The sequence below is a fragment of the Camelus dromedarius genome, chromosome 12 (assembly GCF_036321535.1).
Source record: "Camelus dromedarius isolate mCamDro1 chromosome 12, mCamDro1.pat, whole genome shotgun sequence".
NCBI lineage: Eukaryota > Metazoa > Chordata > Mammalia > Artiodactyla > Camelidae > Camelus > Camelus dromedarius.
This window is the reverse complement of record NC_087447.1, coordinates 12,835,240-12,907,328: the sequence shown is the minus strand read 5'-3', so window position 1 is coordinate 12,907,328 and position 72,089 is coordinate 12,835,240. Positions and strand designations below refer to the sequence as shown.

At 35.4% G+C, this 72,089-nt stretch overlaps 7 protein-coding genes across 7 annotated transcripts; 6 read left to right on the top strand and 1 right to left on the bottom strand.

Annotated features, from left to right (window-relative positions):
* The first annotated feature begins 8,884 nt into the window (after positions 1–8,884).
* Positions 8,885–9,823, top strand: LOC105090052 (olfactory receptor 5J3-like). The gene has a single exon (XM_064491832.1). It carries the CDS (start codon positions 8,885–8,887, stop codon positions 9,821–9,823), a length of 939 nt encoding a protein of 312 aa, XP_064347902.1.
* A 9,243-nt stretch (positions 9,824–19,066) lies between these two features.
* On the top strand, positions 19,067–20,026 carry LOC105090081 (olfactory receptor 5J3). Its single transcript, XM_010981270.3, has one exon. The coding sequence runs from the start codon at positions 19,088–19,090 to the stop codon at positions 20,024–20,026; it is 939 nt and encodes a 312-aa protein (XP_010979572.3). The 5' UTR covers positions 19,067–19,087.
* A 5,326-nt stretch (positions 20,027–25,352) lies between these two features.
* Positions 25,353–26,291, top strand: LOC135322570 (olfactory receptor 5J3-like). The gene has a single exon (XM_064491831.1). The coding sequence runs from the start codon at positions 25,353–25,355 to the stop codon at positions 26,289–26,291; it is 939 nt and encodes a 312-aa protein (XP_064347901.1).
* Positions 26,292–32,953: 6,662 nt separating this feature from the next.
* On the top strand, positions 32,954–33,886 carry LOC105090050 (olfactory receptor 8I2). Its single transcript, XM_010981239.2, has one exon. The coding sequence runs from the start codon at positions 32,954–32,956 to the stop codon at positions 33,884–33,886; it is 933 nt and encodes a 310-aa protein (XP_010979541.1).
* Positions 33,887–41,261: 7,375 nt separating this feature from the next.
* On the top strand, positions 41,262–42,209 carry LOC116155228 (olfactory receptor 8H1). The gene has a single exon (XM_031459348.2). It carries the CDS (start codon positions 41,262–41,264, stop codon positions 42,207–42,209), a length of 948 nt encoding a protein of 315 aa, XP_031315208.2.
* Positions 42,210–47,617: 5,408 nt separating this feature from the next.
* LOC116155227 (olfactory receptor 5T2) lies at positions 47,618–48,556 on the bottom strand. Its single transcript, XM_031459347.2, has one exon. It carries the CDS (start codon positions 48,554–48,556, stop codon positions 47,618–47,620), a length of 939 nt encoding a protein of 312 aa, XP_031315207.1.
* A 7,462-nt stretch (positions 48,557–56,018) lies between these two features.
* On the top strand, positions 56,019–56,975 carry LOC105090079 (olfactory receptor 5T2). Its single transcript, XM_010981268.3, has one exon. It carries the CDS (start codon positions 56,019–56,021, stop codon positions 56,973–56,975), a length of 957 nt encoding a protein of 318 aa, XP_010979570.3.
* Positions 56,976–72,089: the final 15,114 nt, after the last annotated feature.

Below are 72,089 nucleotides of genomic sequence, written 5' to 3'. Positions count from 1 at the left end.
AATTAATATATGTAAAGCTACTAGTAAATGCATAATTTGAGAATTAAATGATCAGATATGTATAAATCTCCTAGAATATGTGTAAAACTTTTTGTGTCTGTCACAATGTAATGACATATGATTGCTCATTACTTTACCAATATTATATTACTATTTGATTTTAAGACAACAATTAGGGTTTGGTTTACTATAAGAAATTAGGAATTTTAAAAATATCTGTGAACCATTCCAAATGTTCTGAGATACTGCCAGAGACCAAAAAAATGGAACCTAACATTTAACTTTGTGTCCCTTCATCATGTTATAACATTTGCTCTAGGCAAAAATGTCAGAGTACAGAGTACAACGCCATTCCTTTGTTCTTATTTTTGAGTGGTTTCTGAAATGTATGGGTTATTTTGGTCATTCTTTTCATTTTATTGTATTTTCCTAATTAAAAACATTAAGGAGATTTCATATCATGAGTGAATTTCTTCTAATTATCCATCTATTGTGTTAATGCACATAAGGTTGCATGAAGAATCAAATCAGCTTCCTTAATGGGAGCTTTGTAAGTTTGACTTATTTTTCATTTTTGAAAATAAATTAGTCTAAAATAAGTAAACTACAGTGTATTCTAAACTATAAAATTGTTAAGAATTGATCTAGCCTAGAGTTTCTTAAAGTGGCACTAGTGACGTTTTGGACCAATTCTCCTTTCTTGGGAGAAGAAGGGGAGGAAGGTCTAAGTTGCACACTTTGGGTGTTTAGCAGCATCCCTGGTCTCTGCTCACTAGGTCTCAGTGGCACATTCCCCATGTGTGATAACCGAAAATATCCACTTTGTCAAATATTCCTTTGGAGGCAAAATTATCCCGGGCTTAGAACTGCCGAACTTGCTCAACGCTAATTTTTTGTCCATAACACAAATGAAACTCATGGGTGAGGTTACTGCCTGAACATGTGTCAGATTAATAATCTGGTAAAAACACCTCAGATGCAATTTTATTTTGTTCTGCATTATTTCCCTAACTTCTAAGATGTACTTTGATAATATGCATAAACAAAGAAAATTAATATGTACTTTTAACAAACTAAACACATAAAATGAAAACTATATATATATATATATATATATATACATATATATTTTGTGAAGTGAGTCAGAGTTGAGAGAAAGGCAGAATACAGTAGGACATTTGTGACAATCACGTTGAACTAGATTTTTCTGCTTCTGTCTATGATGAGAGAGAACGCTGTAAGACTGTGTTACATTTCAATCATAAGAAAGCAATGCAACGTACAAATCTAAAATACTAAAACCGATGACGTCACTGGAAAAATATCTGCATTTCAATGACCATCTGCAATTCAGGTCAGAAGTAAAGTATGTAACAGGTTCACATCTTATTGCCCTTCTCTGTGACCTGGAAGTCAAGGGCAAATGAGCTCTATGACATGATTTGAAAACTGTCAATTTTCCTAGCGCCATCAGATTAAAAAATATGTCATACTTAAAGGATGTAGTAAATATTTGTCTTCAAAAGAGCCCATTCGTAAGTAAATTATTTTCTCAGAAGTAAATAAAACAATATGTTCTTGAAACACATGAGATAACGTTTGCTACAATAATGTAAAGATAAAGATTTGGAGTGAATATTGGTTGAGAATCCATACTTTCTTTTAGTTGGCTACAAACACTGCTAAGTATGGTGAAGAGGACATGCCACAATTTATAACTGATATATCACTATTAGTTCTGATTAAATATATACATGCTCCTTTGCGTTGTTATACAAAATTTTCTACGAATAAAAATTTAATCATTGCTGTGTAAAAACCCCAGGATTTCACATATGGTAGCATGTCATTTTTCCTATATGAGAAGATAAAATATTTTATGCTTTACAAAGTCATCACATTTTTGTTTCATGTGTTCTCGTGCAAACTAATGGAAAATGACCTGACACCATCTCCCTCCGGGTACTTTCTCACCTCACAGAGACAGAAGCAGTGTGAGGTGTGCTCTTCTCATCATTCACCTCATTTTGAAGTAAAGCACACTAATCTGGCTGGATTAGCCATCACTATTGAGAACTGGGATATATGGCTTTTAAAATATATTATTAGGGAAAGAACCGCCCCTCCTTTCACTGATCAGAGGATGGGATCCAGCAACCATTTGCCATGGCCAAACCCTGGGTTCTAGCTCTTTCCTGCAAATTCAAAATTCATCAGTTGCAAGGGCACCAGCTTCTCCTTTAGTTTGACCTTGAGGCTGAAAAACAAGTCCAATTGAGATCATGCAAGGGGGAACAAAAGCTGGCATTGCCACACAGGGGCATCACCACACCTCTAGGTGAGCAAGGGCTGGGGTCCAAGCCTGGCAGCTGTGAACAATGGCAGAACATGTGACCTGAGTTGCCACTTCTGCATTCGTTCTGGTGGTATGATGCTCTGCCACAAAACTTAAGCGGCTGAAAACAATAACCATTCATTTTCCTCAGGAATCTGCCATGTGGGTAGGGCTGGGCAGGGATGAAGTCTCCGTGCTCTTCAGTGCCTTGGCGGGCCCTTTGGGATCACTTGAATAGCTCAGACTGGAATAGCTGTGGGTAGTCTGGGCATCTCTTTTTCAGGCAGTCTTAGGACACCCCCCTTTAAACTCTCCAAATATTCTCTTCTTCAAAGCAGCCTCAGAGTAGTCCATGAGCAAGTGTTCCAAAAGACCAAGGGTGATGCTGCTAGATTCTCATGTCTTAGCCTTGGAAATTCCAGAACACCCCTCCTATGTGGAAACAAGTCACCAAGTCCACCCGGATTCAAGAGGAAGAGTGTCAATGAATTTGCAGCCATCTTTAATCCATGATAGCATTTTATCATAATTTATTTTCTTAACTTCTCAAATCTATATACTATTCAGAGGCTTACAGAAAAGCAACCAGGAGGGATTTCTTTTGGACAAATTAACCCTTAATTGGAATTCCTCTCTTCTCACCCAAATAGTGGCTTCCATGATTTATACCTGTGTCAGTAATCCACACCGTTTCTACTAAACATGACTGTGAGCACAATCCTGACATTGCTATGGGATGCAGGTATGCATATTTAGGATAGTATAAATATACTTTTTCAATGTATAGGAAAAGAAAGGTATGGCAAACTGGAAGCAGTTTAGTAAATCAGGGACAAATCCATCTAAAAATCCTCCAAGAGAAGATGTCCAAGGACCCTGACGGGACAATTTCAGCAATCATTTGGACCTTCCCCAATGCAGGAGACCGCCATTGTTGATCTAGATACAATGTGATGTGTTGGCCAGGATGCATATACTTCCTTGGCAGCTTAACAGAATAATTTTGAAGTATAACATTTTCCAAGCCAAGCGTTCCAGGAAAATTCACTTGCCCTCAAGAATTGGATGGTCTTCTTGGCTATTTGTCATAGCATGCTTGGCAGACTTGAATTGTTTTTGTCACCTCATTTACTGCCCTCCCAGTAAAAAGACCACTGTTGAAGTTGTAGTTAGATCTTTTATAATTCTTCATACCTGCAAAGTGCTGTCTCTTAGTGTTCAAGTCAAAGTTTGACTGTGAAGCATGGAAATAAGACCTGGAAAAGTGAGCCCAGTTGAGTTAGCAATCCAGAGTTCATGTGTGCCTGACAGGGGTAAACATTTGTTCACATAGGAAGACTAACCTTATAGGAACACATTGTCCATGATATAAGATGTCATGTGAGTCAATGAGCCAGGGACTACTATCTCCATCATGGATATAAATATTGCATAAATAAGGCTGAAATCTGTGACTGCAGTGTGAGGACTTGTGGCATTGCTCAGAAGCTTCTTCCAGTGACTAGGGAATCTGTTTACACATTGGTGGTTGCGGTAGGCAGAGTGGCCCCCCAAAGATGCCTCCCCAGCATTTATAAATGAGGACACATCAGCCCTTCCCATGATTTGACCAAGATTGAGAACCTTTGTGTGTTCCAAACTTAAAGTTGCAAATACATGACTTTGGACCGCTGACTGATCAGAAATCTTAGCTGTGTTTAAGGGAACAACATCTTCTTCCTGGATTAATCAGGGGAAGGAGTCCAACTGATGAGGCTGAAGCTTTATGACATGTCAGAGCCTGTGGCCTGAACACAGGCTCATCTCCTCAGCATCTCCCTGGGGTTTCCTGCCTTAACTTTATCTGTAGATGATGTTCGTGTGACTTTGCAATAGGACGGCTTGTAAAGAATCGCTCTTGGATAAGTCTTACCTCGCTGTCGTTTCTGAGGAAAAACCCATCTGATTTGGCTTTTTATATTTACAAACACTATTTACGTTATGTGAATTGCGTGTCAATAAAAAAATCTAGTTCTAAGTAGAAAAATGTATTTATACATAGTAGGGAAATTCTAATGTCATTCTCGGCTACTATTGTCTTATAATTTATCTTATATATATATATATATAAAGTATTAAATTATAAGACTTTAAGATAAATTATAAGACTCTGGAGCTTCCCTTCCTTCCTCCATCCCACCTTCCTTCTCTGCCTCCCTTCTTTTTTCTCTCCATCTCTCTTTCTTGTTTAGTATTAGATTTCATGAGAGCACAGACAAAGGTATATATTTTAAAGGCAATGTCACTGGAGCTCCATAAATGTTACGTTGGTATCTGGATATAACAATTTTTTCAGCTTTTAATCAGCAATTAATACACTGATAAAATATATACTGATGAATTATCAGTATATTAAACTTCAAGTATTATCCATCTGAAGTAAAAAATTAACTAATGTGAATAGTGATTCTGTTTCAGAATACTGAACACATAATTCCCCATATATATTTTTTTATTATGAGTTATTTTTCTCAGCAATGGCTTTTCCACACAGAAAAAAACTGCACACAAATAAAATCTTCTATATTATTATTTAATAAGCAATGCTTTGTTGTGTTAACAAATGCAACAACCAACTTTTTTCTAAGTTTTGATTCAAATTGCAAAACATAATATTCTAATTATATAACTAGTAATTGCAGCAATCACTTTTGTAAAAGCTCTTAAAGACTGCCACAAATTTACTTAAATAAACTCTTAATATTTTAAATTTAATTTTTTTTTCTTTTTATCTTACTAGGTGTCTGGTCAACAAATAAAATCAACACAAGATTATAAATACTTCTTATATTTTAATACAATATTATGGGGTTTTTAAGTTATCCCGATTGCTTTAAAACTGAAGTCATACTCCAAATTTTGTTTTATTTTCAACAACAATAAAACAGCTGTAAGCCAATTTTTGAATTATGTATCTGAAATTGTTATTACAAATATCAGTCTGATCATCTAATCTACAAAGTTTCTCAAACTTTGTGTTTTATTAGTTGAAGTTTATCACTTTATCTTCGGGTGAAACATACTTATTCATGGAATAATTATACCTACTAACAAAAGTCAGAGAGGCCATCTCAGAAGATTAAAGCTGTCTGTTAGCCAAGAGATTTTTGCCTAGCATATAGGATTATTGTTTTTGCCTTTGACACCGGTCCCTTTTTAGAGTTATTGCAGCAGTGACTTCATAAATTACGAAGGAATTAGTTTATTGCATTTAATCATATTGCTTTTTTTTTTCTTGCTTTGAATCTGCAACCCCACTCTCATTGTATAGCTGACTCTATTTTTCTCATGGACTATTTTGTTGGATTTTGAATGTCTTTTGGTCTCTTATGACATAGTAATATCTTCTATTTGGTATCTAAGGACACTCATGTTGTATCAGTATCTTCACAACTGTATGTAATTTTGTCATAATTCTTTGAATTTTGTGCAGTATTTGGATTGACACAAAACCATTATTTTATCTACCTGCATATATGTTACTCTCTTTTTATGCTAAAATACCTAAGAAATTGTAATGAGTTAACAACAAAGCTTAACAAAACTATCTACTACCCTCTCCCAAACACATAAATAATGGATATATTATTTTCATAATTGAGTGCTAAATATAAAATTATGTAAAAAGCTAATAAACGAATGTGAAATATGTGCAGAATTCCTACACTATTATGAGTCTACTGATTCAGTAGAATGACAGGTATAACAGAATCGTTAAGACACAGTCTGCATCTCCTTGATGATTATTGAATTATTAGAGAGAAGAAAATCATACATTTTTATATTAATAATCTAAAAGATTATACAATTAATTTTTATGTGTAATCTCTGATAAAACTATTTTATTTTATTTATTTAATTTTTTTAAATTGAAGTATAGTCAGTTACAATGTGTCAATTTCTGGTGTACAGTATAATGTCCCACTCATGCATATACATATGTTCATATTCATATGTTCATATTCTTTTTCATTAAAGGTTATTACAAGATATTGAATATAGTTCCCTGTGCTATTCAGAAGAAATTTGTTTTTTTATCTCTTTTTATATATAGTGGTTATTATTTGCAAATCTCAAACTCCCCTCTCATAAAGCTTTAGTGTAAATGATAAAGTTTTTCAAGTATGATGATTTATAATCATCAATTTATATCAATTTCATAATGAATCAGTGAGATAGATAAAGCATGTATGAATGTTCCCATTTTATAGGAAGAGAGACAGCTTCAGCTGTTTCATCATTAGAACATTTCAACACTTGTCTGAATAGGTCTATGTCATTGGAACATATTTCTTTAGTTTCTGCAATTGTTTATTGTCTGTGTTGTGCCTTTATCCTAAATGTGTGAGTTTTAGAGAACACATCCATTTTTAAAATTGTGTTATTTGTAGAAAGAAGTATATTTTATCAAAGTGAGAGCAGAATTATCTACTGAACAACTGTTGAGAAAACCGGCAGCTCTGATTATTACCAGTCTCAAGAGAACAGAAGAGAGGCTAATGATCCAACCTCTGAACATCTGAGGTTCCCATATGCACAATGAGCTACAGTTTGTGCCCCCAAAAGAAAAAGAAGGAAACATAAAAATGCTCTACTTTCAACAATAAATCCTTTAAGAATCATGAAAACCCAGTCTTCTCTAGAAATCCTGCTTAGTCTGTACTTCACTTAACTGGGAGTATATTTAGGAAATGGTGATGTAGGTTTATTTAAAATTTTGATATTTCCTTTTATCTTCACAACAGCTGTAGGATTTCAGTATTACTCCCCAACAGCCAGAAAACAGTTTCTTAACCTGTGGTGAATTTATCTTTCAAAGATTTTCTTCCCATTTTGTGGAAAAGGGAAACTATTTACATAATACCTAAGTTCAATATTTTCGTGTCTGTGTGTATGTTTATGTATTTAATATTTGGTTTATATCATAACTTAAAGTTACTTGCACATTTCTGGAAAATTCGAGATATTCTACGGGAAGTGGAATATCTGAGAATTGTAACGTATTTTATCTATAGTACAAGGAAAATCATTTCTTCCCAATCTTATTAATAATAGTTTCTGGAAATCTTTTAGATCCAATTTTATTTTATAATTCCAATAAGAATATTTAAAGAATTATTTTCTGTTTTCCTTGATTTTGTCACTGCTTCCTGTCCATTACAAAACCCGAGCATGCACACAGAAACTTGATTCCCAGAGCTCAGGACAGCTTTTGCTACAAGTTGCTGCTTCTTACCACTGCAACTCCAGTGTGCTTGAGTAAAGTAGCTTCAAATGAATATGCTTTAAAGGTAGACTATCTAAGCTGTATAGTTTTGGGTCTTTCATTACATCAAGGTGGTGGTTGATAGTGAGTTTTAAAAAATTTTTATTTGTGATTGTTGTTTAAGTTTTGTGTGTGTGTTACTTGATTTTTGCTTCTTTTGCCTTATAAACAATTTTAGTCATAAATCATTTGCTATATATTACTTCAAAGTATAAGTATATTATATTTTTTATGAATGTATAGGCTTTTGAATTTATAAATGACAAAACATTTAATATAAAACATAATCAGTTATCTATTTATCTGTATATAATAGTCACAGAGTCGTAAGTAATTTATATTTATTGAATGTAGGAAAGTATGCAGGAATGGATTAATTTATTGACCTGGAACCATAAATATTGTTGAATTAGTATTATATCACGTCAAAAAAAAAAATTGGAACTAAGTGGCAGCCTACATTTTTGCCTACGTTTTTGAAAGCAGGACATATCTGACCAACATGGTTTGAGTACTTGCCTCTCTCCATTGAGTTTTTGGGTTTGCTGTTTTAAAGATGTGAAGGGAAATGCAAGGACACAATGAGAAAGTTTTCAAGTTAAATCACACCACTAATTTTGATTAGCTTCAAAACTAAATAGCAAAGGAAAAGATTAATCCACATCTTCCTCCTCATTCAACTCTTCTGGACAGCACAGTCATTGATTGTCCAAGTGGGGAATCTGACCATCAGGTGATTTCAAAAAAGTTCTGATGTTTGAGATCTGTAAAGGAAGGGAGTTTAATATGATGAAAGACAGTGTCATGACTTAACTGGGTGTGCAAAAAACAGGTTTGCCACAGATAAAGAAATAATTTCTTTCCAGAGTGGCACTGTTTGTAGCCCCGGTAAGCAGAGTATTTGTGAATGTCATACAGATGAGGCGTATCTGGGTTAGAATGTCAGTGCTACCAGTTTCACGATCTAAGAGAGTTTCCTTATCCCAACTGTGATGATGTAGAAACTGAGAAGGAGGAAACAAAATAAGCTCTAGTTCCAAAAATTTGAGTCACTGTAAATGAATTGTCTAGTATACATGTGGTCCACTGCTGAAGTTAATATCTTTTTTCATCTAACTACAGGGTAAACATAAATGCCACCTGCTGTTATGAATCCAGATCACGCAGAAATCATATATATTTATTTTTTTATCTGAGTGATATCATCTTGTTCTGGAGCTAAAGAACGACACAAACCTGAATGCATGGCAGGTTGGAATCATACAGGTGTGAAGGAATTCCTTCTGGTAGGTTTAACTGAAAATCCTAATTTGCAGATCCCTCTCTTTGTGCTTTTCATTCTTATTTATTTCATCACGCTGGTAGGTAATTGGGGGATGATCGTGTTGATCTGGTTAAATACTCAACTTCATAGTCCAATGTACTTCTTCCTTAGCAACCTCTCTTTTTGTGATATCTGTTACTCTACTGTCATTGCTCCTAAAATGCTGGTCAATTTCCTGTCAAAACACAAGTCCAGCACATTTGCCGGCTGTGTTCTACAGAGTTCCTTTTTTGCAGTGTATGGATCCACAGAAGGCATCCTCCTCTCTATGATGGCTTATGACCGCTATGTAGCAATAGCCAACCCTTTGCTGTATACAGTCATTATGACCCAAAGGGTTTGTATTCTGATGGTTCTTGTATCTTACTTGGGAGGGCTCATTAACTCCCTGACACAAACAATAGGTTTGCTCAAACTAGACTTCTGTGGTCCGAACATTGTGAATCATTATTTCTGTGATATCCCCCCTCTTCTGAAACTCTCTTGCTCAGATGCCCACAACAATGAAATGCTGCTTTTAATATTCTCTGGGGTCGTTGCAATGTTCACTTTAATTATCATTGTGGTCTCTTATACTCGCTTCATCATCGCCATCCGGAGAATCCACTCGGCTGAGGGGAGGCACAAAGCCTTCTCTACTTGTGCCTCCCACCTGACTGCTGTGACCTTATTCTATGGCTCTGGAACCTTTAGTTACATCCAGCCAAGCTCTCAGTATTCCCTGGAACAGGAGAAGGTCTCCGCTGTGTTTTATACGTTGGTGATCCCCATGCTAAACCCACTGATTTATAGTCTGAGGAATAAGGATGTGAAAGATGCAGCAAAAAGGTCAATATGGCGGAAAAGAACCTCCACTTGACTCAATCTCGTCTTTTCTAACCTAACATTAACCTGAAAATAAATAGACGTTCTTTAAAATTGTATCACAGATACAATCACAAACAAAACTGTAATCAAGACACTCTCATGTAATTTGAAACGTGAGTCTTGGGTTTGACTTGAAGACTGAAAATCACTCTATCTCACCATTCATTGTCTTGTGAGCTGCAATAGTTTCATTATCAAAAAATTTGATAAATATATTTTTTTTTCTAACAAGTTCTCATGATAAACTCTGAAGGTCCTCACCATGGATTTAAAGGAATCTGACATGGACTCAAATCCAAAAATACCCCAACAACTGGCATTTATCAAATCCATTGTTATCTCAGAAAAAAATTGAAGTTCTTGGCCTGATTTTCTTAGATCATTAGTTTTTGTTCTAAAAACGCCATCACTCTAGTAAAAACATATATCTTCAACTTCATATTTAAACTGCATATCATAATTTTATGTTAGAAAAAAATGGCTATAGAAACAAGTAACTCTCATTAGTCATAGTTCAGTCAACATACTTTTACTGAATACTTTTATTATATCTGTTATTCTGTGTGACCCAAAGCTAAAAAGATTTAAGATATGGAGCACAAACTGTTAGAGTATCAGGCAATGGAGGAATGTGGTCAACGGGAAGGACTACTAAAATGTAAGAGAATATATGAATTGGCTCTAGCATGGAATTTTAAAGCAAAAGCAGTAGAAAAGGAGTCTGGAAAGGTATTTAGGGATATATATATGCAGACACTTCAATGCCAGTATAACATGTTTTGGACCCTCTTTATGGCTAATAAATGGAACACAAATAGTATGCTTTAAGAAAATTCCCCTGTTTTCAGCATTTTGGAAAGTCAAAGAATATTGGGGGAAAGTTATCCTGAGACAGGCAAGAAGTGTTACTGGTGAGTAATATAGTGAAGGGGACATATTCAAGAGATAGCTCATGAATCATCCACGGGACTTGAAAAATGATTAAGATTTCCTTTTTTGGTTGTTTATTTATTTATTTATTTGAGAAGAAAGGTTTAACATGCCTGGGAGTCTTTGAACCTGTGCCACTAGTCAGATAAACTGATTAAGAGAGAAAAATAGATGCAAGCTTTGCCTTCTGGGAAGAGAGTATAGCCAACAACAATGCCAAGGAGGTTTCCTAGGATGTTCAAGAAATCACAAGAAGATCAGAACTGGAATAAAAAGGGAAAGGAGAGGTGAGGCAAGAGATGTTTCCAGAGAGGAAGAGGGGCCCAGGCCATGCCTGGTACATGTACAATAACACATCCAAAAGCCTACAATATGTGCGCTTTTTTCAAGCACATGCAATATTTACAAAGTTGAGCAGATGAGAGGGCCAAGAAAAGTCTCCATGCACATCAAAGGATATAGTGAGCACTAATTCTGTAGCAGTGACAAGATACTTCAGTTTGATAAACCCAGTTTTTTCAGTTGTAAACAGAGAATAAACAAACCACTTCAAAGTTTCCTAAAGAGGTAGACAAATTAGATAGATGATGGGTAGATAGACAGCTATGCAAATATAAATACAGATACAGATTAGATATAAATGTGATGTTTAATGTAATTTTAACATGTTAAGAGCTGAAATTCTATAAGGGAGAAAAAATATGAGAAGTTGTATAATTCAGTTAAGTTTAAGGATCTCAGGCTAAATAACACAAATCAAAACACTGCAAAACACACCTGTGTGATAGAGCATGTGGGATATTATAAGAAGATGAATGTGTTACCTAATGTTATGTCTCAAACTTTGAGAAAGCATGAATACACACTGGATATTCTAAAATAACATTATTATTATCTATAAATAAATATATGTATACAATTACCTTAGTTTATAATTTTTTTTTTTTGAGAAGAAAAGGTTTACATGACTGAGAGTTTCTGAACCTGTGTCATACTGGCAAGATAAATTGGTTAAGAAAAAAAAAATTAGACATACAATCTGTATGTCATTAGAATTTTTCTATCTATGTGTAAATGGAGTGAGAGAGAGATTGAGAGAGTGATAAAGCGAAGGTAGCAATTGCAATTGTTATTTATAGGTAAGGGGTCCATGAGTGATTGTTAATTCTTCTTGCAAATTTGTATTATTCTTGAATCTCTTCTGTAAGTTGGACACGTTCCAAAATAAAAAGCTGGGAAAACACAGGGAAACGTGTTTATAAAATAATAGACCACTTTTACCTCCAAGCAGATGAATGGGATTAAAACAGTATTTATGCAAAAATAGGAAACGCGGGATAAAGTGCAGACGTTATCTGTTGGTACAGGTGACTAGCCTGTCAAGGAACAGAGAGCTGGAGTGGTTTTGATTCCAGACAGGTGTAATCTTAGAGAGGCGAGCTGATTTCTAGCCTTCTGATTCAGGGCACGCTTGAAAATGCAGTCTGGTAGAGGGTGGCGGGTCCTACGCGTGTTCAGAGGAACCAGCAGAAATTCAGCAGATACTTTGCAAGTTTCACTACATATGGTTGTACTTCCTCCCAGGCATGGAGACCAGATAAGTAAATAAACAAACAGAGGGCAGACAATAGATGATACACAGACACATAGATCAAGAAATAGATAGAAAGGATGACTTAAACTGAGAACTTCTGAAAAGCAGAGAGGAACTTTTGATGGTGTCCCAAACAATATGAATATTAACGGCTGCACCCACCAAAGTGATGGGCTGCTGGTTCCAAACCTGCGTCCTGCGGCTGCTGTGGGGAAAGAGCAAACAGTGGAGTTTTAAGCGGTTATTTGGACTGACAAGGTATGTGTACTGGGCTAAATAGGAGCTTAACCACACAGCTGATTTTCCTCACAGGAAACTGGAGGGGAAGAGGGTGGGTTGAAGAGTATCCAAAGCTGGATCTGGGTCACAGAGGCCAATTGAATAAATTGAATTGACTCAATAGAATTACATTGAACAGTAAGTCCAACTGCAGTATCGTCATTCTCTAACATACATATTGAACATTTAAAACTGATTTTATATTGTATCATATGACAGATTTCAATAACTGAAGTTATATATAGTATATTATTATCTGATCACAGTGGAATTTAACTTTAAATAGATGACAAAAACTAAACTAATCTTCGATTGTTTGGAAATTAATCAACACAGCTGTTAATAAAAATTTAATAAAGTTCTCTCTAGTTCTTTGTGTGTGTGTGTAAAATGATGTGATATATTTTATTTGTTTAATGATTTAGAAAAGGCAGCACAATTTGAAGCATGGGAACAAAATATGATCGCTGATATTACCAAATTTTAAGGCTCAGTATAAAGCTACAGCACTTAAGACAATGTGATATTAGCTCAAAGTGACATATTAACGAGTGCAAAAGAACGAGAAGTCCAGCAGAGGACAAACAGACACAATGACTTGCTTTACAATAGAGCTACCGATACAAAGATAAGAAAGACGTTGTGTGCATGCGTGTTGCAGATGGTGCTAGAACAATTGGGTAACTGAATGGGGAATAAACGTCACCTTGTAACTCATACCACGCACGAAAAGCGATTGAAGATGGATCGTAGAACTAAATGTCTGAAAGGTAGAAGAATAGAACATCTACAAGTAATCAAAAGTCTATGTCTTCGTGATACTGAAGTGGACAAACATTTCTTAATAAGGACGCACAAATAGGAAAATTATAAAGAACAATGGAAGCACTGGCCTTTGTCTTAACTGAGGACGTCTGTTCCTGGAAATACACCACTAAGAGACTAAACAGCCACAGACTATGAAAAGATATTCATAGTATGTGTATTTGATAAGGGAACCATATCCAGAATATATTAAAATCTACTGCCAGTCAATAAGAAAAGACAAATAAGGCAACTAAATGTGGGAAAAAATAGATAAGTGACTTTTTAATGAAAGATATACAAAATAGATAAAAGTATATGCAAAAGTGTTCAATATCATTACTGACAAGTGTGTGAAATGGTACAGCCACTGCAGAGAACGGTTTGGCAGTAAGGTGAACAATGCCTGAGTTACGTCCCAGGACTTTCACTTAGATATGAGCATGTATGTCCATCCATAAACATACAGGAACAAAAATGTTCTCAGTAGTTTTATTCAGAACGTTTATATTTAAAAATTAGAAATAAAAAGCTGCCGATTGTTGAAAGAATAAATGAATACAGTTTGGTATATTCACAAAATGGAATGCTCAACAGCACTTAAAAAAAAAAGCTATTGACATACAATAATATAAACGAATCTCACTAAAGTTATGCACAGTTAAAGAAGGCAGATGCAAAAAGTCCATGTGTAAGAATCCATTAAACCACAGATAAAACTAAGTTACCATATTAGGGCTATGAGAGAGCATTTTGTAATGCTAGAAATATCTGTATCATGACTCATGTGGTGGTTATACTCATGTATGTAAATATAAAATTTAACTAAGCTGTTTTCTTACTATCAGGGCACTTTACTATCTGTGTGTGTATGTGTGTGAGTGTGTACATAATTCTGAAACAAGTTCCCAGAAGAAAAGAGGAAAACAGGAAATTTCAATTAAGAAAGTACATAAAGCAAAGGGAAGAGTAAATTTAAAATTTGTGGGTCATTATACATAGTGATTGAATTTTGACTGTACAACAATCATAGAATTTTATTGAGAAGTTTAAAATAAATGGACTATAAATGCATGGAACAAGAATGCAAAATGCAGGGTGTATCAATAGAGTTGAATCTTCCTAGGTTCAACCATTTTAAGGAAATTTTTTTTAAAGGAATAGAGTGAATTATAGTCGATATCTCAAAATGCATAATGTAAAAGGGAAGGCAATCATTAATACATAGTAAATGTGAAAGTTATAACAGTACAAACCGTATACTGAGACATTCTTAAAAACTTAATAGGCAAGGCATTTCTTAAACAGGACACACTAAGGGGAAAAATAATAAATTGAACGATGTTGATAATTAAAATTCATTTATAGAGTGAAAAGGTAAGCTAGAGAATCAGAAAAAATATTTTTCATATATATGCACATACGAAACTATAAACAAATGTATAAAGAAATCATACTGCATTTTGTGGGGGAAAAAAGTCTATTCAACATTTTACTTGAGATTCCTATTACATAATCACAAAACACAAAAGTAAGTTCCAGGTTTAGGCAGGCTTAAATATGAAATGTATATTATTTTAAAAATGAGGCAAAAATGCACAATGGATGAATGAACAATAAAAAAAAAGAAACGAAAGATGCTCAAATTGTGAAAGAAGAAGTATAATTCTTGTTATTTCCAGGTGAAGTTATTCTGTGTGTAAAAAATCCTAACCAATTCTTTGTTTTTAACAATGCTAATAAATTTTTCTATATGCCAAATTCAATTATGGCCCGATAAGTATCTTAAATATCAATACTTTTTAAATTTAATACCAGGTTTTTTTTTAATTGAAGTATAGTCAGTTTACAATGTTGTGTCAATTCTAGTTAATACTAGTTTTTATTGCAAATAAAGACATTTGATCTTAGTCTGAGGATCCACTGGCATATCTGATGATTGATGTGAAGCCACTTGCCAGAAATATGTGCTTTTTAAAAATAATATTGCATATAACTTTAAGGAGTTAATAAACCAACAGAAATAATAGGGCCTTTTTGAACATAATTATTTGTTGTTTTTCTTTTCAACTAAGTGCCTGAAAAAGCATATTTATACAGTTTTCTCAGATACTTTTTTGTCCTTAATCTATATAATCTCTGGAGAAAAGAGAATATAGGTCTCAAAAACTTAATTTATTTATATTTTTATATAAAGTTGACCCTTGAACAATACAGGTTTGAACTGCAAGGGTCCACTTACCCACAGATTTTCATCAATAGTAAATACTGAAATACAGTAGGATCTTCAGTTGAATCCATGGAAATGGGTGGATCACATATATGGAGGGTGGACTGTGAATTATACATGGATTTTCAACTACACAGGAGGGCTGGTGCCCCTAACACCTGCACTGTTCAGGAGTCAACTGTGTATTTCTTATGTTATTCTTTCATATATGGACTGAAAATGAATTTTATATTTAAAAACTAAAGTAGAGACTGCATCAGGTACTTTAAAAAAATGTTCTAGGCCTTCTAAAATAATGGCTCATCTTCTGGCTTAACTCAGCCGTAGAATCTCACCTAACCCCACCCCTACTGTAATAGAGAAGAACAAATCTGACTCCTTGTTAGATCTGTTTCTTTGGCTCTAACCCTGTGCTCTGTTTCCTGTGCTGAGTCATGCTGATTGTGCACCTTTTGTAAAAGAATGTTGCCTGCAGCCTGAAATATACAGGCGAGCCCATTCTCAAGGCTCTGACCTTTAAGGGTATAACACTTTCCCATTTGTATAAAGATAAAAAGTTGCAGAGTCAAAAATAACATTTGTCTTGTTGGAGGTCTACACGGACACCATGACCTGACCTATGTGGACAGCTACAAGAACAAAGGATTCCGACACCAAGTAGTTTGCAACAACCAACCATATTCCCTCTCCTTTTTAGTATAAAGGAAAACTGACTTGGGTAAGATGGTTCTCCGGGACATTAGCCTGCCTTCTACTCGGTCTGCTGGCTTTCCAAATAAGTCATCATTCCTGCCCCAACACCTTGTCTCCCAACTTATTGGCCTGTTGATCAGTGAACTGAATGATTTTGGGACCCAGTAACACTGCCACCTGCCCCATCATCTTTTACTTTAGGGATTTAGGAAATTTGCATTTAGGAAGAAAAATGTAATTGTTTTTAGAATAAACAATAAAGGATGATTCTTATTTAGATGTCTACGTAATGGAAGAGTGTGAAATACTGCTACCAGAATCCATTATAATTCATTTTAAGTTAAAGCCAGAAGCCCCCAGGTTTTCTATCCACAGACATATAACTAGACTGGAGGAATCAACATTCAAGAGATAGGTGGTTGGATTCACTACAAGGTACCTTTTAAGAAGTAGTAGTTTTAATTTTCTTGTATGACTTTCTTGCAATCCAAAGAAGTAAAGGAATAAAATCGTTTTTTATCTAGTCTTGCTCTGCTACCTTTAAGCCCACTGATATCCCATTTTGGTTTTGCTTGTGTGTCTGTGTGTGTGTGTGTTTGACAATTAGTTCCAAATAATGGGTTCAGCTTCCCTTGCTGAGATGTGGAGCAGGTTTTATTTTGAAGGTTTCTAACAAACCTTTCTATTGAAGGTTTGTTTTTTTTTCCCCAAAGATTATATATTTCTGTTCCTTCCCTATACTTGACCCACTTTTCCTTCTATTCATTTTAACAATCAGGAAATCAAATGTCTTAAGGGAACCATTAAGTTCTTGAGAGTTTCCTAAATCCCTCAAGAAGCAGAGAGGAAATTTTAATAATATATTTAATATATCTTTGGATCACAAGATTAACTCCAGGGACCGTATTCCCATTTGAACGAAGGGAGATATATAACTGAACTTTTTAACAAAACATATCTTCTAACATGATTGTTTTTTGATCATCTTTCTCTTGCTTTCACAGCTTGGAGTCTGTGGCTTTGGTTCTCACATTTAAATAAGTTTGAATTTCAATCTTGCTACTCAGTAACTATTATTTACCTAATATATGTATCACTGAAAATATCAGTCAATTCACTATTCTTGTGTGATTTGGGTTTGTTTGTTCTGGTGGGGAAATAGAGAAAAATAAGCTATGAGGATCAGTATTGATAAGGTTCATAAATGAACTAAGGTGTTGACTATTTTTTTCTTCCACTGGTAAGTAAAATTCACTTATTTAAATATCCAGTCTACGTACGTTCTGCTAATCAGTTAAAAATATCCAAAAAAATGAAGAAAAAAAGGTTCAGATTTTAATGTGATGAAGACTTCAAGTTATAGGGGAGGGAGAAATTTGTAATTTGACTGTTATTCCCACCTTTTGTCTTACACTTCATTCTCTTTTTCTGTATTAGCATCAAAATTGTTATGCAACTTCTATTGGAGTAATGAAAAATCAATGTTTAAATTCAATCTGGAATATTTCCTAAAGGACAAATTGCAATCCAAATCATGACTCTGTATTCCCATGGGGATGTTTCATCTGTCACTCTAGATACTCTAGATCTAGCATAGATGTTTCCTTATTTCATATTAATCCAGTGATCTTGCAATGCTATTCTTGTTCTAAGTTTTAATCTCTGTACACAAGGAATAGCATCTCCCAAGAGAAAGGATGATTAAGCCACCAAAAAATCATCCTTTATTCTGCAGAGGTAAAGTCACTAGTATCCTAAATTGTTTAAAATATTTATTTTGAAAATAAATATTAAAAAATTGTTCAATTTTACAGGCAAAATGAGGTCACAATCAATAAATATGTGTGGCTTAAGTGGAAACGATATTGCATATTCTAAGAAAGGTGTTGCAGCATCAAGGAAAACAAAGTGTTACAAAGAAGTAGCTGTATGGTTTGTAGGTTTGTTTTACTTTACAAGCTTGCTTTACTTTCTTCTCAGAAAAAGCATAAAGACTCTTTTTCCTGAGTCTCCTGAGTAAGGTATTTCTATTGGATAGCAAAGGCCAATTATAAGTTACTGTTCACCGTTTTCATATTCCAGCTCAGAACTCCCTCTCCCCCCATGCCTAATGAGCTCTCTTTTCAGGAGCTATTGCCTCTGGCTATTTTTGAAGAAAGACTCCAGAATTTTTTCATATTGGGGACTTGCCTTTCTTCACATCCCTGTTTAAAAAAAAATGTGGAGTGTGAACTTAACATGAAGTGGTTAAGTGGGAAAACTCAAGTTTAAATGTCACAATACCATTTATTCTTATATATTGATATAGTTGACACTGGCTACTATGAGATCCCAAGGAAGACGTTTTAAAGAGAGCTTCAATGGTACCATGGATTAAATTTCCAACTTCAGTCATTTATGCTTTATAAACTGGATTTTACACATTTTAGAATGAAATTCACTTAAGGTTTTAAATGCCTTCTGAATTCATCCCTAACTGAGACCCTAATGTTTTCTTTCTTCATGCATGGAGTTTCCCGATGGAGCAGGCAAATAAACAGTGCTTAAAGAGACTAGAAAATTTTAGTTAAAATTTTCTAATTTTATGGATAAAACAAGTAGAGCAGAGAAGTCAACAACTCAAGTCACTAGTTAGGGATTCCAAACAGTCTTGATAACACCGCATGGTTAATTCTCAATTTATTCCAATCTCCTTATTGTTAACAGGTCCCAAGAAAAGTAAGCACATGGCTAATGTTAATTTCACACTGGTGACTGAACTTATCCTTTTGGGGCTGACAGATCGTGCTGATATGAAAATGGTCCTCTTCCTGTTGTTCCTGCTCACCTACACCATCTCCTTGGTGGGGAACCTAGGCATGCTCTTTCTCATCCAGATAATTCCCAAACTCCAGACACCCATGTATCATTTCCTTAGTTGCCTATCATTTGTTGATGCCTGCTATTCATCAGTCTTTGCACCCAAAATGTTACTGAACTTCTTCGTTGAACGGGAGACGATTTCATTCTCTGCATGCATTGTGCAATATTTTCTATTCGTGTCACTCCTGACCACGGAGGGCTTCCTGCTGGCAGCAATGGCTTATGACCGCTACATGGCCATCGTGAACCCTTTACTTTATACGGTGGCTATGACAAAAATGGTCTGTGTCACTCTAGTCATTGGATCGTGTGTAGGAGGTTTAATCAACTCTTTGACACACACGCTTGGTTTGCTGAAGCTGTCTTTCTGTGGGCCCAATGTCATCAGGCACTACTTCTGTGACCTTCCCCCACTGTTGAAGCTGTCATGTTCTGACACATCCATGAATGAGCTGTTGCTTTTAATCTTCTCTGGAGTTATTGCCATGATCACTTTCCTGACTGTGATGATCTCCTACGTCTTCATCGTCGCTGCCATCCTGAGGATCCGCTCAGCAGCAGGAAGATGCAAAGCCTTCTCCACGTGTGCTTCGCATCTTACGGCTGTGACCTTGTTCTATGGCTCTATAAGTTTCAGTTACATTCAACCAAGCTCCCAATACTCCTTAGAACAAGAAAAGGTGGTGTCTGTGTTTTATACTCTGGTGATTCCTATGTTAAACCCACTGATTTATAGCCTGAGAAACAAGGAAGTGAAGGATGCTGTGAAAAGAGTTAAAGAAATGAAATATATCCCTTGTTAATTTCATACCATATGGGCTCTAAAATAGTAGACAGACAGGTGCCTTGGATAATGAAATTTATATGAATTTACTAAAATTATGAATCCAAAGGACTCTTAGAGTTTATTTAATTGGAACCTTCTGTTTTACAATGGAAGAAAAAAGCCTGGAATAATGTCATAGTTGGCTGGTTACTGTGTAAACTAACCTAATAAACCATCTTAAATCTAGGTTAGTTATTTCTGGACATTTGTTAACATTTTCATTCCTGTATGTGGGTAGAAATGAATATACACACACAGATATATAGACACACAAACACACACACAGAGATACAAACATAACATTCATAAATAGTGAAATATCTCTTAACTGGTTTTCTCTCTTGAGTACAGAAAAAAGCAAAATACTTTAAAAGCAGAAAGTACTAGTTCTTGAATTATCGAGTAAAACTGGTAGATACATGCTCCTAGAATTAGCCTGGATTATTTATAGTCAGATATTCTACAAAATAAAAGACATGCTCAAAAATAGAAGGTGGACTTGGTTTTGACACCTTTCCACTCACAGAGGTTAGCCTAAACCATTTCCTCTTTCCTGGCCTTGGTGTCCTTTACTACACGTGAAACTGCCACAGCTTTATTACCATTTCCCCTGGAAGAGCCACTAATTCTCAGAGAAAACTTACCCTGAAGAATTTTTCTTCATATTTAGGAAGGACGCCTCCAAGTTAATCAGAGAATCTTCAATAATCAGACTCAATTCTCCCTTTCCTTTAAGGCTCTTCCAACATCCTCTTTAGACATTAAACAAAAAACTTCCTTGAAGGTCATCTAGGTAGGAGAAAAGCACTGCTCTGTATTCTAAGCAGGGAAATCATGTGAAGTCAATTGTTTTCCCAGTGATTCAAATTATATGTACAGGAGCATAATGATAAAATTAGAACCCTAAATACTGATTGCCCCATAATGATCTCTTTTCCCCAAATTGCTGCAAAGTATCCTGTCTGGAAAATAAAAACAGTATTCTAAAGAATACTTGCATTTACAAGTAAAATTATATTTAATTTTTGGAGTCTGTTCTAAATACTGAAATAAATAGTGGCAGTTTGGCTAAGCAGTGCAGAGACAGCTGGATGCTCTGTATTATTAACCCATGTTTTTACAAGGCAGTCCGCCTGGATTAATCTATATTTTTTCTTCTCAGTGACAGCCAAAATCACATAAACGAATGGTTCCGCTGTCTGTGAAGTTAGGAAATTGAAATGCTTATTGTATTAGACATTCATGAAAAGAAATTCATACGAAAGTTTACTTTTCGGAATAAAACAATCACACCACCACCACCACCAATTTTCCAAAATCATTTACTATATTATTTGAAATTGGGTGCTACAAGGATCCATTTATGCATGAGGCATTGATGTAAATGTATTTGTATGTAAGTCTTAATTTTCAGATTAAAATAAAAATAAAATAATAATGATAATAAGTAAACTTAATTTTACATAATTCATCACAATTTTTCGGGAGCATTAAATGTCTTATATCCGAGAATATGAAACACAAGAAATATTATAGGGGGAAAAAATTGAAACTCAGAAAAATAAATTGAGCTGTTTACAATTTTTAATAAGTTCTATTACAATATACACCCTATAGAACAGGGTGGCCTCCCAGCATGCAGACAAATAACACAGTTTTCTAAGTGTGAGAAGTGTGTGTGTGTGTGTGTGTGTGTGTGTGTGTGTGTGTGTGTAGTGGGTGTTATTTTATGGGAAAAAAAGATTTTTGTTTTCTAGTACTGACCTTCAACTAACTCTAACAAACAGCTACCAGACTACACTATAAAACAGGAACTTGATGCTTAAATGAGAAAAAAACATTCCCATCCTAGAATTCTGAGGCAAACAGAGGGAGCTTGTGCAGATGTGCAGAACGTAGATTGGAAAATGAGTAATATACCATTAATATGAAATGTATAAATATGAAAAGTTATAAACCTTCACTTTAATACACCATTAAAATTAAATATTCAGAAAGTAAATGAAATTGAGTTAAGCAGGTTCCAAATGTCCTTAAATGGCAGATATAATTAGTCAATAGCAAATAAATGGTTGACAAAGAAAAAGAAATACTCTCGCTAATAAAACTCGTCTAACATCCCCTGTGTGTTAGTCTGCAATACTGCTTCATTTTAAAATCACTGCAGATTTTCACCGCCTTTTCTCACGCAGCTGTGTGTATTCGTTTGGTGCATGTGACTCATCTTAGGGACTTACTCGTACAAGAATGTCCCTTCCTCCACTTCTACGTTTAGCTTACCATTTCACTCCACAGTTACCTCCTTTCTATTTCCCAGTCTATCCCCCAAATATCAATCTATTCAGTATTTCTAAAACTTATTATTATGTTCAGCCACTATCATTACAAAAATGTTGAACCTGATATTTTAGTGTCTTAATTGACTAAATTACCCCAATATTAAAAGGCAATCCAGTGTATAAAAACACACACAGACCTGACTTCTGTTTAGTCATTGCTTCCCCTTCTTTTGAGTTCTCTCAAATTTAAATGTGTGTATTTTCCATAATTCATATCAATAACAATGTATTTATAGAAGAACATGGCCACCAACAGCTGGAACTTAGTGCTCTTTAAAACCAGTATGTATATACATATATAAAGCCTATGTATATATTATTAAGTTCTGTAAATCATAATTACAGACACCAGTGGAGTTCATTTTTAATAATTCATTTTTTCCTTGTGGAGCCGCATCTAAGTGAGATAAGACACATGTGACAATTTTCTCTAAAACTGAGGAAAGGCCAAATACGTGAATTGCTATAATTTGACAAGATCACGCTGGGACATTTCTCTCCCAGGACTCTCTTTAGCTGTTTGATGAGACCTGGTGCTCACAGGACCCCTGTGGATGGCATCCCCCAAAGGCCCTGAGCCAAATATAAGCACAAGTCAGGAAACCAATAGGAGTGGCCAGGCTTCCTCTCAGCACCAGGTAGGGTCGCATATGTGTGTTCTAACAATTATAAATGCCTTTTCCTGTATTCAAAAATAGCAACTCTCAAAAGACATTGTGAATAAAATGTGAAGATTATCATCTGCCTCAAATCCATCCCAGTTACTGAGATGACTGAAATCCAGTTAGACCATGACCAGGTCAATCGGCTTGCTTGAAGTCATTAGTGAGTTTATTCCATATTTCCTCAGGTAGCTGTGTTTATAACTTCACATAATTATGTCGGTTACAAGAGGGAATTTACTTAAATTCATTAAGATTGACTATTGCAAACTGTTGAATTTTGTTAAATCCGAGGAAAAGAGCAGCCATTTATTTGGTCCTGTTAGCAGAGCTAAATTTTAGACTCAAAGATTAACTGACTTTACAGTGAAAGGAAGTTCAGATGAAATTTACCAATTATTAAGTGAAAATTAAAGAGAAATACAAAATGAGTGAAATAAGAAATTTATCATCAAAGTAACAAATTGGTTTGTTTAAAAACAAAATCAAGGCAAATCTAACTAAACAAAACCAAACAAAAAAAGCAAAAATCCAAATAATCACTTTAGTCAAAGGCATCTGTCCAGTATGTCAGCAGAGTCCAGTCTCTGTTTTCCTTATTCGTTTTACTTTGAATAGACAGCAAACATTTGAGAGCATCCATGGTGAACCACCCTGTTTCCACATATTTTCTTATTTAAGTCTCACAACTACTGCTTGAGAAAGGTTTAGAGATGAATCTGATAGTTAGACTGGGAAACCAAGAGTTAGACGTGCAATCACAGCTCAACATGGTATAAAGTGACTAGTCGTTCTTTTTATATCTTGTATATCCAGTGTGAGAAAAATTAGACTTGGGCTGGTCTCCTAGCAAATGGAATTAATCAAAGTTATTTAGTAGCATGATTTGCAGAATTGTTATCAAATAACTTTCTTTATATAACACTGAAAATAAAGGGTAGAAATCCAAGCCCATTCACTCTGCATTCAGTATCAGGGAAATATTATTCCCAAAGCATGGATTGTGGAACAGTGTATTCATTAATATTTAGTGAAAATAGATTTGATTGTCAAATTAATATGAAATGTGTTCTGTATGTATTTATCTTATTGGAACTTGCAAAGCATAGTCAAATATTATGCATTCTTATAAGTCCTGCAATAAAGAAAGCTTTCCTTAAAAATTATTTAGCCAAGTGTTTCTCAAATACATTGGATATCAGAATGTTGTTTTTCACATAGTTTTGGTTATATGATAAAAACTAAAATAAAATTGATTTAATGATCTAACTTCCTGGATAAAAACCCAGATTCATATGTGAACTAATGTGCCAAAATCATCTGCATTGTCCTTGAAATTAAACTTGAGACCTAATTTTTTTTTCTTTTTTTTGTGTGCAGGTGGGGGGCAGTCATTTGGTTTATTTATTTATTTATTTTGATAGAGGTTTTGAGAATTGACCCCAGGACCTCATGCATGCTAAGCACTCACTCTACCACTGAGCTCTATGCACCCCCTCTCGAGTTGAGATTTCTTGACTGTAGGGATTCAAACATGTGTTTGACTCAATCTTAATGCAAAAAATCTGCTGTGGTCTAATTTAAGCCATTTGGTAATAAATGCTATAAGAAATCCGAGTATGGAGTGATAAATATCTTCTGGCATAGCAAAGAATGGCTTCCTGGAATAACTGAGTTTTAACCAATAAATGATGTTGTTCTGATAGAAAATTCTCATCTTCCATTTTTATGGATAATGATCAGTTTTATTAGATGATTTAATATACACATATGTATATTCTGCCCGTTTGTTATTTCTATTGTTTAACATGTCATGTGTATTTTTGCCTAAGTTAAAAAGATGTCACAGAGAATAATTTTGCCAGATTCCCCAAGAATTTATCTGTTAAACATTGAGTTTTTTGTTCTTTGTTAAGGGATCTTCTTTTTAAAACATGAGGTCCTTGTCTTGTGTTCTGGAATCTGAGACGCACTGTTATCCAACGTCCACCTCTGAACCTTCTCCGCTAAACTAAGATCACTATTACAGCTTTTCATGGGGATTTTACTTTCTCCAGGGGCTTCTATGTGGTACCTAATGCCAGTTTACAGCCCCTGGTGAGACTTTGATCCGAATAAAGTTTTGAATCAGGCTAACTTTCATATTTGCAAGAAGTGAATTGACTGTGATTTATTATTATTAACTAAAATCATGCAGTTTTCTAAAGATGCTGGTAGAACAAGGTCATGTTCAAGCTGCACTCTTTGCTTATTTTCTGTTTCCTCTCATTCCCTGTAGACCCATCAGAGAGGAGCCACATAAATGGCTAACAGAAATGTCAGTGAGATAACTGAATTCATCCTCCTGGGGCTGACCGATGACCCTGAACTGAATACGGTCCTATTTGTGCTGTTTCTCTTGATTTATCTCATCACTGTAGTGGGCAACGTTTGGCTGATTGCAATCATCCTGGCTAGTGCCCAGCTCCATTCTCCCAAGTACTTTTTCCTTAGCCAGTTGGCTTTCTTGGATTTCTGCTATTCCTTGGTCTTTATCCCTAAGATGCTGATGAACTACATAGCAGGACAGAGAGCCATCTCCTATTGTGGTTGCCTCCTTCAGTATTCCTTTGTCAGCATGCTCCTGACCACAGAATACTTCCTTCTGGCTGCAATGGCATTTGATCGGTACATTGCCATTTGCCGCCCCCTTCTCTGCAAAGGTCTCATGACCCCTACACTCTGCATCCAACTGGTGACTGCGTCCTACCTAGTAGGTTGCATCAACTCACTCACCCATTTGAGTGGCTTGCTCAGTCTGTCTTTCTGTGGTCCCAATGTCATCAACCATTATTTTTGTGATATCCCACTGCTGTTTCAACTTTCCTGTTCTGATACCCAGTACAATGAGGCTTTATTTACAGTCCTCTCTGGGACCACATCAGTGGCTACCTTTCTGATGGTAGTTAGTTCCTATCTGGGCATCCTTCTCACTGTACTGAAGATACAGTCTCTGAGGGGCAGATACAAAGCCTTCTCCACATGTGTCTCCCACCTAATGGTAGTGACTCTCTTCTACGGAACAGTGATGTTTACTTATCTGGGGACCAGCTCTAGCTACCCACAGGATAGAGCCAAAATCCTGTCCGTGTTCTATACCCTTTTGCCACCAATATTAAATCTCCTGATTTACAATGTAAGAAACACAGAGGCCAAAGAAGCAATGAAAAGAATTATTATGCAAAAACTATTTGCTCAGTGACTATAAGTTTTCAAGCAAAAAAAGTTTAAGAAATATTGATTGATGCTACATGTTTTTAGGTTTACTAATTAAGGGTCTGCGAATTAAACTGACAGTAGGAGGGTATAGCTCAGTGGCAGAGCACATGCTTAGCATGCATGAGGTCCTGGGTTCAATCCCCAGTACCTCCATTAAAAATAAATAAATAAATTTATTAAATTAAAAAAGATAAACTGACAAAAGGCAGATTGACAGGAGAATAGACAAAGTGCATTCATATAAATATGAATACAGACAAAAAAAAGTGGCTAGTTCAATAGTTAGAGATGAGGTTTATATACCTAATAATATAGGAAAGAGAGAGGGAGACATGGCTTCCATGGGAAAAACAAATGGGTTTCTAAGGGAACAAATGAGAGACAGGAAATTCTGTGACATCATTGTTTATGCAGGAGCAAGTGGTCATTCTGTCTTCCTCCTGGCAGACAAAGCAGTCCCAGGGACAGAGGATTTTATGGCAGCTTCATTCTCAGAAGTTCTGCCTTTAGTCAGATAAAGGAGGCTCAGAGAAAGCCTCTCTCCACATCAACTGAATCCCAGCTGGCTCCAGTTTAAAATAATTTTGTGCCGCTGCATAATTTAGGTTCTTTCGATTCCTCAATTATTATTTTGAATCTCTACTAACTTCTTAAGTAATAAACTGACACCATCTTCTACAGATTGGTTAGTTACAGAATATGATTTTCAGTTTTAATTGGATATAGAAGAACCAGTAGTTGACAATCACACAAACATACATACAGAAAGATACGTACATGCACACACATGCACATACACATACTTCGAAAAGAATCAGTTACGGAGAGTGAAATCAGTCTTCCCTCTTTACAACTCTAGAGGAGCTGACCCATTTTACAGATGAGGAAACGAGTAATCAAGGGAGTTAAAGCTTACCCAAGATCTGACAACATCCAACATTTGAGAGGTAGCATTCAAACACACATATATTTGTGTACATGTTCACAGGCCTTCTCCCATTTTACATAAAGAAACACAACTTTCTGTATGCATTTTGTTTGCCATATTTACCTGGAACCTTTAAAATTTGAATATTTATCTTTAACAATAATGCCACAGGGACAGAAGAGTTTCTTTTCATGACAATTCCATTTCTGCCTGTTGTTTAACAGAAATACAAACATAGCAATGCAAAGGTTTTCCTTTATATCAGCATATATTGGAATTCACTAAAAAAAAAAAAATCAGCCTTTAGGAAATTTCCATTAAGTTGTACAGCTACTTGAAAATGCTGAAAGTTTTTTTTAAACAAAATGACTTGGAATCCCACATTGCTTATGTTCATATTATTGTCCTACTTACTCAGACAAGCATCAGAAACTCAGTCCTGCACCACTGTCATCACTATAGCTGTTAAGAGGGCGAACATAGTCTTTGCTGGCGACACCTTTGCAATGCGTAGGGAACAACAGTTTCAAATTTGTGGAAAGAATGCTGGTATTTATCAAATGGAATAACCCATAGTGCCTAGCAATAAATCTTATTCAAACTCTGTAAGTCTCTGGGCTTTTTTTTTTTTCTTATTACTTGACAATTAAACTTATGTCAATATGTATCAAAGTGTTTTAAAGCAAATTGTATTTCATTGTTTCTACGTGGCCTATATTTTCTTCCAGAATAATCCCATTGTCAAATATTTTGATGGTATATCACCACAACTGCCACGTATTTTTTAAAAAATAAGTAATCACTGTTAATGTTAAACCAGGTTTTCAAAAGCAAAACTATTACTTAATGAGAGATTCCTTAGGACGTGACAAGTGCTGATTATGTCTCATAATCACAGACTAAAGTTCTAACGTACACAGAGCCTGCCAAATATCCACCTCCTGGGTTGTACACTTTGGGGTTTAATGTCTTACAAAGTAATTTATAGCAAAATGATGACGTCTGTGTGTAAAACTTATTCATTTTTCTAATTGCTTTCATCTTGACAGTTGTCTAATAATCAAATTCTTTGGTGAAACACATACTTTTTTTTATCTTGATACTTTACTCAATTACTTTCCAAAATATTTATGTAAAACTCAATGCCTTCATCAATGTCATTATTTTTGTTTAAAACTTTATAGTATAACGATAAAGGGATCCTTGGAGAAGCGGTTGTTTCTAGAGCAGGGTCCAGGAAAATAAATGATAAACCTGGAGCTCACTGCACTGTCAGGATGTAAGAAGTGGAAATAAATGAAAAAAACAAACAAAGAGCAGAGCACATGGGAGTTGATTCAATGATGGTTCCATTAGCAAAGCTGGAATGAATTGAGCAGCAATGGAAGTGATGGGGGTATTGGATAATAACCCCCCAAAACAAAATAAGTATCAAAGAGTATATACTGCTATAAATAAATAAATAAGAAATAACAACTCTTCCTTACAGAATCATTTCAATTAAAATACGTTGAAAAACTAAGGGAAATGGAAATTTACTATGAAAACACCACCATAATAATTGTTAGAGGCAATATGTTGATGGATGCCAACAAGTATAAATAAAATATTTTGTCTTCCATATTTATGTAATTTATATCAATTACATAGGAAAGAAAATTAAATAAATAATATTAATATTCCATATACATGTTAGTTTATATAAATTACATAGTAAAGAATCTAACTTTACAGTAAAGAAGCGTGGCAGACACTATTTTATAATTTTTCTTGCCAGGGAGAGGTAATTAGACTTGTTTATTTATTTTCAGAGGAGGCCCTGGAGATTGAACCCAGGACCTCATGCACGCTAGGCAGGTGCTCTACCACTTGAGCTGTACACTCCCCTTCCCCCTAACAGACACTACTTCAAGTGATCAAGTTTAACATCACTAGAAATACCATTTAACATCCTGTATCCTCTAATAATATGAAAAGGACATGCATATCACCTCACTGGAACTTTTTTCTCATAATGAATAACTTCAGGTTAATCATGAGAAAACATCAGGCAAACTTAAACTGAGAGACAGTCTGTAAAACACTTGACCAACAATCTTGAAAAGTGTCAGTCATGAAAGAACAGGAAAGAAAATGGGAAAGTCACAGACTGAAACATTTAAAGAGACATGACACTAATTGCAGAGTGATATTCTGAATTGGATCCTGGAAGAGTAAAAGGGACTCTGGGGGAAAACTGGTGAAATTGAATAAAATGTGTAGTTTTGTTAACATTGCTGTATCAATGTGAATTTCTTTGTGTTAGTTATTATGCTCTAGTTATGTAAGATGTTAACATTCATGAAACTGGGTAAAGAGTGTGTTGAAATTATGTAAGTTGAAAAAAATTAACTAAAAAGTTAAATATAGCTGGTTAACAACTAGAACTTAAAATGGGTTTATAAGAAATATGAATTGAATTAAGTAAGCATTTACTACATGCCCATTAATCCTATAGTGCAGTCAACTCTAGTCTTAATTCCAGGCATACACTGGTAGGTATGAACATTTTAGCTCACCAAATATCAGACTATTAAAGAACCGAGGCAAGTTTTGCATCTTGAATCTTGAAAGAAGCAATCAACTCTAAGTAACTTAAAAGTAGAGACAATATGCTCATCTTTGCAGTCCCACACAAACCATAGTATCTGTCATTTGATAGTGCTTAAAGTGTATTGAAAGAATAAGTAAGAAATGGTTGGAAATTTGAGATTACAGGTATACAATTCAGTATTTTCAAAGGTTTCTTTTCTCAAGACACATACTAGAGGGGAAAAAGAGTAGTAATCATTTCTTTTGTCCTAATATCTAAATATGTTGATTACCAGTAAGTGATATGGCCCATTTATAACAGTTTTTATTCTTTTTTTTTAAATCTCTAATGTGACAAGTAGGATTAGAGATGTGTGGTTTTCCTCCCCAATGTAGAATCTATCTTGTCTCAACATACGATTTCATCATATTAAATATCTTCTAAAAATAAGTAAAATAAGAGACCATAATGATAACAGTAGAAAAGTCACTTAATCTGGCAAGCCTGTGAGATCCTTTTAAGCTAGTGTTTGGAAACAGTCCATGGACCTCAGGCATTTTGAAAAAGTCACATTTTGGGGTCAATTTCAGACCTACCAATTCAGAGTCATTATAGGGGTGTCACTTAGGAAATTGCTTGAAAAAATAAACAAACAACAAATAGAATAATAATGTAATTAAAGTTTTTCAAAGTACTGACCTATCAGCTGAACATGAAACAGAGAGAATGACCTTTAATTTTACTTAAGGTTCTTTTTGCTTGTTTTCCTAGATGGCATACGTAGTCTCACCCTATTTTGTGTGTATGTACCATTAAGCACAGTCAGTTAAAAATCACAGTGTCTGTATTAAAAATAAATACATACATGACTGTTTGACATAGGTGGTAACATAATTTCAATGTATATTAACACTATTAAATCAGTAGCTGGAAATGCTCCCTGCTTTTGCTGAGAGACCAGCAAAACCCCAGACAGGGGCAATGGTTATTGATACTCTCTAATACCATGTATTTCACATATATTTCCTAATGCTTTAAAAAAGATGTATATATACACACACACATACATATAATATCAAAATAAACATAAGTTTTAAAACTACATTAATTACATATCTCAATATGTCTATGGCCATTTAAACTGAAAAACACAAAGCTGAGGAACATTTACTTCCGAACTTTTCCACTGGAGATGCATTCTAGGCAAATTACAAATAAACCTTGGGGCACAATTAAAATACAACCCTCAAGAGATCGAAAATGCTAATTGACCAATTTCTTTATGATATAACTTTGCAAGTTTAAAAAGAGATGCTGGTATACTAGATTTCAGAAGACAATCCTTTTTTTAAATGGGACTGCTTTAGAAATACACTAAGAACAAAATTAATCCTGAATACAAATCTAAGTTTGACCTAAAAAAAAATAGATTTTAATTCTCAAGAAGACACACAAAAATAAACAATTATTTTGTTAATTCTGTTCTTATTTTTATCTTATCAATGGAAGGTAATATATGCATTATCCATAACTGTCATCGAAACTATCCACATTTTTCCATCAACTTCCTAATACCAACAGGGGTGCATTATATAGGAAACAGAGCCCTGTGCTAACAGCAGCAGCAACAGCAAACACAACAGACACAAGCCGTTATACAGAGAATTCACGGGATTCAGATTTGTAGAGGAGAGAGATCTAGCCATATGCCAAAAACTAATGGTGGATTTTGCAAAGGTTGCAAAATGTTTTCTCTTCTTATTGTCTGAACATAAACCTGAAAATAGATGGAAGAGAGCTGAGAGAGAAAGGGTTTTCCTTTTGATGACTCAATACCAGGTAAGTCTAATTTTATCATTCTCTTCTTTATTGTGTGCGTGCGGGTGTGTGTGTGTGTGTGTTTCTTACACTGAGAAACATTTTCTTTTTACATGCCTGCATCTTCCAGTGAGCTTTAAGAATGGTGCCAGGCAAGACAAACTGCCTTCGTTGACTAAAAGCTACTTAAAGGAATGAATGGATAAACAAATAGGAGCATTGTGAATGTGGGAGACCCTAAATGATTAAGTATACTTAACCAAGCAGAGTGCTAAATGTCTGAAACGAACTTGCATTAATATCATGCTAGTTTCAGTTTTTATTTATCACATACTTATGTCAATTGAATTAGGCAAATAAGTTCTCTAATTTCTAGTGAAATCACCTTATGTTTTAATTTTTTGTTTTAAATATAACAAATCACATTCCTTTTACCATTTGTAGGCTTTTTATTATTGAAAATCACTATTTGGCAATGAATTAGTTATTACCTAATGTTATAGATAACCATGTGCTTCACGATGGAAACAAACATGGTCACTAACCACACATACCAAACAATCTGGCTATGTGACAGGGTAAGTTCCTCGTTTGGTGGTAGCGAACCAACAGAAAGAAAGGACATGTGGTAGAAAAAGGTATAACAAAGTTTAGCATTAACACATAAAATAAGCAAGAAGTTGCTTTCCTGTTATATCTATGTGTAAGTTTTATATGCTTTATGTATTAATAAAATATATTTTACATATCATATAAAAATTGTATATATATTTTATAAAATTTAACAAAGCTTTATCGATTCCAAGGAATTATTTGATGTGTCCATCTAAGATATTATTAAGCTCTTAAAATAACCCTAAAAAGTGTCATTAGGAAGACTGCCACAAAAAGATATTGAATTCACAAATAATAGCACCTCCTTTCCTAAACAACCTTTATATTTTCTGAGAATACCATACAACTAGTAGGTAAATTTCTAAGTATATGATTTGGGGCCCAGAGATACAGTAGGGTTGAAGATGGTATATCTCAGGAAAAATCCTTCAAAAGTCACGCCTGATAAATATCTTTGAGTGCAAAGAAAGCCACAGGATTGTGAACTTGGAATTTTTTTTTTCAATCAGCATGTCTGTTCTCTTACAAAAAAAAAAGAAAATCATGTATAAATTTTCAATTAACTTAAAGTCATTAAATATTTGCTCCCCATCTGTCACTCTTTCATTATGAGTCTAAGTCAACACTGGCTATCAGGTCCTTAGAGTCGAATCCTTCTCTAACTTCTGTCATTGTTACTCAGCAGGTAAGTCAGAGGCCTGGCTTGATAAAAATGGCTGGGAACAATTTCACGGAGGTGACTTTCTTCATTCTCTCTGGATTTACAAATCACCCTGAACTGCAAGTCAGTCTTTTCTTGATATTTCTCTTTATTTATCTATTCACTGTTTGGGGGAACCTTGGTCTAATTATTTTAATCAGAATTGACTCTCAGCTTCACACACCTATGTACTTTTTCCTTAACAATTTAGCATTCATTGACATATTTTATTCCTCTACTGTAACCCCCAAGGCACTGGTGAATTTCCAGTCGAAACAGAAAACCATCTCCTTCTTTGGCTGCTTTGTTCAAATGTACTTTTTTGTGGGTTTGGTGTGTAGCGAGTGTTTTCTTCTGGGATCAATGGCCTATGACCGCTATGTGGCAATCTGCAACCCCTTACTGTATTCAGTGGTTATGTCCCAGAAAGTGTGCAGCTGGTTGGGAGTCATGCCATATACAGTAGGCTTCACGAATTCTCTGATATCCATCTGCTTGATAAGCAGTTTGGCGTTCTGTGATGCCAGCATCAACCATTTTTTCTGTGACACCACAGCTCTTTTGGCCCTGTCGTGTGGAGATGCCTTCAGCACAGAAATGGTGATCTTTGTTTTAGCTGGGTTCACCCTTCTCAGTTCCCTCTTCATTATCACTGTCACTTACATGGCCATCATCTCAGCCATCCTCAAGATCCAGTCTGCGGCAGGCAGACAGAAAGCCTTTTCCACCTGTGCGTCGCACCTCCTGGGTGTGACCGTCTTTTATGGGTCCCTGATTTTCACATATCTGCAGCCCGACAACACGTCATCCTTGACCCAGGGACAGGTGGCATCTGTGTTCTATACCATGGTCATCCCAATGCTGAATCCGCTCATCTATAGTCTGAGGAACAAAGACGTAAAAAAGGCTCTCCTGAGAGTCATACGTAGAAAACTTTTTCCATGACAAATCTCTGCTTGTTGCGATTAAAGAAAAGTTGGATGGTTTCAGGCATTCAATTGCTCCAACAATTAGGAAAAGACTAGAGTAAGTCCAAAGGCATAACACAAACTGAATAATAACTTAGAATCTTGACATAAAGGAGGTGAATTATCATTTTATTTGTTTATATGGAATACTGAATCACTGTCTTAGGAGTTCATGTCAATACATAAATTATTCAGACATAGACATGCACAAATAACTAAAGAAAGCAGTGACTGAATCTCTCCCTGCATGTTCTTGCGTGAGCATGCCATCACACCACAACATGTTAAACAGCAATTATACTGACTGTCCATATGGTTTGATGTCTTGTTTTTTCAGCCATCATCAAAATGAGCGTAGAAAATGAGTAGTAGATTGAGATGATAACTCTTAAATATCGTTAACAAGAAATGATAGCTGACGGCCTGAGAGCAAAGGAAAGGGTACAGAGTTAACAAAAGCAAACGTAATTCCAGGGTTGGAGGGGGGTAGCAGTTGAAGTCATTTCAGTGAGGTGTAAACACTAGTGATGACAAGAGACACTGGGTAATACGGAGACATCTCCAGGTAATGTGGATTCCTTCTGTCCTAACAGTTAAAATTTTGATCATTTATCTTGATCGTGATCCTTGATTACATAGAAAATCACGGGTCTATGAATTGGAGTATGGTCTTCATCAAAAACAGCAGAGTTTTACTTCTTAGCAACAATAATGTACCTCCCTAAGTTCAAAGACTTGATAAACTTAAATATGTGTGTGTGTGTGTGTCTGTGTGTGTGTATAAATGAAGCGCTAACTGTAACACAATTCCTGAAGCATTTTGGAGGTATTGATGGAGATTCTCATTTCTTCAAACCAGGCAGAAAAAGCTTCATTAAGTCTATAGTATTAAAAGGAGGAACGGGGTTTTGTTTTATTTTTCCTTGAAAAGAGACTTCAACATAAATCCCATTGAATGGATTTATGGATAAGATGTAACCCTTAGGACTGCTTTCCTGTGCATGAATCACTGAGTAGTAACCAGGGGAGTTGGGCAATCACATTTAAAATGTATGTTGGAAGTGTCAGGTAGTTAGATAAGTGGGGGCACCAGGCAGATGGGTGGGGGAGGGGGAGGATGGTCTGGAGAATGGCATTATGCCCGCCTCCAGCATAAAGGGAGTTTATTTTTTCTAAATGAGAGCCAGCAAGAAACCGGTTAGGACCCGACAGCCCTGACTGCATAGTAGCAGAAAGGACTCAACCAGACATGACCCAATGCTCATTGTATTCTAATTAACACTGCTGTTTACCACCTCCTATGGGGTGTACACCATGGGTAAGGATGTGCACAAAGGGGCCAAACATGACCAAGCACTCCAGAGACAAAAGCCTTCGATTAATCAAAAGGCCACCTCTGAGCGAGGGTATAAGGGAAAGAGCGGACAAAAGCCAACGCTTTTTCCTCCTTTGGGGAAGCCCGCCTCCCGTCCTTGGAGGTGCACTTTTCCTTTTCTGAATAAATCTTTTAAAATATTTTGCTACACAACGCACTGTCTTCCGACTGTAAACTTGTATTTCGAGTATGACAAGAACTAGGGTCTTTACTTTTTGTGGTAACATAAGGAACTGAAGGTTAATTTGATGAGCTGCTTTTAAAAGAAAATGTGTATGCTTATAATGGTTCTTTCCGACAAGATTGAGAGAAGATAGTTTATTCAAGATTGTCCTTCGCTCTTTGAGAGAAGTTTGTTTATTCAGATTTGTGCTCCACAAGAAAACGTGTAGCAAATGTATCACATATGAAATATGTAAGTAAATATTTTCTTTCCTTTTGTTTGCTTATGGAGCATGGTGACAGATTCATTAAGGTCAGGAGTTCTAGCTGACTAGTGTTCATTCAGTCTAGTAAAGCTGTAGTGCTTTTGTCATGGTCCTGTTAACCATTTGTGTCCTTAAGATTGTGTTCCATTTCACCACCTTTCACCACCTTTTTCTATGAAAATAAAGAAAGAAATAAAATTGTTTCTTAACTTGTTTTATTTTTAAGAAGTTTTGCAGAAATTCCTGAAGAAACAAATTCCTCCATGAAAATAAAACAAGACTGGCTTGTGGATAGCAGGTAGAGTCAGACTTACTCTTGTGCCATTACACAAAAATTAGAGGTCCATTCAGAAATGAATTCCAGATTATTATCTGAGAATTGGAGAAAGTAGTGTAAAATAACATAGGACTGCATAGGATATTTGCCTTTTCAAAATATAGGGGAAGGGGATGGTAAAAAAATCTATCTAAAAATAGCTAAAGAAGGTAAATAAGAAAGAAAAAATACATCTCAGAAAAAGAAAGTATAGAAATATTGGTATTATAAAATATAAATACATTAGAGAAAAATAAATAATTTTATATTTATAAAATATAAATATATATTATATATCATTAAATAATATGTAATATATATACACATTATATATATCTATAAAAATAAAATATATTTATAAAGTGTAATAAATTCCTCTAAAAAGACAGATTATCAGTGAATCAACATACAAACTCCAGTATATTATATTTTTTACACAAATTTTACCATAATAAAGTGATGCAAAACATTAGGATAAAGTATTTCCATCAAACATTTTTTATTACATTTGCCTGTTTACCACTTCCTCTAGATATTTGTACAATTTTCTACTTCAGTTCTTTCAGTGTGACCTGATCACTGAAGATTTCTTTGAAGAAATGTATTTTTAGAAGAAAAAATCCAACTGTCTCCGTGCATCCTCCCCACTTGTTTTTCTCCACAGCACTTACCACCACTGACGTACAAATACTGCTCCTGTCCCCCCTCTCATCATAGAATAACACTCTTACTAGATAGTCCTTTCTGTCTCTCAAATTCTATGGACTGTTCTCTGCACAAGGCCTTGGCATTGATGACCCCCTGTCCAAACCACTTTCCTGCCATGAACCTGCATGACCAACTCTTCCCTCCCCAACTTTTTTATTTCAACCTATCTTGATTATATTATTTCTGATTGTTTCCTCATGCCCCTATTCCAGAACCCCCATCCTCTAAGCTGTTTTATGTTGTATTTATTTTTATAGCACTTTTTACCCTCTAACATATCACTAATTTTTGTACTGTTTTTTTGTTTGTTTGTTTCAATCTAGCTGAGAATTTGTAATCTATAACACTGTAGTGGATAAGGCCAGACTTCATATCACCATTTGACTTTTTTCCCCGGTTCAATGAATCATTTATACTAATGGTTTCAATTAATTCATCAATTTCAATAAATTTACAAAATTTAACTTAAAGGAGTCACATTTTCTGACTGCAATGCAATAAAATTTAAAATTGATATTTAAAGGTTAAAAATATAGATCTTTCAGCTTGAAAATTAAGAACAAATTTTTTTAAAAATCTTGAATTGCTCTTAGTCAAGTAGGAAAATTTTAAATTTATCTTTAAATTACCTATATACTATATGACAATGATAATAATGAATATCTCTACATATAAATTAAAATTAAAGTAGCACTCAGATGAATAATGCAGATATTAAATTCCTGTATTATTAAACAGGTATCAAAAAGAAAATAAAACAAGTAAATATTAACAGGTGCTAGAGAAAGAACAGAATTCAGTATGAAGGGGAGCAGAATTTCCTATGCCAAACTATGCCTCTTTGCCATAAAGGTTATCTTGAGGTGGTTATTTCCAAGAAGCAATAGGCACAGGAGAAGCTCTGAAAATTAAATAAAAATTATGTTTTTGTAATAGACATTTACATTTAAAAAAGGTATCTCCATTTGTAAGGATATCTCTGTACCAGGAAGAGAAAGATGCCTAAATCTCTAGAAACTCTTATCAATGAAGAAGGCAGGAAATTGAATATACATTAACAAACATACTCTTGTTTCCAATGCTTTTCCTGGTTCCTATCCTCCCTGCCAACATCTTCTTGTGTCTTTAAGTGAAGATGGTACTTAAGGTGGTGGGCTGGGCCATTTGGAGAGGATGTTCCTCAGTTGTCCTGGGTGTGTCCCATGTTTACAGGGGGTATACATGTTATTAAATTTCTGATTGTTTTTCTCCTCTTATTTTGTTTTTTATTACTGAGAGTGGGTCTCAGTTAAAAATCTAGAAGGGTAGAAGGAAAATTATTTGTTGTCCCCCACAAATCTAATAAAGTAAGGGAAAAGGTGATAAAACAGGTAACCATTGGTTAATTAGAAAGCAAAAAGATAATTTAATAGCACTTATCCAAAAAAGTAAGAAGAATCATTCTTTCATGTGTCAATGGAAAAAGCAAATGAAAATAACTAGAATAACCCAGGAGAGAAAGAAAAAAAAAATATATATATATATATGTATATGCATACTTAAAGCTGTAATGAGCTAGGGAATTAAACTATATCATCATTAAATCAAAAAAGATTTAAAATCTCTGATCAGACTTTCATTTCTGTGATGACACAATAAATGGTATAAGAATAGCCTGAAATCATAAACAAGACTAAACATGGACAAAATGGGTTCAAGATTGGGAAAATATTTAGCAAGAAAAACTTGCTCCTGGTAATTTTGCAATCACCATGGTTATTGAGGTGTCATTTACATTGGAAATTACCATTAGTCTCTCTTTTGGCTTAACTCCCAAAGTTACCTAGTATCAAATAGGTTTATGCTGGCCTCTTAATCTCCAAATAAGCCTGTGTTGATGAAAAATTAATCAGTCAGTCTAAGAAATAGATGAAAAATTTTATTTAAGCCAAACTGAGGGTTATAACCTGGGAACAGCCTCTCAGAAAGCTACAAGAACTGTTCCACCCATTCGAAGTCAAAGGACAAAATTTTTGAAACAGAGGACTGTACATTTTATAGCATATTATTGACAGTTTATACAACCCAGATCTCAGCATACAAAGCGAGTAGTGGGGCATGGGTCGCCATGGCCCCTAATAAGATCAAGAAGGAATGTTATGTTTTAAGGAGTTTTCTTATTGACACTAGGAGATTATTGCTTTTTATGGTTGAGGAGGTGTTTCTGCAGATGGGGGCGGTTTGGCGGAAGCACTTTGCATATACACAATGCACAGTGTGAGGAGAGAGGAGGTCAAAGGGCAGAGAACATTTTTTCTGTTTACATTTGTCCTGCCTTCTCATAAAATATGAATATTATTTGACACATGTTTGAGCAGCACTAACTTTTGATGAGTAAAATTGCCCTTCCAAAGTTCATCAAAGATACAATATATGCAAAATTACCTTCTTTATCCATACCAACTAATTATCTCCTGAAATTCAGGAGGATGAGCAGACTTTCCTGTAAGAATCATCTTTAAATCTATATGAAACTTGATTTTATTATCATGAATTAATGAAAGATTCACAAGGCTACTTTAATCTGATTCTCAGTCTAACCCTTTTTAGAGCCTTCTTTTGTTTCCTCATCTTGGATAAATAATATTCAATAAAATCATTGACATCTGATGAACATTTCTAGAGGGAAATTAGTCATGGACTATCAATCAATGCATAATACATGAAATGATGGGTTTTATGAAAGACTAATATAACACTGGTAGTAGTATATTATGAAATTTTAGTTATAAAATGAGGATGGGTACTGAATATACAGGCTCATAATAGTTATGCAGATCTAGAGGTATACAAATAAACATTCTATAAATGTAAAAAGTAATTGGGAGAAATTTATCAAAATGTTACAGCAGTTTTGGTTGTTTTCTTACCATTCTTTGAATTTTGTTATATTCTAATTTTGTTTTAATGAGTATATTTACTCATTTAATAGCATCACACACTAAAATATAAAATTTCTGTATGAAAAATCTCTTTCCGTCCCTGATGGCTTCAGTCATAGGATAATTATTTCTCTAGAAATAGTTTCTCTATCACCCCAGACATAAATTTAGAGCATCACAAAGGAAGCACAAACCATTAGGCTCTTCATTGTGTGGCTTCTAAGGTAAAAGACTACTAGCTTATCAAAACCCAGCAGAGCTGCAGGTAATCCTCAAACTTTTGTCCTTGGAATCCTGCCAAGCAGTCTTCCTTGAAAATTGGTCCACAGGGATGAGCAAATGTTGCATTATCATCAGTCTCCAGTATATGAGGTACCCTGGCATCATCAGGGTGAGAGGCCATCCATACTCTGCTCTGCTCACATGCACAGTGGATCGCTGATACTCTTTTGAGACATAACTTCCTGGCAAATTTTACATTTGATCAGGACCTGAACAAAATTTCTAGGTGGATTTCTTTTTCACCCCAGAATAAAACAAAATGAATGCACTAAAATTTAAAAAGAACTTATCTCCAAAGAAACAAATACTATATTACAGAAATTTTCAACTTAAATGGTTTTCACATTTTATTTGTGAGAAAAATTTGAGGTTGACATGTTTCTAGACAGATAATATTGGAAGACAATACTTTTTCACCAACGTTGGCTCACAGTGAGTATTGTTCTCAAAATTAGAAGGTTTTAGTTAGGATCAAATAAAATGGGGACATAACCAGAAGAGCATGTGTACATACAACATATAGACCTTACCCTGCAGTAACGCCAGGATTCATGGAATCGGAGATATAGAATTGATGTAATTAGGGGGCAGGGTTTACAAGCAATGTGCATATTTTCAGAAAAAAATTGTTTTGAAGGGTCAAGCTTTGAAAACATTATATGTTTTGGAAATTAATACTAATATGGGATCTAAAATTTTAATACACCTTACTAGAGTCCTCTAGGGTTGAAATTTGTCATCTTGTATTAAATAAAATTGTAAACAAAAGGACAATACATGATGCATTAAAACTATTTTTCTATCTTTGTTTATTATGTACCTAGAATTTATCCATCAGGTCTTCTGGAATTAATTGTAAATAGGAACATAGTGTTATGAGCATGCTCTCTGTAGTTAATTGATCTTGTTAGAATTCCAGAGTCAATATTGAATAACTGACTCTGAATAAGTTACCTATATTCTCTGTGCCTTTTTCTCACCTTAAAAATGTGGCTACATGTACTACCTATGATATAATAATTTTAAGGAGATTAAATGCATTAATAACAGGAAGCATTTAGAATAGTATCAGGGTTATTGTAATTAACCACTATATTAACTTTTATTATATTTTATCCAAATTTCAGTTTATATCTATTCCTATATTTCTTGATCAAATTAAGGGCTTTCTCTCCATACTCTGTACACTGTATTATTGTCACATTCTATAAACACTAAACTAATATAAATGTCATGGCATTCATATAAACCCAAATCTTTTTGACATACTTCCTGTTAAGTATTAGCTTTGATTTCTCAACAGTTTATAGCATTTGAACACTATGAGTGGAAGGAATAACACGCAAGTGTCCAGCTTCATCCTTCAGGGGCTGACAGATTCTGCAGGGATCCGGCTGGCCCTCTTCACGCTGTTTCTCCTGATGTACCTGATCACCATGCTGGGAAATGCGGGGATGATACTGATAATCCGCCTGGATCTCCAGCTTCACACCCCCATGTATTTTTTCCTCAGTCACCTCTCATTCCTTGACCTCAGTTACTCAACTGTCATCACCCCTAAAACCTTAGAGAGCTTACTGACCTCCGCCAAGTCTATTTCACGGATGAACTGCTTCACCCAGTTGTACTTCTTCGTCTTCCTGGGTGCCACTGAATGTTTCCTTCTCTCCTCAATGGCCTATGATCGCTATGTAGCCATCTGCAACCCTCTGCATTACCCCGTAGTTATGTCCCTGAGACGCTGCTGCTTCCTCATCCTTGGGTCCTATTTGATTGGCTTTCTGGACTCCTTTGTCAATGTCCTTTGCATAAGCAGATTGCATTTCTGCAACTCCAATATAATCCAGCACTTCTTCTGTGACACATACCCAATCTTAGCCCTGTCCTGCACTGACACACATGACATCGAAGTCATGATATTCATTGTCACTGGCACCACCCTAGTGGTGTCTCTTATCACAATATCTGTGTCCTATGTGTTCATCCTGTCTACTGTCCTGAAAACTACTTCCACTTCCGGAAAGCAAAAGGCCTTTTCTACCTGTGGCTCGCATCTCCTGGGAGTCACCATCTTTTATGGCACTATGATTTTTACTTATTTGAAGCCAAGTAAATCTTACTCCTTGGGAAAGGATCAAATGGCTTCTGTTTTTTATACCATTGTGATCCCCATGCTGAATCCATTCATTTATAGTCTCAGGAACAAAGAAGTAAAAAATGCTCTCTGTAGAGTCACTCAGAAGAGAGATGGATCCAGGCAATTAAAATAACAGTGATGCTAAACTTTTAAATTCATCTATATATTTTTTTTCTTGCCTACAGTGTATTTCCTTGCTGTCTTTCCAGAGACAGTAGAATCCTTTAATTTTTTTTTCTTCTGTTGCACTATCTTTTGCTTGACTATGATCTGGGCATTTCCAGGCATATGCCTTTAGAAATTCATATGGTAATTGGAAACTATGAAATGTTAAATCTATGGTTTAAATACTTGTGTTTTTAAGGGCAACTGATTTGCAAAATGAAACAAAATATAGTTGTCATCTTTAAACTGTATCGTACAAATTCCTATGCATACTCCAACTTCAGAGAATTTCATTATGGATAAAAAGCTCCATTGGGGGAACAACGATAACAGTTTTATTGATTATTTCATATTTTATGGAGAAGCAACATAGCAGAGTGATTATGAGGATTTGCTTTAGAAGCAAACACTCCAGAATTCAGGCTCTAGATCTGCTATCCTTTTAGCTGCATAACCCTTAATAAATCACTGAAACTCTTCAGTCTCAAGTGTCCTTGACCACATGAGATAAGTAACTATTCCACGTCCATATAGTTAATATAAAGATTATATCAGATAATGGATATAAAACATTTAAGGCGGTACCAATAAATGCTGGCCATCATAATCACAATACTCACTTTCCTGAGTATTTTTAATGCACATGGGCTTTTTTCTTAAAGAATATTCCCTTCTGTTTTATAAATTACTTTTGATTGATTTAAAGGACAAAAACACAAAAGGCAAAGGAAAAACAGCACTTCACAATTTTGGATTTAGAATGGTATATGTTACCATTCGAGAAAATTTGAAAAATACTGAAAAATTTAAAAGAATGGAACTGCCCTAACAGTTATTAACAGCTGTGTACATGTTCTTCCAGATGGGCAGTTACGTATGTATATGTATATATTAAATACTTAAGCAATATTTCTGTTATTTCCTATGTAGTTTTTTGAAGCATTCTGTGTACACTTACAGGTTTAACCATTGATTATTCCTTTGTCATTGAGACCTAAGCTGAATGTGTTGTTTGCACATGAGACAAATTCAGACTGTCATTTTGCAATGCTTTGGACATGACATGTTTGTAAATTTATCACATTAAATCTGCATGTAATGGTGGCTACCTGAAAACTTCAAAAAGCTAACTTTTGTATGATGCGTCAGCAAGCTTCAGTAAACTGCTTCTTTGTTGAAATTCTGTGTATTTTTTAAAAAATTATTGCCTTTCTCCTAATTTCTATAGGTTTGTTATAATCATTAAAGTAAATATTGAATTAAATGTTTGACTCATTTGTTTTAAATTTTTTAACAAAGATAAATTGTAAAGCTATGAATTTACAATGTATTCAGATTGTGTGGCAACTCATAAACTTTAGTCAGATAATATGCTAAAATTTCCTTTATTTTAAAATTTTTCTTTTACATAATCTAGAATTGGAATTTTCATGTTCTTTGTTATTTCAAGGTTATTTAAGAACATATTTTTCCATTTTCCAAGTATTAGATTTTTTTGTGTGTAAACTTTGGTAACATATAGATTGCTTTTATTAAAAAATGATTATAACAATTTTATTTTTGAAATTTATATTATTTTCTCTATAAAATTATAGTCGATTCTTTTTTAAATATTTGTTAAATATTAAAAATAAAATGTGAAAGTGCAAAATGTTTAAGTTAATTTTAAAAAATTTTTTTACAAATTCAAAACTGTCAACTAATTTATTCAAATCTTTTAAATATACATTATTTTCCTTTACTTAATTTACTTAAAAATTTCCTTATCCAATGTGAATGCCATTTAAAATTATTATGACTTATTTTTGCTTTGATATCCATGCTGTCTAGACTCTATATTTACAGCTAATGCTATTTGTTTTGTTTTGCAATTGTTCAAATTATGCTTCTTTGGCTCGTCTCTCATCTTTTATAAGCATTATGTTGTTTCATACATTTATGTGCTCTTTTCATTTTCCTAGTCTTTTTTATAAACTATGCTTTTACTTTGCTTTCAATTATTTCTATGATTACAAAATGTATCCTGTTGATTTGTGTTGACAAATACAGTCTACAGATTCTATGACTTTGTGGACTACACTTAAGTAGAGAAAATTGCAATTAAATTCAATGTAAAATGTAGTATGAAATAACTTACAACATAATGCTCTTTTTCATGGTGTCATGCCAAAATGCTATCTAATAAAAATATGATCAAGAAAATAAGACAAGAATAGAGCATGTTAGAAACATAAATAGCTGTGTTTGCTTCAAAAAAGTTAATAGATATAATGGTGATAACATACTTTGCTAGGCACTTACTATGCACCAGACAATGTTCAAAGGGTTTTAGAGATATAATTAACATGGTTTATCTTCACAAGATAACTTTCAGGTAGGTACCAGCAATATCTAAATGTTAATTGTATGTAAAGGGAAGCCATCTTTGTGCTCATTTAGGCAAAGACATACAAATAATCCTGACATTTTCTCATATGTCTCACATCCAATCTATCAGCATATTATGTTGATTCAAAATACAGAATATATTTGCACATAACATATCTTTAAAATAAAACTTCCCAGATAGTATTTTTAAAGCTAAATATATTAAAAATTTTGTTTCAGAAAGTTAAAAATAAATGTATGGGCAAATGTGCATTTAGGTAATACATACGAAAACAAAACATTGATTGTCATTTTAATGTCAAAAACGGAGATTGCAGGAAAGATTAAAATAAACAAAAAAGGATACATTGTATTGATGGACTTTAATTCATGATGAAAACTTAAAGATAAGTGTTATCTGTGCAAAATAGTCACATAGCAACAAATATTATAAAACAGGAAACTTCTCACAGAGGAAACGAAAAGACAAAAATACATGGAATCATACCAACATTAAGAAACCCTAATACACATCAATTAAAATTTTTAATTGAGAAAACATTGAAGAGGGCATAGAAACTTAAAGCACTCATTAAATATGATTATTTTATAGAAATTAATATATAGATATTAAGCTTTGACCATAAATAAGAGAGAATTCAGTTTCTTTTCAAGTGTACTTGCGTATTTATAAAAACTGCCCTAATTAGTGAAAACAATGCTCTGAATTCAGAATATTTAAAAATTTTATTCTGTCTGGTAAAAATGACAAATAAAAACATTTTCAGTTACAAATAAAAAGAATTTCAGTTAGGCATTTAAAGATAAGTTACTAAACCACTTCCAATTCAAAGAGAAATAAGAAAAATAACAAATAGCTTGATAGCAAAAATATGACATATTAAAAAATGGGGGCTGTCACTGACATAACTTTCCTTGGAAAATTCATATCCAATTCAGAAGACTAGAAAAGAAGAGCAAAATAGACTAATGAAAAGAAGAGGAAAATATTTAAAGGAAATAATAAACCAGAAAATCTAAACAATAACTAACATTGACACAAAAAATGCTGTCTCTGTTTTACAAGTGTCTCTGAGTTGAATTAAAAAAAAAATTCACAGTTTTTAACCTATAATATTCATTCATTAAAGGAATATTTATGAGGAACAATATGTATCAGACATTGTTCTAAACTCTGGAAAATAGATTAGACAATAAATCAAATAGAAATTAAACTGCATATTATGCAAAATAATTAAAAATGCAATGGTGCATTTAATAAACAAGGAATGTGAGGAGACGTAAAGCAGATAAACTGTCAAATAAGATCTTCACTAAGAAGAGAGATTTAAAGGAAAGAATTGTGTGAATAGCAGTGGAGAGAGCTTTCCAAATAGAAAAAAAAAATGCAGAAAAATTGGGAAGAATATGTTTCATCAAGAAATGCTCTCTCTTTATGCTGTCAAGTTGTTCTTAAACTTAGTAATCCCACTTTAGGGAAATATATGTAGGTTGTATTCTATGTTCTAAGACTGGAATCAAAAGGGTTTTCACAAAATACAAATAATAATGATGGAGGAATGAAAAAGAAGGAAAGAAAGAAGAAAGAAAGGAAGGGAAGAAGGAAGAAATTAAGGAAAAATGATCTTTGAAGGGCACATATCCTTGCAATAAAAATGAGTCTTGCTGGAAGCAGAAGTAAAAGTGTGCGTAGTAGGGATGATTTCTGTATGTTGGTTCTTAAGCCTGAGCGATGAGGAGTGGTGGCATCTGCAAAGACATCACAGAGGGGTAAGGGCCAAAGGAAAAGAGAGCAAAGCTGAGTCTGGATCAGACCTGTAGGGAAACCCAGAAAGATGTAGAGGGGCTTAGTTCAGAAAGAACCAAATCCAAGAGCAGATATACCTTACCCTGTAAATTGCACTTGGTTTGTCATTTTTGAGTTTAAGTATAATCCTGATAAATGCTAATTCCTAGCCTCTGTATTCTGTGGAAAATTATAAAATGAGTTTAATGTACACGCTCTGGATGAACAAATAAAAACAAGAGAAAGGTACCCTCACAAGCATCATGGCAGTGAAACTAGGAATTGGAACACATATCTCTGATCCCTGACTCACTGGCTGGGATTAGATTGATGCCCATGCGTAGATCTAAGGATGGAGAAAAGTGCTTTAAACTGGAGTCCAAATCAATGATTCCATGGAAAGTGGTACAGGGGTATGTCAGCTATAGGTTTGCTATCAATTGGGTGGTATTTGCTCAAGCTTGTCAGATATAATTATAAAGTTACTTGCAATTGCAACTTGGAACCCTATCCAACTTAACTTGCATTGAGATGAAAGTTAATAGTATACATTTTAAAGAAAAGAGAACATGCATATGCGACTGTGTGTGTGTAAATAAACAGAGGATATATGTCAGCATTCATGTGTTCAAATTCTAATCCTTGTACCACAGAATGTGACTGTGTCTGGAGATAAGGTCTTTGTGATGATAATTAAGTGAAAATGAAATCTTTAGGGTGGACTCTAATGCAATAGACTCACAGAGAGAAAAGAATACGTGAAGACACAGGGCGAGGGAGACTGCAATTGATAATACAAAGACCAAGACTGCAGAAGGCAACTCTGGCTTCACCCTGAACTCAGACTTGTGGTCTCTAGACTAGTGAGAAATAAATTTCAGCTGTTTAAGCCACTAGCCTGTCATACTTTGCTGTGTCAGCACTCATACTTTTGCGATGATGCAGTCAGTATCTGCCTATCTGTACCCATCTGTCTATGTGTCTGTGTATCTGAGTGAATTAAGTTAGAAGCAAATGGAAGACTCATTTTTTCTGCCTGTGTGGAAAGTGCACAGGTGGAGGTTTGACTATGATCTTTATATAAAGATGTCTAAAAAGAATAGGGGAGATTACTACACTAAAACCATTTTATCATAACTTCTTGATATGGTGACAAAGAACATCATTCTTCATTTGTTTCAATTTTATCTTTAATTTGAAAATTACACTTTATTGATAAACCAAAGTTTCCCAAACACTCTGTTCATGGCCTCTTTAACATCTTTATTCCTTAAACTATAAATGATTGGATTCAACATGGGAATCACGATGCTGTAAAATACAGACACTATCATGTCATGGTCCAAGGCATAGCTGGAACTCGGTCTCACATACATGAAGAGGATGGTTCCATGGTAAATTGACACTGCAGTTAGGTGAGAGCCACATGTAGAAAAGGCTTTCCTTCTCCCTTCGGCAGAATGCATCCTCAGGATGGCCAGTAGAATGAAACCATAGGAGATCAGGACAATCAGGATAGTGACTATCTCAATAGAGCCCACGAAGTAGAAGAGTAGAAGCTGGTTTGTGCGAGTGTCAGAGCAAGAAAGAGTGAGGAGAGGAGGGATGTCACAAAAGACGTGTTTAATTTCATTAGACGCACAGAAGGACAGGCTAAATGTGGCCACTGTGTGCACAGAAGCATTCACAATGCCACCAACATAGGAAGCAACGATGAGTGGCACATAGACTCTGGGCGCCATGCTCACTGAATACAGGAGGGGGTTGTAGATTGCTACATAGCGATCATATGCCATTGCAGCCAAGAGGAAGCATTCTGTGGTCCCTAGAGTAATAATGAGAAACATCTGGGCTGCACATTCAAAGAATGTAATGACTTTATTTTTTGACATAAAATCTACTAACATATTTGGGATAATTACTGAGGAAAGGCTGGCATCCACGCATGATAACAGACTCAGAAAATAGTACATGGGGTTGTGCAGCCGGGAAGCCCTGGTGACCAACACAACTAGTCCTAAATTTCCCATCAGAGTAAACAGGTAGATCACTAGAAACAGGGGAAACAGGAAGATCTGCAGGTCAGGCTTGTCTGTGAAGCCCTTCAGTACAAACAGAGTGACTTTGGTGACATTCTGCATGGTGACCGTTCATGAAACAAACTTGAATTTATTCGTAAAATTATCATTCATAGTGCTACGACAAGAGTGAGCAATATTGTGACTTAAGAAATGTGAACTTTATTCTCATATTTATTCCTTGAAAATGCAAAACTTCCCAGCAGCAGTTCCAGAGACAGTGATAAGACGGTGGGCCGAAGGTTGACACCATTCACTGTGGAATCAGATGGAAGACTTGGGATTTAACTCACTGGTTCAATTCCTGTCATTTCTAAAACCTTTCAAATCAGATGATTAATTTTCTACTGAATTCTATTAGCTTTTTTCCTATGCAGTCACACTAAAACACAAAGTTTACAGCTAAAGAAAGATTTCTTATGTAATTATTACACTAATATTTATCTCAAAAGCAGAATACATATTAATAAAGTGTATTAATAAATTTAAATATTTAAAGTGACTTTAAATGTAGAATGGACTAAAGATTTGTTTGGTTGACTAATTGCCTACTGAATTGTAGTATTTTATGAGTTAATCTCTGTAAAAACATTTATAGCTCCATTAGATTTTTCTGAAAAGAACTAATTAATTTTTTTCTGAGAATTGAATTGATTGCCATGATTGAATATAAAATCATATGGTAACTTATATTCAGTATTGTCCTTTTTGGGTAACTATTTGGTCTTTCGTTTTGTTTTGGGGAATCTAAATTCTCAATAATTGATACATTTTCTTCTCTGAAATTCTGTAGTGAAATAGGAGAATTATAATAAAAATAAGAAATATGATTTTTTTCTCTTACAGCATAACATTTGATTATATATCACTGATTTTTTTATACAGGAAAATGACAGGTAGGTAACTATTATCTAAAAGTAACAGTTAAATAAACTCAGAGATTAGTCATTTAAAAATATAACTACAACAAAAACAATCTTTGCACCTAGACATCAACCTTAATATTTAAGGGTTTTTTTTAAAAAAAACTTAGCAAGAAATGAAAATTAGAAGGCATAGAAAAAGTCTTTCCTGTGTTGTCCCATGGTTAATCAAATTAGGGCTCTCAGTGTTACCTGAACACGAATTCAGAGTTCTATTATTCACCTGTAATTATAACACTAGTTGGAGGATAGTTTTTGTTTAAGTCATTTATTTTTTATAAATCTACCCTTCAAAAAATCTGAGTCAGTCTTCAGGGTACCTAATGTGCTGCAAATAATCTTCTGCACATTATTTAAATTCATCCAGTTTCAATTCATTCAAATGAATTCCATCCGTGAGAGAAAGAGCCATCTTGATTAGAAAAAGTGATAGAAGGAGACGAATGTACATACCAGCAACCTTCTGAAAAAGACAAAGCCAAGATCACCCAGAAAGAACTGTCAATATACGACTTTAAGGCAAGGTGGAAAGGTCCAAATACCTTACGCTGAGTATTGAAACACTAAGTTCAAAAAGGAGGAGAGAAATAATAACAGCTAGTTACTGAACTGTAGGAAGGGGGCTTTGCACACGTTACTCTATCTCACCTTTACAGAAACCCTGTCAGCTAAGACGTGCCGGCCAAGGTTGAGTCCCGATCTCCCCCAGGGTACATGCGCTTTTCACCACTTTTTCCCACCTCTTACTATATCCTTCCATCATTCTGGATCTGATCTTCCCCCTCTCATCCTCCCACCCCCACTGAAATAAAATAAAACATGATCTTTGATGTATTCGGATATTTCCAAACCCTTAAGACGAGAGAAACATTATGACACAAGTAGTAAGCTAGAGTGGCTTCCGCATTAAGTAACTAACAAAACAAGCATAAAAAAATTACTGATTATCTTTCTCACATCAAAACATAAGCCCCCAGATAGGTGAGTAGGTCAAATGTTTTCTTGCCTTCTGTTGACAAGTTTCCCGTTTTACTTTGAATTGCTCTGTCTTCTTCCAGAAGGAAAATAAAAACTTAACACTCTGTTGGGAGTATTCTCACTACTTCTACAAACATGAAACAGTATTGTCTATTTTGCTTTTGTTTTGTTCCAAGAAGTATTGTTTTTCAATTTTTAGACAAACACTGCATGAATTATGTTGTGATGAATGTGTTCTATTCACCAGTGGAAATGGCAACAACAGAAAGCCTTGGTACCAAGGATTTTATAACATAATTAATTTTGATAATTTAGATTCCAACTCCTGAAATATTCTGCAGATGATCTGAAAATTTCTCTTACCTGTGGAACAGAAAATGCAATCATCAGTACATTGTGAATAGGGTTCCTTCAGATTCTTATATTCAGTTACTTAACTGTTGGTAAAGCCCACAGGAGATGCCCCAAGGGGAATATGCCCCAATTATCTTCTGGTTCCAAACAGCAATATGATGATTTACTCAATAATAAAAAAAAGTAAATGGCTCTAAAATAATGTACTACATGTCAATATGCATAAAATGAATAACGTTTTCAATGTCTCGTTTAAAATGATGACTTCAAAAACCATATACATGTTCTAACCCTATATAGGAAATCTTAAGATGTGAGACATATTCTTATACCATAGCCCTGACACTGGGTTAGCACTAATTTCTCTGAGTACCAATGCTTTCATCCTGGCAATATAAGCCATTTTACATTGCAACAAGTAAGTAAATATGGTAAACTATAGTAATGTAAAACCACAATATATCTTTTGCAGAATCTAGCAGATGGATTTATAGTCAATAAAATTCATTACACATTTACTCTCTTCAAATTACAAAGTGCTTGGTTAGAAAGATTAAAGTATACATTTTGAGCTTATTGTAAGTTTATTATTCAAGGTAATAAGAAAAGTAAAAAAAAAAAAAAAATGCCATGGAAATGTGGAGGAGACCTCAGAAGTTTAAAGCTCTGTAGGATTTTGTAAGCCACATAATTTGTGAATCTTAAATATTAATCTATAGGGAAGCTATTGCATAGATTATCTATAGATTACTCAGATTAAATAAATCTATGCAGAATAAATTTTAAAATATCTAATATACACACATACAATAAAACACACACAGACATACATACCCACACAAGCATGCAACTAGGACCAAAATAGAGAAAATTAACGTTGGTTAACAAGGGAGATCCAGTAGAACTTATATTTTTCTTCAGTTTGCCACATGCTCTCAACCATTCATAGTCACAAAGGGACTGTGAGAGACTGATACAGTTATTATTGTATTATTTAATTATATTTTTGGCAGTAGTGGGGAGATAATTAGATTTATTTATTTTTAGAGGAGATACTGGGGATAGAACCCAGGATCTCATGCATGCTAGGCATGTGCTCCACCACTTGAGCTATACCCTCCCTGTGTTCCTGTTCATTGCTGAATAGTATTCCACTGTAAAGCTATACCATGGTTCACTTATCCATTCAATAGTTGATGGGCATTTGGGTTATTTCAAGGTTTAGAATATAGTGAATAGGGATGCTAGAAATATTGGCATACAGGTCTTGGTGTAGACATGTTTTCTTTTATCCTGGGTAAATCAGACTTAGTGAGATTGCTGGGTGAGCTGCACCATTTTGCTTTCCTCCCAGCAGTGGATGGATGAAAGCTCTGGTTGCTCTCCATCACTGTGAGTACTTTGTATTCTTATCTACTATTACGCTTTAAAAATTCTAGTCATTCTGATAGATATTATGGGATCACATTGTGGTTTTAAAATTGTATTTCTCTAATCACAAATGTTGTTGAACATTACTTTTTATAGGCTTAGTTGCTACCAGTGTACCTTCTCTAGTGAAGTGTCTATTCAAATGTATGCCCATATTTTAATTGTTTATCTTTCCTTTTATTTTCATATTGTTGAGTTTTTAAAGTACTCTGTATATTCTGTACAATAAATTCATATTCTTAGTCAATATTCATATTCTTTATTGAATAGCTATTCAGTCTGTGGTTTGTTAATTTTCTCAACAGGGTCTTTCACAAAACAAACTTTAAATGTGACAAAGTAGAATTTATCATTCTTCTCCTAGGGTTCATGAATTTTGTGTTTTATACAAAATTTTGTGACTAACCCACAATCACAAAAATGTTGTCCTAATTTTTTTCTCTAAAAATGATATTGTATTAGGGTTTTACATTAATGCCTAAGATTTATTTTAAGACAACTTTTATATATGATTCAAAGAATGAGTCATGTCTGTTTTTTTGTGACATGAGGCTATTCTATAAATTCAATGTCGTTAGAAAATGCTATTCTTCTTCTGTAGATTTTCCTTAGCAATTTTGTCAAGAATCAATTGACTGCACTGTGTGAATCTATTGCTGAAGATTATTCCACCGACCTCCATGTCTATCTTTTCACCAGTGCCATACTCCCTTGATGTATTAGTTTTGTGGCAAATCTTGAAATTATTGAAATCTTGAAAGGTTATGTAAATCTTACTTTATTCTTCTTTTTAAAAATTGCTCTGACTACTTTTCTTTCTTTGCTTTTTTAAATAAATTGTAGATTTACCTTGTCAATTTGTTTTAAAAAATAGCTTGTTTAATTTTAATTAGAGTCACATTGAATATATGGATCATTTGGGAATGCATCTAATAAATAGATCTTTTTTTGATAATTGTATGTATATCAGTACCATCTTTCATTTTTCCTTTACTTCCGTCATCTCTTCTTTCCTTCTTCCTTTCTTTTAAAAATCAGATTCCATTTCCTATCTATTAATTTAGTATCTCTGAGTGTAAAGCTTAAACCTCTATGTATTTTTCACAATTTTTTGAAGAATTTCTTTAAGTACATAGCCTAGCACTAGTCTATACATTAGTATAAGGGGTTCCCAAGATGGCACAAGATGCTACACAACTCAAATTTTGACCTTCATCTTTATTAGATCTCTAAGATTCTAATGTTCTATTACATAGAATTTTACAGTTATTCACATACTGTCCTATATTTGTTGTCAATATTTCCTATCCCTTTATTTATAACTTATCCTCTCTGTAAACTACCCAATGAGTTTTAGAATATCTTTCATACTATTTACAAGTGTACCTTTCTCCTGTTTACCATGTGAAAAACCAAAATCCTCCTGCTCCTTTTTGGTCCCAGAAGGGAATTAGTGTGTTTTCTACTTGGGGCATCCCTGTAGACTTCAAGAAGAGCTTGAGAACCTGATATAAGAGTTCAGATGTTCAGAATGCATAGTGTGGCTTAATGAAATGAGTAGCTTCATTTCTACAGGTAAGAAGAAAGCTTTTCCATCATTTACAAAATACACCAGAAATTATAATCTTGAATCTCAAACTACATGATATGCTTTCGTATTTAAATCTGAGATAGAAATTTTTAGTTAACTCAGAGTGGAATAAAAATTGAGTGAAAGAATGCCAGGGAACATAAATAGGAAAGACTCTTTACATATTTAGGTCAATAGATTTGTAAGTTAGATATTTTATGTAATTTCTTTGTCGGAAAGTAACTTAAGGCGAATAAAGGGAGTGGGAATAAGAGGCTTTATTTTAAAAGTAGGAACATTAGTGAATGGAGAGAAAATTTTCTGTCAGTCAGCCATTGGGTATATGACATTTGGGGATCATTATTGTCTCTCATGGAAGGATATACAAATTTTAAATTTATCTTATTTATTTCACTGAGAGTAGCAAGAAGGAAGTCATTTACAGAGAGAAACCATGGTATCACAGGAGGCAGGGCAAGATGGTGAAAAGTACATGCATCATGAGGAAGACCTTGGACTGAAACTTGACTCTGGGATGTTTTGCTATAAAAGGGAAATGAAGGAATGTATGCAGAAGTCCGTTCCTGTGGCCTGTGCTCAGCACTTGGCTGTTACTAATTTTCCTCTTTTGCAAACTTAGTGTTTCAGTGTTGATTCTGAGATATTTGGGCTTTTCTGTCTTCCATTAAACTATATTTTTGAAGAAGCCTTATATTAATTTTAAAAGTTGATTGTAGATTATTGAATTCTTCAAGAGTTATAGTCAGTTTCTTTTCATAATTCTAACTCCTTTCAATATATTCTAATATTGACTTAGTTGTACCCAGTATAACTTTCATTTTTGCCTCTAGCAGAAATGCCTGTTTAAAGAGGGATTTAGCTGAAGTATTTAACTTTGTAGTCTTTCACTCTCTTTTTGACCCAAGTCAATTTAAGCTCACTGTAATGTAGAAAATAGAATTGTGGTGAGCTGTATTTGTATTTTTTGGTATCAACAGAATACACAATTCATAACACTTCTTTATTCTCTAAGGAATAATCCAGAGACATAAAGAGTGAACAGAGTAAAAAAATATGATCAAAATGTGATTCATTGGATTTATCCTGAGAGAATAATGTTTTGGTGTGTATTAATAATCACAAATCATATATGTTACATGATGGTAAAGAATGAAATATCTGGTTTGAAAATGAATATATGTATATTCCTATATGACTGAAGTATTATGCTGTACACCAGAAACTGACACTACATTGTAAACTGACTATACTTCAATAAAAATATATTTTAAAAAAGAATGAAATAGCTGGATTAAGGTTCTTGCCACTTCTATTCAATGATTAGTTATAATACTAATTTTGTGATCCAATATTTTCTAATGCTTCAAAAATGCATGCATTTAATGACAAAGTTCAATTATAGGGTAGTCTTAAATTTATAACCCAAAACTGACATATTTTAAGGAAATTGCTTCATATCTTTATTGCTTTACACATTTAATTAGTCTGCCTGGATGCATATGGTTTTCTCCCCTTGGTCATTTAAATATATTGGTACTTTAAAGTGGGTAAACTTTGGAGAGCAAATCTAAAGTCAAACGTGGCTTTTAATCATGAATCTGGCCTATGAACACGTCCTTTCAGATTCTAAATTCTGTTATTTGTCCTGAACAAGGAATATCATTGAACTAATGTCAAGAATTGTATCAGGGCTAGCCTTCTTATGATTCCTCCTCACATTTAAAAAAGTAGTTATTTCAATATTGTGGCATAAATATTAATGTTCTCATTCTATAGGTGACCAAATTATAGCAAATCATTTTTTACAATTACTGAAAGGTCTGTAATGCTGATATTCTGTTCTAATGATCTATACACTGATATACTATCTCATGAGTTTCAGTGTCAGAAGGAAATTATTTTTTAGCAAATCACTTGGTGTTTTAACGGGCTTTAATATGAAGACAGCTAACAGAATGCAGTGGTCAATTAACCAGCAGACATGATGGCTTAGAAATGGCATGAATTCAATCAGCAAGTGAACACCCATGTATTTTCATTTGATTCTGCAGTGAGGGGCATGAACACTTGACCCACCGCCTTGTCACTCTCTCCTGATTTGCACCTGGGAAATTATACATCCCCCGAAATTAATATGAGGACATATCTCATATTCCCTTGAGTCACTACACTGAGTCACAATGTTCTTTATTCTTTTGTAGCAAATGAATTGTAATGTTTGGTTAACTTTGTTCCATGAGGTGTCAACATGCAGAATGTCACTGAAGTCACTACATTTGTACTGAAGGGCTTCACGGATGATCCTGAACTGCAGAGCATCTTATTCTTCCTGTTTGTAGCAATTTACCTTTTTACTCTGATGGGCAATTTAGGACTGGTTGTATTGGTCATGGGGGATTCCCGGATCCACAACCCTATGTACTATTTTCTGAGTGTGTTATCATCTGTGGATGCCTGCTATTCTTCAGTCATTACCCCAAAAATGTTAGCAGATTTTATGTCAAAAAACAAAGTCATTTCATTCCTTGGATGCGCAGCACAGATGTTTCTCGCTGTTACTTTTGGGACCACAGAATGCTTCCTCTTGGCTGCAATGGCATATGATCGCTACGTAGCAATCTACAACCCCCTCCTGTATTCAGTGAGCATGGTGCCCAGAGTCTATGTGCCACTCATCGTTGCTTCCTATGTTGGTGGCATTGTGAATGCTTCTGTGCACACAGCGGCCACATTTAGCCTGTCCTTCTGTGCGTCCAATGAAATTAAACACGTCTTTTGTGACATCCCTCCTCTCCTCGCTCTTTCTTGCTCTGACACTCACACAAACCAGCTTCTACTCTTCTGCTTCGTGGGCTCTATTGAGGTAGTCACTATCCTGATTGTCCTGATCTCCTATGGCTTCATTCTGCTGGCCATCCTGAGGATGCATTCTGCCGAAGGGAGAAGGAAGGCCTTCTCTACATGCGGCTCTCACCTAACTGCTGTGTCCATTTTTCACGGTACAGTTCTCTTCATGTACGTGAGACCAAGTTCCAGCTACGCCTTGGACCATGACATGATAGTTTCTGTATTTTACAGCATCATGATTCCCATGCTGAATCCAATCATTTATAGTTTGAGGAACAAAGATATCAAAGAGTCAATGCAGAAAGTGTTTGGGAAAAATTGGTTTATCAATAAAGTGTATTTTCACAGTAAAAATTAAATTAAAAAATTGAGAATGATGTTCTGTGTCTCAACATCAAGAAGACATGATGAAAATGCTTTCAGTTTATTAATGTATTTCTGTTTTCCCTGGATATTATAATATAAAGATCATAGTCAACCTTCTACTTATGCTCTTCTTATATGCAGAAAAAAATTGTATCATCCATTTGCTTATTAACATGTTTCTACTGATACATGTATACATACATATACATATTTATACATGCATATGTTTATGCATGTACGTATGCAAAAGCCGTACTATTGATGTAACACACACACATACAGGCATGCGTGTACATAAATCTTACTTTAGAATGTTATGTACTGTTTTCTTCCATCTGCATATAACTCAAATGTATGGGCTCCAGCATTTGTAATTATAAATAACATTATAATTATATCTGATTAGTTTGATCAAATACCAACTAACCAATAGCAAAACCAAGTTCACATGATCTCATACCACTTTGCATGAAGTCATTGGTTTCTGACTCCATTTCATAGAACTCTGCCTCCATCTTTAGATTTATAAACTATGTATCTAATCCCAGCCTGTGTTTTGGGGACCATAGATAATGTGTTCAAGTTCCTGAGCTCACTACCATTCTGACTGGTGAAAAGGCATTTCTCCCCTTTTTCTTACTTCATTCAGAGCAGGAACATTAAATGCATCTTTAGTTTCTCATAGAAAACAAAGTCATTAAAAACATTAGCAATTATCAAGATCCTATTTACATTCAAAATGACAGACAAGCACATCAGAGAGTCAAGCACAGCTGGCCTGTGTGTTTGGCTCTCTGCACCACTAAGCCCCAACCCATCTTTATGGGTTTCTTTACAGACCTGGTCCTGACTCAGGTTTCAGCTCCCTTTGCCTTGGGGGTCCTACAACACTCTGATGTCCTGGTGGTCGCCACCTCTCCTCACTCTCAGTTCCAAAACCATGGTGCACAAGAGTCTCTCCTAATGTGCATGTTTAAGCCCTGCTTCCAACAGACCATGTTTTCATTGCAAGGATGTGTCCTTCAGAGGTAATTTTAAGTTTTGTGTTTGCCTTTCCCTCCTTCATTTCTATTTATTAATTTTTAATTATAATTTTGTGAAAACTCATTCTCTTCTTAAAGGAGTATCTTTATTCTTTAATTCCAACAAGATGATCTTCTCAGAATTAGAGTCCAAACTAAGGCTATTTCCCTAAGTTTGGAATAAGTTTACATACCAACCAAACTGTTCTTATGAAGAACATCTCTTACCAGCATTTATTCCTACACAATATCTCTGCATTTATTCTCTCCTGTCTGAAAGCCTCTCCCCACTGCGATTCACATGGTTCCCTCTCCTTCAAATGTCAAAACTAAACCATGGTCACTGATATTCATTATCCTCGCATATCCAACCAAGCAAATGTGCTTTTGCACTGTGTGTGTTTGTGTGTGTGTGTGTGTGTGTGTGTGTGTGTGTGTATGTGATTCAGCATTGAAGAGATCTTTAAACACAATTCAATATCACAAAAATAAATTTTACACTTTACATTTTAAAGGTCTAAATAAAAAACAATAACAGATATAGTAAAAGAACTAGCCATAGACAAGAGGAAATAAAGTTATGCATCAGTTAAATCAGTAAGTAATAGGCTGAAAGTCCATAGAACTATGGACAAAGAATACACATGGAAAATTTACAAAAGAAGAAACATCTTTAGACCAATGCATACACTTTACTTTAATAATGATCTAGAAAATGTAAGTGTAAAATAATATAAAACACTCTTCCACACTCATAACATTGGCAACAATGGAAAAGTCTGGGACTACCAAGTGCTAGTGAGGAGATGGAGTAAAGGAAACATGCAGACCCTGCTGGTAGGAGTATAAAAGTTACAGCCACTTTGGAAGCAATTTTTGAATGTCTAATAAGTTCATAGAGCCAGAAAATTCAGGACACAATGCATAGCTAAATGAATTAACCAAGAAAGGTGCCAAAATCATACATGTGAGTGAAAGAAAAATTTTCCTGAATAAGACATTCAGTAGATAACATAAATTAATTAAACTATCTGCAAAATTATAGTGTTTTGTCATTGGATGCATAAATATGCAGTTAACCAGTTACAACTTACTTATGAATGACAAATTGTACGTAGGGTTTACTTCCGGTTAAAATGATCACTTGATAGGATCGGAGCCAAGTAAAAGGAAGAGAAATGGATGTACAAACTGTTTTCATTTTACAAGAAAAGGACTTTTTACGGTAAAAATAGGTCAAAGATGACTACTGTGACTATGGAAAATCAATTTTATTACTATGTTATATTCATTATAAAAAACAAGTTTTCATTATGAAATACAGTGAAATTGTTAATAATTTTCAGAGTATTTAAAGTAAGCAGAATACCCTTAATTCCTTTTTAAGTGGGGTAATTTGCAAATACCAACTAATGACTTCATCAAATTTAAAATTTCTATTAAACAAAAGATATCACAAACAAATTTAACAGAGGACTATTTTATTCATATGATAGACAAATTTTATTATCGAGAATACACACAAATTATATAGGCAAAACATGAAATCAGAAACTTCACTAAAAAGACACACAGATAACAATGGAACATGCAAAATTATATCCAAATTCATTTTTTTAAATAACTTATGGGCATAAAATTCACATACTGTGATATTGATCATTTTAAAGGGTATTACTCCATAGCAATGATTACACTCACAATGCTGTGCAACCACACCTCAACCTAGTTCCATTTCAATAGCTCCTAAGTGTTCATCAGGCAATTTCTCAGCATTCGTCCCTCCCTTCCAGCCCCTGGCTACCATCAGCCTGCATTCAGTCCTGTGAATGCATCTCTCCTGGATATTTCACGTAAACCAAACGGTACTAAAGTTTGTGCCTGGCATCTTCCACTTAGCACATTTTCAAGATTCATACCTGTTGTCACATGTATCAGAACTTCATTGTTTCTTATTTTATTGTGGTAAGAACACTTAACATGAGATCTAACCTCTTAACATGCACTTAAGTATATGACACAGTATTGTTAATTGTGGGCACAATGAGGTACAGCATATCCCTCGGGCTCATTTATCTTGCATAATTGAGACTTAATGGATTAATAACATCCAATTGTATGCCTATAACAAAATGTGTTTACCCATGCATCTTTTGATGGACATTTGACATCATTCCATCTTTTGGTTAATGTGAATAGTGTACTTATCCTTGTTTGAAAACCTGCTTTCAATTCTTTTGAGTATACGTGTAGGGTGATTGCAGGATATTATGGTAATTTTATATTTAAATTTTAAGGAACCACCAAACTGTTTTCCATAGCATCTGAACTATTTTATGTTTAACATTCTCCCAATTAATGCACCAGGAAGTCATTTTTTATGGATACTCACCAACATTGGCTATTTTGTGGTTTGTTTTTTTTTAATCTAGTTGGTGTCAAGTTGTATTTCATTGCGTTTTTGGTACGCATTTCCCTAACGTCTGATGGTGTGGAGCATCTTTTCACCTCTTTTTGGCCACTTGTATCTCTCTTTGGAGAAATTTCTATTCAAGATTTTGGCCCATTTTTAATTGTTTTGTTGTTGTTGACTTTTGTTGTTAAATTTCAGGAGTATTTGATATAATTTAGATATTCAACCCTTATCAAGTACATAACTTACAAAGATTTTCTTTCATTCTGTAGGTTGCCTTTGTACTTTCTTGACAATGTCCTTTGATGGACAAAGGATTTAATCTTAATAAAGTCTAATTTATCTATTTTTTTCTTTTGTTGCTTGTGATTCTCGGGTCACAAATCCATTGTTGAATCCAGGTCATGAATATATACCCCTTTATTTTTTTCTAAAAGTTTCTTAGTTTTAGCCCTTATATTTAGGTTATTGATCCACTTTGAGTTAATTTTTATATATAGTGTGAGTTAGGAGTCTGACTTCATTTTTTGCATGTGGATATATAAATCATTTACTGTTATGTTCTTGGATACATAAACTATATATATGTATATGTATAACAGTAAATATTTTAATTTTAAAGAATATGGATGAAATGACAATATATTACTGAGGAGAATATGCTAGTCACAGAGGATAATTTATATGAGTCAAACATGTAGAAGCAAAGAGTAGAATGATGGTTGCCAGGGACAGAGAGAATGGGAGAATGGGGGTGGTCTCAGTTATGCATGATGATTAAATTCTGGTGATCTGTTATATAACATTGTATCTGTAACTAGCATAACTATATTATATACTTAAAAGTTTGTGAAGAAGGTAGATCTCATATTTAGTGTTCTTACCACAATAAAAATAAGTTAAAAGATCTGAGAAAATGGAAAAATGTTGTATTAGAGACATTTGGATCAGTAAAAATTAAGCTTACATGCAATTATGTGTTACTTGAAAATAATGATTCCTAAAGATAAAACTGTTGTTTAATGTCGGTGATGAAAATACAGTGTCTGTAACGTCATTTTTCTGCATATTCACATATGTGTGTGTGATTCTTACAAATATTTGAAAGGTGAAATTTTGTGACCAAATAATGGTACTTTCTTAGAGTTTTGACTGAGTGACCAAGGTGAGTTTATTAAATAGCATATTGAAGACTTACGAAGTGGAAAATACCTCCCATACAATAAAGAATAAGCTTCAAGTGAGAGATCGAGTTGTGAAATAAAGCATCAGTAGCAGAAATTGTAAAAGAAATCGTTTTTAAAAATCTCTAGGGGGGAGGATATAGTTCAAGTGGTAGAGCGCACGCTTAGCATGCACAGGGTCCTGGGTTCAATCCCCAGTGCCTCCTGTAAAAATAAATAAATAGACCCAGTCACCTTTCCCTCACCAAAAACAAAAAAAAAAAAACAAAAAAAACTCTACAATGTTATAGGAATGCTATAAATTCATGGGGAAGTTGGCAGTGCTGATGAGAGAATGAAATTATTGTCAACTGGTACAGACGGTGTCTTTGGTCGCATCAAAGACAGTATATAAAGAACATTACCGAGGAAGCAACAACAACCTTCATGCGTATGTTTGTGCTCTGGAAATAACCTCAGGGATGTCAATTCACTGTAATGAGTAACAAAGTTGGTAAAAATCTTTGTATTTTTCATTTTATTTTCCACAATGTGCCTGTTACTTCTTTTATTTTAGAGTTGAGAATGTACCATAATATTATTCAATATTAGGACTATCAAGATGAAGAAAAAACAGTTGCGTCCCTACCTTACAGAAATGAATATTCTGGAGAAAGATATGCAAGCTGTCACTGATTCTTCATCAAGGTTAAAATCATATTAAAGATAGACTACCACCCTGGGAACAAAAACCTCATACTTTATTTCAGAATTTTAGGATAGATATTGTATTCATTCATTCATCCATTTAGTCATAATTCATTCCACCAGTCAATCAACAAATAACTTTTGAACATCTGCTCTTTCCTGGGTATTGTTTTAGATGCTGTTAATACAAAGACAAACTATTTAGATAGACTCTTTCTCCTGTAATGCTTATCGACTAGAAAATTCCACACAAAAAGGAAAATTAAAGAGTGTTACCAGTATTTAATTGCAATATTTCCATATGCTGTATGGAAGACCATAGGATTATGTGAAAAAAATATATTTTCCATCCAAATAATTTTGATTAAAGACTAGAAATAGTGCCAGGTATATGATAAGTGCCAGCTGAGCCATACTCTGCAGGCTTGCAAGCCCTGTACTTGCAAGACCAAAAAAAAGAGCCTGGAGTTAGCAACAGAAACATCAATGGTTTGATGGTTTAATGGCTGAAATGTCTTGCAGCAAAGTCCTGGAGGGACATCCCACCGGGTGCTGTAGAACTCAGGCAGGATGTGGCCACTGGGGGTTGAGGGGCAAAGGGAGGTTACTAATTATAGAGGGCTTTGTTTCAGGTTGGCTCATCAATTACCAGGGAAACAAGCAGAGGGGCATGTCCCTTTGAGAAATTTTCCTTGCAGAGACAGCCCTGATCTAAAGATGAGAACAATCACTAGTTAGGGCCTGAGGACAAGTATGTCGGTGTTGACTGACTAGGCTCTAGGATTAAGAGGGAATGTCAGTCAGGTGAGTGGGTGCAGGTGAAGCAGGGGCTGGTCGAGCAGGGGATGTACAGAGAGAAAAACAGCAGCGTGGCCTGATCATACAGTGCCCTAAAAATTCATTTTAAAAATGGATATTCAGTGTCTTTATAACCATTGCCATTCTGATTTTGTGTTGTACATCACCTGATTTTTTTTTTTTGGCAAACAACAGAGGTCGTTCTTTGTGGGAGCCCATGATTAGGTTAACAACTTGTAACAGACCCCAGCCGCTTGTCTCCTTAAAGAAGAACAAATGTGCTTAGTAACTGCCTTGCAAGCAGGCGCCTGTGCATCCACACTCCAGTCTCCTTGCCATAAAAAGCAGAGACAATGCCTTGCTTGCATAGTTGAGGTTTTAGATAGCACTCTGCTCCTTGCAAAGCAACAACCCAGGCCCTCAGTGTGAACGCTGGGCGTGCCTGCTGTTAGATATTCTTCTATCCCCAAAGCAAGGACCTGGCTGGGCTGGTGGTCTGATTTAACACAACTGTAAGAATGTATTTTGTTCCCCTCTCCCCATGACTTCCCTAAAGATAAACAAAGCCATTGTATTCATTGTGATTTCTACAATCTTGATCCCACCCTGTCTTTCCCTAAATTCCTGCATTCCAACACACAACTGTCAGTGATTCCTCCTTTGACTGTACTCAATAAATATGGGAGCATTTGAGAGGCTCATGGAGTTGGCTTCTGGCTCCCTCTGGCTCTCTTGACTTTTCCACAGAGTCTCGAGTAATTCATTCCGTCTCAGTGGGACTTCTGCTGGCCAGAACCCACAGTTCTTGACACAAGAGTGGAAGTTTCACATTCGATTCTATTCCCTTTGATCACCTTAAAATTGAACATCATGGCCAGAATCTTGTGCTTTTTAACTGTTAGATTTTTGTCCACCTCAGGGCCAGAAGCCTCACTCCCCAGAAAATATAGGGGTACAATTTAAAACAATCAAAGTGTGCAAACATTGAATGAGATAGTTATTCATATGAGTAGGTAAGCATGTCCCTAAACTACCTCCACATTTTCCCTATTCGGGTGAAATTTTTGCATGGCGACTTGACTAATGAGCATCCAGTTTGTCTTTCTTTCCCTGGGGAATCAGACCTGTACCTGGGAATTCTGGTTCTCATGTTCAGGGACTGGAGCCATGAATAAAGAATTCAGCATAAAGGTCTTCAGGGACTTGAGACACTTGTAAAAACCAGTCAGCACACTTCATGCAAAGGCATTAAGAGTGGGTCTCAGCAGATCTCTGTGTGCAGGTAAGCAAAAGCAAATACCTTATTTATTACTAATTCCGGATGGGAATTAGTAAGCAAGCATCTTGCAAGCTTTATCAATTCAAATCAGGCGCAGAACTGAAATGCTGTCTACTCCGTTCTCTTTTCCAAGTGACTCAGGGCTCTGCCCACTGCTTGCTGAGTGGAAGTGATGCTGATACAGTTTAAACAATAGTTTCCAGCATCTGCCCTGATCAATTAGACTGTTTGAGCATTTGTACAGAATAGCAAAGAGTCTATTACAGGGAGTGTGCTTTTTACCTTAACCTAAAAAAGAATGTTTGCCCTAGAACTGGTGGAACTGGGGATGTTTTGAGGGCAGTCTACACAGATTCAGGAAAAATGGATGTGGGGCATGAGGAGGGCCATGTCCCAGGCGTCACTGAGCCCCTGGGATGTGGCCGCCAAGTGTGGGTCCTTGGCTTCGCACAGGAAAGAATTCAAGACCGAGCCACAGTTGAGTAAAGGTAGATTTATTCAGAGAGATACATTGAAAGGCAAGAGAAAGGCCCTGAGGTGTGGGGATTGGGTGCTCAGATTAGAGTAAAAGTAGGTACACACTCCATAGGCAGGGTGTGGGCCCTCTCCAAAGGGAGAGAGAGGGGGCAATGGCCGTGAGGCATCGTGTTGCCAGTTTTTATGGGCTCATTGACTTCATATGCTAATAAGTGGAAAGACCAGTCTAACTAGCCTGGGGAAGGGGCTGGGATTCCCAGAAAGTTGGCCATTTCCCACTCTTTGACCTTTTGTGGCTAGCCTTGGGACTGCCATGGCACCTGTGGGCATGTTATTCACCATGTTAATATGTTACAATGAGCGTATAATGAAGCTCAAGGTCTACTAGAAGCCAAATCTCCCATCTTGAGCCTCAAGGCCTGCTGGGGATTGAATCTTTCACCATTTTGATGTTAATTGCTGTAGCAATCGTTCAGTGGCTGTGCCCTGCCCCCTTCCTGTCTCAACACCATATAGGAAACTTCTTAAGTGTCTTTGAAATATGAGTCTACGTCTCCAAGAAAGATCTATTAAGTGACTGAATGTCAATAAAAACAAGTTTTCTCCCCTTTCTGCTTTCTGCATTGCTCAGGGTGATAAACCCTAAGATGGAAGGAGTCCTTGCTGTCAGCAGTCAGACTCTGTGTTGCTGGTGGACACGGAGAGCATGTATTGAGATGCAGTGTTTGTCCCTTACACAGTCCACATCTAAATAACTTAGGACAAATTCTACAGTTAGAGACGAATGGAACAGACCCTTGAAATCACCTCAGAAGCTATTTAAAAACTAATTTGCAATATTATTTTTCATCCAAGTTGTAAGATAAATGATTTACATCAGGTATATTTTAAAATTGTATTTACTGGTAATTTATTATTTTAGTAAACCTGTTAAGTATTTTTTTTTTCAAAAGACAAATTTGAGGGAAAAAAAACTATTTGTAAAAAATTAAAATAGCTCTTAGGAATAAATGTTAACTCAAACAAGATTCTGAAGAAATAGGAGAAAACTGAGGCTGTTCTACTGAAACTGGATTTCAGTGGCATGTGCTTACCAAATTAAAACAAACAAACAAACAAACAAAACCCTAGCTTTGCCACCAGTTACATTTCACTATAAGAGGTAATTAATAACAGCTAAGGATATATACAAATAATCTCCTTTCTATAGCTAATTGCACAAATTCAGAGCAGACAATAATTCCTATTGATGCTCCTTTTTGTTCTTATTAAATTAAGGATAAGTTTGTCAAATATATCATCTCAGAGTGAAACATGCATGAGTTGCCTTATGTGCAGCAAACCAACAGAAATATTTTGATTAAAGTGAATGTTGCCACTATGTTTTCTATCAAAAGCTTACCTATGCAATTTTTTTAGATGCAATAGTTTTGTTAGAGCAGGCAGACAGCTCGATATGAGCAGAGAAAGGGGTGCACAGGCCAAATGGGAGGAATTGGGCAGAAAAGAGGGGCACAGGCCAAACACAGGGAACCCTACACCATGTAAACAACAGGGGTCCCTGGGCAGAGAAAGAAAAGCAAGATCCTCTGGGCTGGTAAACTGTCACACCTTTTGGGGTGATGAGTGGCCTGGAGGCCAACAAAGAAAGGTGAGAAAAGGCAGGAATCTTCAGTGTCCAAATGTAACTTTTTGTTCATTATGCCCTCATTTCAATAAAATTAGCCTTGTAGATTAGAAGTACCCATCGTGCACCGACGCCATGACACTTCCAATCCAGACTAAATAATGAAAAAATCCCTCCTCCTTTTGGGAAGGTGGAGTTGGGATGAAAATTAGGGACTACGGCCCCAAACCCTTCCCTCTCCGATGAATATTCTGCCCATTCATATTTACACTCTGTGTCACCAACTTGCCAAAGAAACTCAGGCCAGCTGCTCACCTGAGCCTGCTCGCTATCCCCTTGAGAATGCACTCTTTATCCTTTAATAAATCCCCGCTTTATGCTCTTAACCTCCATGTCTTGCCTCTGAATTCCTTCTGGGACAGAACAAAAGCCTGGACACCACTACATCTACTGGCAACAGCAGGAGACAAGAGAGGAGATCGCTAGTGCAACCCCGGAGGACCAGCTCATCAAATGCATATTGATGTACGGAATAGGGGATCTTTAAGAGAAACAAACATCACCACAAATTTAAGAGAGAACCATGTTCTGAGAGACCACATCTGGAATTGTTTGTTAAATATACAGTTGGATATCGTGTGCCTTTGTGTTTTGAATACACTAAATAATAATCCATTTGCTATTTCTATCTCAACTATAAAAGGTCTCAATAAGGTAGAATGAGTTACTGGGACTGAAATAAGAAACCACATTAAAAATTATCCAAAACATGCTAATATCAATAACTACTCGTCCTAATTATTTTGCATTCATTATCACCAGGCTCTGGGCTAACTAACCTACATTTGTGCATTATCTCATGTAATTCATACAATATAAGATTGCAAATATGTGGTAAAAATTACACAGCTAACTGGTAGACTGACAACCAACCAACCGACCTACCAACCAATCAAGCAAACAAAAACATAAAAAACACAACACAAAACTAAACCATTAGCAAATCCAATACAGACTCTTTGAGTAACTGAATCGCACTGAGCTGAAATTGTCTCATCAGACACATAAATAATTATATCCACCTTTTAGGACAGTTCCACAAAATAATAAGATAAATTTCTTCAAAATATCTCACATGTCTGGGCACAGACTACATCACACCCAAAAAATGTTAGTCTCTCCTCCATTCATTTCTCTATACAAGTAAAAACAAACAGATCCAACTTTGACAAATCAAAACTATACATAATAAATTTTAAAAAAATCAAAACCGGCTTCAAACTATTGAAAGAAAAGAGGTACAAGCTGGAAAAGGAAGGGAGGGCTGTCAGAACAAAATACTACTGAGAGTCTGAGCAGCTTAAACTCAGACTTGTAGAACAGAAGTGGTTTATCTGGTAGAAGAAAGAAAATGTGATTAAGAAAAGAGGATTCTGAGTTTCTGAACGATGCTACTGAGCATCAGTACTGAAGTGTAGATGTGCTTGTGGGCAGCTGAAGCAGAGCAGGGTGGTAGTGATTGCTAAGGAAAAACTCAGGCTACTGAAAGTTTCCTATTGAAAAAGAGACTGAAATTCCCAAGAATGACAATAAGGCATGGGCTGGAGTGACCACCTGCAGCAGCTAAGGAAAAAATAACTGGACATCACTCTAACTCATCAGCATCTTATAGGTCCCCTTCTTTTAGCATGAGACCTGCACACACATACAGAGGCATATGTGTCTATGTGTAAATATATAGATACACATATATACATGTGCGGGGAGCCACCTCACAACCTGAGGGCTGAAGGCAAAGAGAAAAGGCCTAAAAACCTTAAAGTGCTGAAAGCAGGGCTCTGGGAATGATCAAAGAGACATTCCCTGTCCCACCACCCCGAGAGTTAATAAAGTTAAATGGCCACCAGATGTTTTTCTTTAGATGTTCTGCTTCAGAGAGGTTAAGGAATCTAGATAAACAGGATCTAGTTAATGGCCAGAATGATAAGGATCTTAAAAGCTATAGTTAAAATGTTTTGCTAGAAATTGTAAACCTTGAAGATTGAGACATTTGTCTTTTACAACTGGACATGTAAAAGATCGGTAACAGTAGAAATAGTATATAAGTAGCTTGAAAAATAAAGCGGGCGGCGACTTTTAGCCTAGCGTCTTGCAGGCTTGAAGTGCGTCCCTCTCGACCCCACTCTTTGCCTTGTCTCTTTCTTTCTCAGTCTCTCAGCCACACCATCAGGACCTGTTGACTCGCCGGCTGGCCCCGGCAAGTGGCGCCTGAACAGGGACCTGAATTGGCGTTGTGGGCTGTGACGACCGCCGCCAAAAAACAGAGGTGAGTACTCCGGAGTCTTCGTATTAAGAAATTAAAATTAACAGAGAAACTGTTGTCGGCGGGGAGAGTATATCGAGAGTGAAATGGGGCAAAGTAGTAGTAGGGGTTTATTTGTACAAATGTTAAAAATGATGCTACGAGAAAGGGAAATTCAGGTTACTAAACAAAGACTGGAGCAATTTTTAATGTTCGTAGAAGAGGTCTGCCCTTGGTTTCCAGAACAAGGGACTGTAAATTTGAAAACATGGAAAAAGGTCGGGATAAAGTTACATGATTTTTATACAGCCCATGGCCCCAATAAAGTTCCAGCCGATGCTTTTCCTCTTTGGCAACTGATTAGAGATTGTTTAGATCCTGCACCTAAAGGAGAAAAAATGAGAAATATTAAAATAGAAGAAAAAGAAATAGCGTGTACTCCATCTGTACCTCCAGAGCCTCTTAATGAGGAGGTAAAAAATGATAAATTGTCTGTTTCTCAGGGTTTGCCACCCGCTGACCCGTTTGACTCTGAGTTAGATCCTGCAGATCAAGCAGAATTAGAAGAGCAAGCTGCTCGTTATCATCATGATGATCCTTGGGGAGTTTTTCTTAATACAGAACAAAATAAATTTGACTTTGCTAAACTTAAGGATTTAATTACTGATTGCATACGACAAAACAAAATGGAAGAAAGGTCTAATGTTAATTCTTTACTTCCCCCTCCTTTGCCTCCACCTCCCAGTTATTCTCCTTCTATTATTGCCGGTTTAGATCCACCTCCAGTAAATAATATTTTAACAACGTCTTCAGGAGAAAAGGCAACAATGGAAATTTTGAGTCCTCTACAAAAGGCTTTGCGGCAGGCTAATAAAGAGGGAGAGGTTCTCCCCGGTTTTCAAACAATGTACCCAGTTTTTGAGAATGCTCAACAGCAACGCTATTATGAACCCATACCTTTCAAACAGCTAAAAAAACTAAAGATAGCCTGTGCCCAATATGGGCCTACAGCACCTTTCACACAGGCTATAATAGAATCCTTAGGAAATCAGTTTTTGCCTCCTAATGATTGGAAGCAAGTAGCTCGAGCATGCCTTTCAGGAGGTAATTGTCTGCTCTGGAAATCTGAGTTTTATGAAAATTGTGCTGCTACTGCTGCTCTTAACCATCAGCTGAATATTCAAATTTCTCTTGAAATGATGACAGGAGAGGGACAATATAAGGATACTAATTCTCAACTTACTTATCCTCCCGGAGCTTATCCTCAGATAAATACAGCTGCCTTGAAGGCATGGGAAAAATTACCAAATTCAAAAAATAAGACTGAGGATTTGTCAAAAGTGCGACAGGGTCCTGATGAGCCTTATCAGGATTTTGTTGCTCGACTAATGGAAACAATTGGGAAAATTATAGGAGATGAACAGGCTGGTATGGTATTAGCAAAACAGCTGGCATATGAGAATGCCAATTCCGCTTGTCAAGCTGCTTTAAGGCCTTATAAAAAAAAAGGGGCATTTAGCTGATTATATTCGCATTTGTGCAGACATTGGGCCCTCATATGTACAAGGGGTGGCCATTGCCGCCGCCTTGCAAGGAAAAACTATGAAAGAAATTTTGTCTCAACAAAATAAAACAAAAAAGGGGTTCCAAGGAACCTCCCGAGTTGCCGGCCCACCTGGTAGTTGTTATGCTTGTGGACAAATGGGCCATAAGGCGAATCAATGCCTGAGAAGAGGCCAGCAGCCTGTTGGACAATCTACATTAATTACAGCTCCTGGGACATGTCCAAAATGTAAAAAGGGGAAACACTGGGCTAAAGATTGTAGATCTAAAACTGATATTAACGGTCAGCCTATTAGTTCGGGAAACTGGGTGAGGGGCCAGCCCCAGGCCCCGAAACAATGTTATGGGGCCATTCAGACTCCTCCAGGAGTCAGTCACAACCCATTTCTTCCAGGGCAACTATTACAGACCTCTTCAGAGCTACCGAAGGAAGCGCAGGATTGGACCTCTGTGCCACCTCCTATACAGTATTAACTCCTGAAGTGGGAATGCAAGCTTTACCTACAGGGATTTACAGCCCTTTACCTTCTGGCACCATGGGTCTCTTGTTAGGGCGGAGCAGTACTACTATGAAAGGGCTCCTAGTGGCCCCCGGAGTTATTGATGCTGATTATGAGGAAAAAATTAAAGTAATGGCTCATTCACCGAAAACCATAACTGCTATTCCATCAGGTCAGAGAATTGCTCAATTAATCTTATTACCCACTGTACCTATGGAAAAAATTAAGTCCTATAAAAAAAGAGGTACATCAGGATTTGGGTCCTTAGATTTATATTGGGTACAACAAATTGGAAGTCAGCGCCCGGAATTATGTCTTGAGGTGCAAGGTAAAAAGTTTAAAGGGATTTTAGATACGGGGGCCAACATATCAGTTATAGCTACACATAATTGGCCACGAACGTGGCCCAAACAGGTGGCTATTTCTACTTTACAAGGCATAGGACAGACTCATAATCCTGAGCAAAGTTCTGCAGTTTTAACTTGGAAAAATGCTAAAGGGCATTCAGGAACTTTTCAACCATATATTCTGCCCGGTCTGCCAGTAAATTTATGGGGCAGAGATGTCATGTCACACATGGGTGTTTTTCTCTACAGTCCTAATAATATTGTAGCTAATCAGTTGTTCACTCAGGGTTTGCTTCCCCATGAAGGCCTAGGAAAGAACAATCAAGGCATTAAGTATCCGATAGAGGTACCAATCAAGAATAATAGAAAAGGATTAGGGTATTTTTAGCGGGGGCCTTTGACTGTCCTGCAACCCATGCTGATCCAATTATTTGGAATACTGACGAGCCAGTTTGGGTTGATCAATGGCCCCTCACTCAAGAAAAAATTTTTGCCGCAAAACAATTGGTGCAGAAACAATTAGATAGCGGACATATAGCTCCTTCTAATTCACCTTGGAATTCTCCTATTTTTGTCATTAAGAAAAAATCTGGCAAATGGAGATTACTGCAGGACTTAAAAAAAGTAAATGAAACCATGGAGCTAATGGGAGCATTACAACCTGGACTCCCTAGCCCTATGGCTATACCCGATGGGACTTATAAAATTATTATAGACTTAAAAGATTGTTTTTATACGATTCCTTTACATCCTGATGATTGTAAACATTTTGCCTTCAGTGTCTCTTCTAATAATTTTAAGGAACCCATGCGACGATATCATTGGCTTGTTTTACCACAAGATATGACTAATAGTCCTACCTTATGTCAAAAATTTGTTGCTACTGCTCTTAATTCCACTCAAAAAC

Excerpts from the sequence above, each read along its gene's own strand:
- LOC116155227 (XM_031459347.2), bottom strand. The coding sequence starts at position 48,556 with ATGCAGAATGTCACCAAAGTCACTCTGTTTGTACTGAAGGGCTTCACA.
- LOC105090081 (XM_010981270.3), top strand. The coding sequence starts at position 19,088 with ATGGCTAATGTTAATTTCACACTGGTGACTGAACTTATCCTTTTGGGG.
- LOC135322570 (XM_064491831.1), top strand. The coding sequence starts at position 25,353 with ATGGCTAACAGAAATGTCAGTGAGATAACTGAATTCATCCTCCTGGGG.
- LOC105090050 (XM_010981239.2), top strand. The coding sequence starts at position 32,954 with ATGGCTGGGAACAATTTCACGGAGGTGACTTTCTTCATTCTCTCTGGA.
- LOC105090052 (XM_064491832.1), top strand. The coding sequence starts at position 8,885 with ATGGCAGGTTGGAATCATACAGGTGTGAAGGAATTCCTTCTGGTAGGT.
- LOC105090079 (XM_010981268.3), top strand. The coding sequence starts at position 56,019 with ATGCAGAATGTCACTGAAGTCACTACATTTGTACTGAAGGGCTTCACG.
- LOC116155228 (XM_031459348.2), top strand. The coding sequence starts at position 41,262 with ATGAGTGGAAGGAATAACACGCAAGTGTCCAGCTTCATCCTTCAGGGG.